Below are 59254 nucleotides of genomic sequence, written 5' to 3' on the forward strand. Positions count from 1 at the left end.
AATCACCAAATTCACATTTCATCACATAGTAGTAATACAAAAATAAATATCAATAAATTAGTTCAACACTAAAAAATAAAGTTCCAGGCACTCTCTGTTCTCCATTATTCATCAACGGAAAATCTTTGCAATGTAACAACATAATGCATCATAAAGACAGAAAATACTGAAAATGCTCCATTGTTTCGACAGCAGTGAGGCGGGTGGGAGGAGGAGAAATATAGTTAATGCTTCAGGCTGATAATCGTTGATAATGTTGGTAGTTTTTTTGGGGGGTCTAAGGAAATAACTCAGTTTTCCTCTCAACATGTATGGAGTGTTTCCACCCGAGGAGGTTTTCATTCAAATCTCCAGCATTTGCTTTTGTTTTGAAATGTAATATTAGTCAATTCACATATTCTTTTTGATCAGTGAAGGTTATTATTAAATAAATAGTAACCAATTTTAGTCCTTTATAAAAATTGTCTTTGGTAATTCTTCAGTGACCTCTGCTGATTTTTGCCATAATGCGAAGGAGCTGTTGTAGATGTGCCCTGGTCTCAGCACGGGTTACTTCCCAGGCACAGGCAGTGAATTCCTGAAAGAGAGAAAATGAAATACATTATATAATAACCCAATATAAAGTGTTTGAATAAATGTTTTGGTGATCACAAGGTTTCATGTTAATTCACCTTCTGTTTCAGAAACTCTCTCAATTTCTGAAAGTATTTAAGAATTGCGGCATTCTTCCTTGGTCTGGTCTCTGGGCCTGGTTTCCGGACACACACATCCAGCTCTCTGAGCTGCCGATCCAAGAGAAGCCGAAGGAGTTCCACTGAGCTCTGGACCCAGCTGACTGAGCTCAGGTTCATACTGTAGATCCTGCAGAGGTGATGCAGGGTCTGATGGACAATCCAGATCTGGTCCTGGGCCTGTGCAAAACACACATGGTGAGACTAGAAGGGCCGTGGTTCCAGTAAAGTTGAGATTTGGAACAGAATGCTTTTGACTCTCAATAGAATAGGACAAGACAAAATCAGTCATTACCTTCAAACAAACAGACCTTAAATAAGGGACTGCTAACTTCAGTGAATTCATCAAAGTGCAGAGCCATGTCAACTTCAGTTAAAAGTTTAAACTGCAAAAGTAGGATTTACTATTAGTAAGGCCTCAGGTGCAGAGGAGAATGCTATAGTCCTTGATAGATTGCAGAACTGATTTGCACGAATGACATTAATGCTGCAGGGACTTCCAGTTACAGAGTGAGGCTAGAGAAATTTGGGCTTATCTCCTCAAGTCACAGAGTGAGGGGGAGATTTTCAAGACATGTCCAATCTCATGAAGAAATTGAAATTCTTAGAGATATGAAAAACAGGTGAAGGAAGAACAGGAAAGGAGGAAATAAGAAGGGGAGCTTTGCCATATGACAAAAGGTTTGCAATGTATAGAGCTTGATGTACACTGACTATGGCATATTTTTTTAAAGTGTAGTGCATCAGCAATTACAACCTTCAGACTTTGAGTGGAGTCAAATGAAAATGTTACAGAAGCAGTTCCCTTAGCTTCCCCAAACCTCCCCTATCCCCAGCGGACAACTTAACCAATGCCATTTACCAAGACTGACCCAGTAGGCAACTTTTTATGTTTTGGCAATTCGAGTGCTCATCTAGTTACCCCTTAACCATTGTGTCCTTGAACCAGTGGGGGTAACTTCATTCAACTTCACTTGCTCAGTCACCAAACTGCTTCCAGAACCAATGAACTCACTACAAGGAATATTCATTTCATGGTCTCGATATTTATTGGGGGTTTTTTTTCTCCCTTTTGCATTAGCACAGTTTGTTACCTTCTGCACATCAATTGTTTATTTGCCCTGCTGGGTGCAGTCTTTCAATGATTCTAACATGTTTCTTGGATTTAGACCATAGGACTATAAGATACAGAGGCAGAATTACAGCATTTGGCCCATCGAGTCTGCTCTGTCATTTCATCATGGCTGATCCATTTTTCCACTCAGCCCCATATTCCTTCATGGCGTAACCAATCAAGAATGCATCAACCTTGTCTTAAATATACATAAAGCCATGGCCTACCCAGCTGCCCCCGGCACCGTATTCCACAGAATCGCCACTCTCTGGCTAAAGGCATTCCTCATCCCTATTCAAAAAGGACGCCCCTCTATTCTGACACTGTGTCCTCTGGTCTTGGACTCTCCCACTGTAAAAAACGTCCTCTCCACATCCACTCTATCAAGGCCTTTCACCATTTGATAGGTTTCAATGAGGTCACCCCTCCTTCTTCTGAATTCCAGTGAACACAGGCCCAGAGCCATCAGGCGCTCTTCATATGACAAGCCATTCAATCCTGAAATCATTTCATAAACCTCCTTTGAATCCTCTCCAGTTCCAGCATATCCTTTCTCAGATAAGGGGCCCAAAACTACTCACAATATTCTAAATGAGGCCTTACCAGTGCTTTATAATGTTTCAACATTACATCCTTGCTTTTAAATTCAAGTCCAGTTGAAATGAATGCTGACATTACATTTGACTGAACCTGCAAATTAACAGTTAGGGAATCCTGCACATGGACTCCGAAGTCTCTTTATGTCTCAGTTTTTTGTATTTAGGTACTACATTTTGGTAGGACTAATCAAAATAGGACATACATGGTAAATGGTAGGGCATTGAAGAATGCAGTAGAACAGAGTGATCTAGGAATAATGGTGCATAGTTCCCTGAAGGTGGAATCTCATGTGGATAGAGTGGTGAAGAAAGCTTTTGGTATGTTGGCCTTTATAAATCAGAGCATGGCATATAGGAGTTGGGATGTAATGTTAAAATTCTACAAGGCATTGGTGAGGCCAAATTTGGAGTATTGTGTACAGTTCTGATCACCGAATTATAGGAAAGATGTCAACAAAATAAAGAAAGTACAGAAGAGATTAACTAGAATGTTACCTGGGTTTCAGTACCTAAGTTACAGAGAAAGGTTGAACAAGTTAGGTCTCTATTCATTGGAGCGTAGAAGGTTGAGGGGGGACTTGATAGAGGTATTTAAAGTTATGAGGGAGATAGATAGAGTTGATGTGGATAGGCTATTTCCATAGAGAGTAGGGGAGATTCAAACAAGAGGACATGAGTTGAGAGCTAAGGGGCAAAAGTTTAAGGGTAACACGAGGGGGAACTTCTTTATTCAGAGAGTGGTAGCTGTGTGGAACGAGCTTCCAGTAGAAGTGGTAGAGGCGGGTTTGATATTGTCATTTAAAAACAATTGGATAGGTTATGGACAGGAAAGAAATGGAGAGTAAACACAAAGTGCACTGCAGATGCTGTGGTCAAATCAAAACGTACAAAAGCTGGACAAACTCAGCAGGTCGGGCAGCATCCGTTGAAATGAGCAGTCAACGTTTTGGGCCAAGACCCTTCAAAGGGTTTCAGCCCAAAACGTTGACTGCTCATTTCAACGGATGCTGCCCGGCCTGCTGAGTGCATCCAGCTTTTGTAAGGAATGGAGGGTTATGGGCTGAGTGCAGGTCGGTGGGACTAGGTGAAAGTAAGCATTTGGCAGAGACTAGAAAGGCCGAGATGGCCTGTTACCATGCTGAAATTGTTATATGGCTATATTTAGCAAAAAGTCAACCGTTTCATTTCTTCTACCAAAGTGCATGAACTATACTTTCTGACACTGTATTCCATCTGCCATTTCTTTGCCTATTCTCCTAATCTGTCAAAGTCTTTCTGCAGCCTCCTTATTTCCTCAAAACTTCCTGCCCCTCCACCTTCAAATTGCCTGAAAACTTTGCAACAAAGTCATCAATTCCATCAGCTAAATTATTGATATATAACGTAAAAAGAGTCGGTCCCCAACACAGACCTTTGTGGAAAACCACTAGTCACCAGCAGCCAACCAGAAAAGGATCCCTTTATTCGCAGTCTTTGCCTCCTGCCAATCACCCATTGCTTTATCCATGTTAGAATTTTTCCTGTAATACCAAGGGTTCATAGCTTGTTAAGCAGCCTCATGTGCGGCACTTTGCCAAAGGCCTTCTGAAAATCCAAGTACACCACATCAACCAATTCTCCTTTGTCCATCCTGCTTGTTACTTCAAAAAATTATAACAGATTTATCAGGCAATATTTTCCCTTGAGGAAACCATGTCGATTATGGCAAGTACACTAAGACCTCATCTTCTGTAATTCGCTCCAACATCTTCCCAGGCACTGGGGTCAGTCTAACTGGCCTATAGTTCCTTTTCTTCTGCCTCTCTCCCTTCTTGAAGAGTGGAGTGGCATTTGCAAATTTTTAGTCTTCCAGAACCATTCCAGCATCTTATGATTCTTGAAAGGTCATTATAAATGCCACCACAATCTCTTCAGCCACCTCTTTCAGAACTCTGGGGTGTATATCATCTAGCCCAGGTGACTTATCTACCTTCAGACCTTTCAGTTTCCCAAGAACATTCTCTCTAGTCATGGTAACATCACACAATCTTCATGATCCCTGACACCTGGAACTTTTTCCATACTGCTGGTGACTTCCACAGTGAAGACTGATGCAAAATACTTACTCAGTTCATCCGCCATTTCCCTGTCCCACATTACTATCCCTCCAGCATCGTTTTCCGGTGGTCCAATATAGAACCACAGAACATTACAGCACAGAAACAGGCCCTTCAGCCCTTCTTGGCTGTGCTGAACCTTTTTTCTGCCTAGTCCCACTAACCTGCACCTGGACCATATCCCTCCGTACACCTCTCATCTATGTACCTGTCCAAGTTTTTCTTAAATGAGCCCACATTTACCATTTCATCTGGCAGCTCATTCCACACGCCCATCACTCTCTGTGTGAAGAAGCCCCCCCTAATGTTCCCTGTACACTTTTCCCCTTTCACCCTTAACCCATGTCCTCTGGTTTTTTTCTCCCCTGGCCTCAGTGGAAAAAGCCTGCTTGCATTCATTCTATCTATGCCCATCATAATTTTATATACCTATCAAATCTCCCCTCATTCTTCTATGTTCCAGGGAATAAAGTCCTAATCTATTCAACCTTCCTCTGTAATTCAGTTTCTCAAGTCCCGGCAATATCCTTGTAAACCTTCTCTGCACTCTTTCAACCTTATTAATATCCTTCCTGTAATTAGGTGACCAAAACTGCTCACAATACTCCAAATTTGGCCTCACCAATGCCTTATACAACCTCACCATAACATTCCAACTCTTATACTCAATACTTTGACTTATAAAGGCCAATGTACCAAATGCTCTCTTTATGACCCTATGATGTCCTATGACTGTGATGCCACTTTAAGGGAATTATGTATCTGTATTCCCAGATCCCTCTATTCTACTGCACTTCGCAATGTCTTACCATTTACCTTGTATGTTCTATCTTGGTTTGTCCTTCCAAAGTGCAATACCTCACATTTGTCTACATTAAACTCCATCTGCCATTTTTCAGCCCATTTTTTCAGCTGGTCAAAATCCCTCTGCAAGCTTTGAAAACCTTCCTCACTGTCCACTACACCTCCAATCTTTGTATCATCAGCAAATTTGCTGATCCAATTTACCACATTATCATCCAGATCATTGATATAGATGACAAATAACAATGGACCCAGCACTGATCCCTGTGGCACACCACTAGTCACAGGCCCCCACTCAGAGAAGCAATCCTCCACTACCACTCTCTGACTTCTCCCATTGAGCCAACATCCAATCCAATTTACTACTTCTCCATGTATACCTAGCGACTGAATCTTCCTAACTAACCTCCCATGCGGGACATTGTCAAAGGCCTTACTGAAATCCATGTAGACAACATCCACTGCCTTCCCGTCATCCACTCTCCTGTCTCTTTTTTACACTTTATATATATATGAAACTTTTGATATATTCTTTAATATTATTGCCTAGCTTATTTCTTATTCCATCTTTACCTTCTTAATGACTTTTTTAGTTCCCTTCTGTTAGTTTTTTAAAGCTTCCCAATCCTCTAACTTCCCGCCAATCTTTGTTCAATTATATGCCCTCTTTTTAGCTTTTATGTTGGCTTTGATTTCTCTTTTTTGCCACAGTTGTGTCATCTTTCCTTTAGAATGTTACTTCCTCTTTGGGATGTATATATCCTGGGCCTTCCAGATTGCATCCAGAAATTCCAGCCATTGCTGCTCTGCTGTCATCCCTGCCAGTTCTTTTCCAATCGATTTTGGCCAACTCCTCTTTCATGCCGCTGTAATTCCCTATACACCACAGTAATGCTGGTACAGCTGAAGCTTCTCCTTTTCAAATTTCAGGGTGAATTTTATCATATTATGATCATTTTCCCTGATAGGTTCTTTTACCTCGAGCTCTCTAATCAATTCTGTGCAAAACACCCTATCCAGAAGAGCTGATGCTAGTCAGCCCAACCACGAGCTGCTCTGAAAAGCCATCTCGTAGGGCCAGGCACTCTACAAATTCTACCTCTTGTAATCTAACACCAACCTGATTTTCCCAACCTACCTGTATATTGAAGTCCCCCATGACTGTTGTAACATTGCCCTTTTGGCATGCATTTTCTATCCTCCATTGTAATTTGTAGGCCAGAACCTTACTGCTGTTTGGGGGTCTGTATACAACTCCCATCAGGGACTTTTTACCCTTGCAGATCGACAGCTCTATCCACAATGATGCAACACCTTCTGACCCAGTGTCACCTCTTTCTGAGTACTTACTGACTATGCCAGCAGGTAAACAAATCGCAGGATTGTAAATCGTGAAATATCTCTATTTTGATAATAACTTTACTTGAACTTCGAACAGATATTGCAAGAGTTTCTCTCTTAAGATGTTTGTTCCAAATTCAATCTATGAATTGTGGACTTTTTCCCTGCTATCCTGTACTCCAAAGCTTTGCATTCAATCTATAACATTGGTCATAAAAATCTCTTCCATGTGGAAAGTTATGGATGTCTACAATCATAGAACCACGTGATATGGCACGTCACTGTCAGGACTCCTCTCAGCTTTTATCTCCTTGATACCGATGGGCCAGCTATAATGTAAAATAATTTAACGAGAAACCTCACAATTCTTCAGCGCAAGTCATTTGAAGTGGAGTAGGTGGTTCCATGGCCAATGAAGCACGCGGGTAGTGCGATGATCTGAGAGGATGCAAGTATTTCCTGTGATCAACAGAACTCGCAATGTTACAGGGGGGTGGGGGAGAGAGAGGAACACACAGGGAGGGAGAGGAAAAAATAGCAGAACGTGATAAAGGGTGACGCGTTTATTGGTGACAGGGCATGTGAAATGATGGGAAGGAATTGGGCACAGAGAGTGAGTTACCCGTGAGTGGTACAGAGAGTGAGGGGGAAGTAGTGTGATAACTGAAATGAGGTCTATTCCGTGTGAATGGGGTCCTGAAACTCAGAGTGACAGAGTCAGAAAATGAGAGTGACATGGAGAGAAAGAATTCATATTCTCATATAGTCAAATTATTTGGATAAAGTTCGGATCCGATCCTTCGCATTACCTAACATAATGTCTCGGATTTATTACATTAAAGTAAAATGCAGGGATTACTCACAGGAGCCTCCGCCGAAAGTTTCACCAGCTCCAAGGGCTTGGTTTTCAACGACAGCCTCTCAGTCACACAGTGTCGAGGGAGGCGGCCACCCTGAGACAGAAGATATCAACGTTACTGACAATCCCCACACACAGAAACACCGGACAACAGACTCTTTGAAATCACCTGATTGGTAACAGCAAACAGCCGGGGACTGTCAGGACCGGTCTCTGGGAGCGGGTTCAACTCACCATTTCATTCAGCTCGCCCAGAGTCTCTCTGTTGAGAACTTGCAGTAACTGTAACCTCTCACAGCCCAGGGTCAGGGTCACGGTCAACAACAGCCACACACTGCAAACTCTCCAAACACGGCCCAATGCCATCTTCACCCGACACTGAATACAGCACCGATCTGAGACCAGAATCAGCTCCGAAAACGGCTCTTGTTCGCCGAATGGAAGTCTCGATATGGAAATGCCACGGCTTGTGATCGGGGAGCGGACGCCGGTGCTGCCGAGACCCGTGTCTGGGGATCCTGTTCTGAGCTCTCTCTGCCATGCTGCCGGATTTTATATGTGAAAATCCGAAAATAGGTGACATTCGAAAAGTGAAATGACCGGGATATTTGGGAGGCTGTCGGGAGAGAGCGGTCTCCGCTCTGAAGTAAGGAATCTGAAAGCTGGAGAGTCCAGCTGCAGCGACGGGAAAATCCGCCAGCGGGGAGAGCAACAGCGCTCAGGCTCTTGGTGCGTTCGTTCAGTTCGGGGGTCCAAGGTGTTGTGGAGGGTGGGTCGAGTTTGGCAAGGGACGTGCTGGGGTGAGGACGTGACTGTGTCGGTGCATCCGATGGGGCTGCATGTTATCAGGGTTACCGTAACACTGCATCTGTCAGCGCTGATCTTCTCTGTTACATCCAACTGCAGTGGTGCCATATCGCAGGGTGGTCAGTGCAGAGCGCCCGGGCCACGTCCTTCTGCTGGCGACTGTGCTCGCTATGAAGATGGTATGGTGTCTGGGTTCTTTACAGAAGACACTTCGGCGTTTCTTTCGTCTCCGGATCGCAAGGCGATTCCGATGCCTGCTCTCTCTGCGGGATAGTCTCCAGCTCAGCTTGCCGCTGGGAAGTGGCTGCGCGGCAAATTCACCCGAAACGAAAGCGTCCCAGGGTAAAAGTGACGGTTCGTCCTTTCCGAAAGTGGGCGTGTTTATCAACAGGAGTGGAACGCCAATAAAACTGCAGAAGCCATGACATCTACTTCCTGATTAAGTGCTGGAGTCCTCGGAGCAGGGGGTTCTCTCTCATTCCTATGGTTTTCGTCACTATCTAGCGCGGGAGTTCTCTGATATTACACTGGTTGAAGTATACATTCCCACCCCAGGCAGATGTCAAATTAACACCGGAGGGATTGAGCTCCGTGATTAACTGGCCTCCCCAATGCCCTCCTCAGTATCGAAGGGCACTTCAACCAGTTTAGCGTGAAGGAGCCTCTACCGAACTACTGCCAGCATGCACCGGGAACATCCAAGGACTCAACACACTCGACCACTGCGGGATGCAACAGTAAAGACACGCAGCAGACCAGCATCCCTATTTTCTTAGTTGAAGGCGATTCAAAATGTCATCGAATACTCGGCCAAACTTCTGCAGATGTACAGTAGAAAGCGTTCTGGCGGGTTGCATCGTGGCTTGGTGTGGAAACTCAATGCACAGGAATTCAAGAGGCTGCAGAGTGTAGTACACTCGTCCAGTTTCCTCACTCTCCACACCATAAATGACATCGGCAGGAGACAGTGCCCCAGGAAAGCAACATCCATTAGAAACGTTCCCACGAGGCAGAAACTAGAGGAGCCAGAAGACTCACATCTCAAAGCTCTTCAGCAGCTTCTTCCCCACCGTCTCGGGGTCCTGTTCCGACCTGAAATACCCTAACACGACCCTGGATCAACTTGCACAACTTACTTGTGTAGTTATGTCTACTTTTCTTATTTCGTAACTTGTGTATAATTTATGTTCCTGTAAGTTTACAGAACATAGAACAGTACAGCACAGGAACAGGCCCTTCGGCCCACAATGTTGTATCGAGGCAGCTTAAAAATAATTTAAAAACGAATCCCTCCTACCTCCATCTTCCTCATATCCACGTCCATGTGCTTATCTGAACGTCTCTTTAAAAGCCTCTACTACCAAACATTCCACATTCCAGGCATTTACCACTTCCTAAGTAAAAAAACTTACCTCTCGATTCCCCTTTGAACCTGCCCCGACCCACCTTCAATGCATGCCCTCTGGTATTAGATATTTCTACCCTGGGAGAAAAAAGATACTCCCTGTCTACTCTACCTATGCATCTCATCATCATATAACCATATAACAATCACAGCACGGAAACAGGCCATCCTGGCCCTTCTAGTCTGTGCCGAACGCTTACTCTCACCCAGTCCCACTGGCCCGCACTCAGCCCATAACCCTCCATTCCTTTCCTGTCCATATACCTATCCAATTTTACTTTAAATGACAATACCGAACCTGCCTCTACCACTTCTACTGGAAGCTCATTCCACACAGCTACCACTCTCTGAGTAAAGAATATAAAACCCAATCAGCTCTCTCTCCCACCCTATGCTGCTCCAAAGCAAGCAATCCAAATCTGTTCAGCCTCTCGTGATAGCACATGCCCTCTAAACCAGGCAACATCCTGGTAAACCTCTTCTGCACCCTCTCGAAAGCTTCAACATCCTTCCTATAGTGGAGCGACAAGAACTATATGCAAACCACCAGAGGTGGCCTAGCAAGAGTCTATAAAGTTGCAACATAACCTCTTGACCTTTGAACTCAATGCCACGACTGATAAAAACAAGTACTGTATCCCATAAGCCTTCTTAACCACCTTATCGACCTGTGTCCCATTCTTGCCTGCACTACCTTGGAGGTCCTTCTCCTCAGCCTCTTTCCTAACTCTATATACTCACTGTACAGGACTTTGTTTTTGTAAATTACGTTTGCTAACTTTTGTTAGTAATGTTTATAATATGCTGTGCTGTTCTTGCAAACAAAAAGCTAATTTTCATGGCATTTATAACCTGGGCACTGATGCTTCTGACAATAAACTTAAATTTAGAATTTATGATCCTGGATTCTAAAAGTTCTCAATCCCAGTCCCATTCTGACCTGACTGCAGCCTCCTCCACTGCCACAGTGAGCCCGATATTAGCAAGAAGATCCGTACGTTACCCTCCCTGACAGTGCTACTGCATGTGGCTTCTGCTTTTACAAAATAGGCCTGTGTTACACGTTCACTTCGGATTCAACACTTCCTCATTCGAAGGGAGAATATGAGGATGAAAACCAAGAACGTAAATCCAAGTATCATACAGGGAAGATAAAAATCAAGTCAAATCACTGTGAAGTGTACTCATATGCTGAGTGTGACATTGCAAGGGATAGAATAAAGCGGGGGAAGTACCTTTAACAAGATGTGAGAAGACGAAATGTTATATTCTGTGAGGAGGATCAGCGTGCACAAAATTTGTATTCCAAAAATGTGAAATATTCAGAATAATTAACATGTAGAAACATCTTCAATGATTTTTTTATTAAATGTAGAAATATATTATCCATTGCAATTCTCACAATAATAATAAATTAAAAGTTTTGAGATACATGTACATACTTTTAAAAATGATCAGAATAAATACAGTATAAATAAATTAAGTTAAATATATCTTCTAACCATTGGAAGAACAATCACATTATGCTCACTGAAGGTCAGTGATGAAATCAAGAGGAATGGTTTTGCAAACCACAACCTGTGCACTAAGTGTAGGTCAGAACATTCCCAATGCATATTTCCATTGCAAAAATGACAATTAGAGGAATAATTTTTGGGAAAACGAACGGAACTTTAAACAATTTTCCTTTGAAAAGGGGCTGAAACCTACAACTCTCAGATTAAACTGATAACACTAGAGGATGCTGGACAGAAGAAATTGCAAAATTTCATGTGCATGAACTTATGAGAAACAAAATTCCACCCAGGATTAATTTTAGGTAGGGAACTAAAATGATGTAAACCATAACAGAGATAAGATGCAGAATGGCAGATAGAGTACGAAGCTGTCCACTGTGCACCTTTTCCAGGAATGGATCATTGCATTACAGTAGCTGCCTGTCTTGATATGAATGGACAAGAATAGAATCATTCAGCAAATTCACATGTCATCACTGAGTAATACTGCAAAAATAAATTAATTAATAAATAATACAATAAATTAATACAACACTGGATATGGAGAAAGACCCAGACATTATTCCTTCCACATCACTTGCCAAATGAAAATGTGTGATTCATATAGTTATATAATAAATAGTAAAAACAGAAAATACTGCAAACATGCACAGCTCCGACAACTGCTGAGAGGAGTGAACAACAGTTAGTGTTTCAAGTTTATGAGCATTGACTCGAGGAATTAACTCAGGTTTCTTCTGCACATGCACTGATTATTTGCACCAGTTGGCGTTTCCATTAACATTTCTAGCATTTAGTTTAATTTATTTTTGAATGTAATATCAGTCTGTTCAGATATACTTTTCCTTGAAATTTATTTTAAATAAATAGTCATAAATCTTGATCCCTCATGAAATTGACTCTGGAAAATCTTCAGTGATCTCTGTTGATTTTTGCCATAATGAGAAGGAGCTGTTTCAAATGCGTCATGGTCTCAGTGCGGGTTATCTCCCAGGCACAGTTGCTGAATCCCTAAAAGGGAGGAAAAAAGGCAAATGTACTCAATAGTGAAAAATTAGATAATGAACAAGTATCAAGTAGATAAATCAGTGTATTGGCAGGCACATGTTTAAATATCAATGTACCTTCTGTTTCAGAAACTCTCTCAATTTCTGAAAGTATTTAAGAATTGCGGCATTCTTCCTTGGTCTGGTCTCTGAGCCTGGTTTCCGGACACACACATCCAGCTCTCTGAGCTGCCGATCCAACAGAAGCCGAAGGAGTTCCACTGAGCTCTGGACCCAGCTGACTGAGCTCAGGTTCATACTGTAGATCCTGCGGAGGTGATGCAGGGTCTGATGGACAATCTGGATCCTTTCCTGGGCCTGTGCAAAACACACATGGGGACATTAGTAGGGCCGTGGTCTCACAAACGTTTAGAATTAGAACAGAGTGTTTATGAGTCTTAGTACAAGACAAAATCAAACATCAACTTAAAATATACAGACCGCAAATGGAGGGCTACTAACAACTGTGAATTGAAGGCCACATCATTGGCAGTTTCCGTCTACAGCTAGAGATTTCAACAGGGAATGAGCAATGAACCACACGGATGAAGAACAAGACGCTTGACTGAATGAGGGAATGGCATCGATGCCACAGGATGCTACTTACACAGAGACAAGAGTCTGCTCTCCTTTCACCAGAAATAGCGAGGGGGAGATTTTATAGACATCGACAATCTCACAAAGAGGGGAATCAAGGAGGCGAAACAGACAGTCTTCCGAATGGGTTGTTAAAAAGATTAAACAGTAATTTATAAAGACAGTGGCATAAACAGTTGCATGTTAACTTTGCAAACACGAGGAAAGCTGCAGATGCTGGAAATTCAAGCAACACACAAAAAATGCTGGTAGAACACAGCAGGCCAGGCAGCATCTATAGGGAGGAGCACTGTCGACGTTTCGGGCCGAGACCCTTTGTCAGGACTAACTGAAAGGAAAGATAGTAAGAGATTTGAAAGTGGGAGGGGGAGGGGGAGATCCGAAATGATAGTAGAAGTCCAGAGGGGGTGGGGTGAAGCTAAGAGCTGGAAAGGTGATTGGCAAAAGGGATACAGGGCTGGAGAAGGGAAAGGATCATGGGACGGGAGGCCTAGGCAGAAAGAAAGGGGGAGGAGGGGAGCACCAGAGGGAGATGGTGAACAGGCAAAGAGTGATGGGCAGAGCCAGAAAGAAAGAGGGGGGAATAAATAAATCAAGGATGGTGTAAGAAAGGGAGGAGGGGCATTAACGGAAGTTAGAGAAATCAATGTTCATGCCATCAGGTTGGAGGCTACCCAGCTGGTATATAATGTGTTGTTCCTCCAACCTGAGTTTGGCTTCATTTTGACAATAGACGAGGTCATGGGTAGACGTATCAGAATGGGAATGGGACATGGAATTAAAATGTGTGGCCACAGGGAGATGCTGCTTACTCTGCACCTACACACCTATGCTCTGTCCACCAGAGAAAGCAGGATCTCCCAGTAGCCACACATTTTAGGTGAACTGGTTAGGGGAATCGATGACAGGTGACTATGGGAATGGGAACTTTTTAGGGGTGTCTTGTAATGTGAGCTGAGGTGTCCCATGTCTGCACCCTGTGGTACCTGATGCCCAATGGCCATCACACATTTTTAAGATAAGCAGATCATAGGCATCTTCTACACTTCAAAACTTGAGTAGAGGCAAATAAAAGTCACAGAAAAAAAGGTGCTGGGGTCCTCTCAGTCCATACCACCCATCAAGCAGCCACCTAAAGAAATCTCTTTCAGAGTGATTGGGGCAGTGGTAGTAGAAGGGAGATGCAGCCTGGAGAGAAACTGCGAGGAAGGAGAGGCAGTGGAACAGCATAAAGGCAGTCAGTTATATGGTGTGAAATATGCCTATTTTAGTACAAGTAATGTCAGGAACAAGGGTGATGAAGTTAGAGCATAGGTCAGTACATGGAAGTTCAATGTTGTGGCCATTACAGAGACTTGCCTGTCAGAAGGGCAAGAATTTTCTGTTGCATTTTCTGGGGTTTAGATTTTTCAAAAGGGACAGGGAGAGAGGGGAAATGGTGGGGGAGTGGGATTGCTAATCTGGGATGGTATCGCAGGGCATCCTTGAGGGATCGTCTACTGAGTCAGTGTTGATGGAAGTCAGAAACAGCAAGGGAGCAGTCACTCTATTGAATGTTTTCTGTCCATCCCCCTACAGTATCCGAGATACTGAGCTGCAGATTGGGAGGCAGATTTTGGAAAGATACAGGGTTGTGGTCATGGGTGACTTCAAGTTCTCTAATATTGATTGTCAGCTCCTCAGTGCAAAAAGTTTAGATGGGACAGAACACGTTAGGTGTGTACTGGAAGGATTCCTGACACAGTGTGCAGACAGGCCAACTAGAGGAGAGGTCACATTAAGACTGGTTCTAGCCAATGAACGTGGTCAGGTGACATATCTTTTTTAGATGAGCATTTTGGAGACAGTGACTACAACTCCCACATCTTTACCATAGCCTTTTAGAAGGATAGGAGCAAACAGTATGATAAATTATTTAATTGGAGGCAGGTGAATTATGATGCTATTAGATAGGAACGAGAGCATAAATTGGGAACAGATGCACTCAGAGAAATGCAACATGGAAATGTGAAGGCTGTAGTACTTGCATGTGATTCTGGATAGGTTTACCCTATAAAGGCAAGGAAAGGATGGTAGGGTGAAGGAATCACGGTTGACAAGAGAAGTGGAACACCTAGTTTAGAGGAAGAAAGAAACATACCTAACATTTAGTAAGACAAGTTCAGACTCTTGAGAGTTACAAGGTAGGCTATAACACATAGGAGCATAATTAGACCATTTGGCCCATCTAGTCTGCTAGTAGCCAGGCAGCAGCTAACAAATGGACTTAGGAGAGCTAGAACTGGACATGAAAAGGCCATCACACATCGAATTAAGGAAATCCCCAAGACAGAACAGTGGATGTAGTCTTATGGATTTTAGTAACGCATTTGACATGTTCCTCATGGTAAGCTCATTCAAAAAGTAAAGAGGCATTGAATTCAGGGAAACGTGTCTACGTGGATTCAGAGTTGGCTAGCCCACAGAAGGCAGAAGGTGGTAGCACACGGAACACATTCTGACTTGAAGTCTTCTCGCTCGTGGTGTTTGCAAAAATCTGTCCTGAAACTCTTCTCTTTGTAATATTTTTTAAATGACTTAGATCAGGAAGCGGAAGGGAGAGTTAGTAAGTTTGCAGATAACACAAAGATTGATGCTGTTATCCATAGAATAGAGGATTGATTTCGGTTAAAATGGGACATTCATGAAATGCAGAGCTGGGCTGGAAAATGGCAGATGGTGTTCAATTTAGAAAAGTATCAAGTTTTTCTCTTTGGAAGGTCAAAATTGAAAGCAGAATATACAGAGTTAATGGCAGGGATCTTAAGTGGAGGAAAAGAGGGATCTTGAAGTCCATGTCCATGGATCCCTTAAATTTGCTGAGGAAGTTGACAGGATGATTAAGAAGACATCTGGAGTTACTCATAGGATTGAGTGTAAGAGCTGTTAGGTAATGTTGCAGTTCTATGTTCTATGTTTCTATAACTCTTCTATAAAACTCTGGTTAGACCACACCTGGAGTATTGTGCTCAGTTTTGTTCACTTCAATATAAGAAGTACATGGCTTTAGAGAGGGTGCAGAGGAGACTTACCATGATGCTGATCAGATTAGAGGGCATGTGTCATGAGGATAAATTGGGTTTTTCTCTTTGGAGAGAAGGAAAATGAGAGGTGACTTGATTGAGGTGTACAAGATGATAACAGGCAAAGGTAGAGTGGGCAACAGAGACTTTTTCCCAGGATGAAAATGGCTAATAAAAGGAGCATAACTTTCAGGCGTTTGGAGGAATGTATGGGCAGGCAGTGTCAGAGGTAGGTCTTTTACACAGAGAACAGTGGATGCATAGAACGTCTTGCCAGGGTGGTGGTCGAGGCAAATACATTTGGGACATCACTGGGACTCTTAGATAGACATATGCAAGAAAGGAACAGGGAGGACTATGAGGGAGGGATGGGTTAGAATGATATTAGAATAGACATTGTGCATGTACTGTGCTGCATTGTTCTCATGCTCATTCACCATTAGCTGCTCAGTGGTGTTGGCAATTGAAGCAATCATATACTCCTTAAATGTTGTGAAAATTTCTGCCCTCAATATCTTCACAGACGCTGGGTTCCAAATTTCAAGCATACGCTGGAGGAACATTTTTCTAATGTCCCATCCAAACCTCTTACTTTTTTGACTTAAATCAATGTAGACACCTCAGCTGTGGGGAAAAATAATGCAATATATTCTAATTCCAACACACATAATTTGATGCACCTCTATTCCCCCCCCCCCACACACACACACACACACACACAGAACCTTCGTCTCCTTGATCCCAGTGGGCCAACTAAGCTGAACAATCATTTAACCAGGTTGGAGGGGGCACTTAATCTTGGGTGTCAGATTATTAGGATGGTGCTGTTGATTTCATCACCCGTGGTGGACACCGTTTTTCTGTTGATTCGAGGAGATTTTGAGGGGATAAGAAGATTTACAGCAGATGGTCAGAAGGGATAAATGCAGTGGGTAGTTGAAACGATCAGACAGCCTGATCAGGGGGCGCAGGGAGAAGGAGTGAGAGTAACAAGCAGAAGGTCGCAGAGAGCGGCATGTTTAGTGTTAGAGCATGTGAGATGAGGAGAGGGTGTTAGATACACAGTGTGGGCCACCAGTGAGTGGGACACAGGAGGAGATCGACAGGGTGTGAAGGCTGCAGTCAGATATATTCCCTTTGAATGTTTTCCTTAGGATCCGAGCTGGAGTGACAGAAAATGCCAATGACATGGAGAGAAAGCATTGACATTCTGTAATAGTTTATTCACCTGTTCAATTTCAAGTCAGATTCTTAGCATCACAAAAATATCTCGAATAATTTACGTTAAAGTAAAATGCAGGGATTACTCACAGGAACCTCCGCCGAAAGTTTCACCAGCTCCAAGGGCTTGGTTTTCAACGACAGCCTCTCAGTCACACAGTGTCGAGGGAGGCGGCCACCCTGAGACAGAAGATATCAACGTTACTGACAATCCCCACACACAGAAACACCGGACAACAGACTCTTTGAAATCACCTGATTGGTAACAGCAAACAGCCGGGGACTGTCAGGACCGGTCTCTGGGAGCGGGTTCAACTCACCATTTCATTCAGCTCGCCCAGAGTCTCTCTGTTGAGAACTTGCAGTAACTGTAACCTCTCACAGCCCAGGGTCACGGTCACGGTCAACAACAGCCACACACTGCAAACTCTCCAAACACGGCCCAATGCCATCTCCACCCGACACTGAATAAAGCACCGATCTGAGACCAGAATCAGCTCCGAAAACGGCTCTTGTTCGCCGAATGGAACTCTCGATATGGAAATGCCACGGCTTGTGATCGGGGAGCGGACGCCGGTGCTGCCGAGACCCGTGTCTGGGGATCCTGTTCTGAGCTCTCTCTGCCATGCTGCCGGATTTTATATGTGAAAATCCGAAAATAGGTGACATTCGAAAAGTGAAATGACCGGGATATTTGGGAGGCTGTCGGGAGAGAGCGGTCTCCGCTCTGAAGTAAGGAATCTGAAAGCTGGAGAGTCCAGCTGCAGCGACGGGAAAATCCGCCAGCGGGGAGAGCAACAGCGCTCAGGCTCTTGGTGCGTTCGTTCAGTTCGGGGGTCCAAGGTGTTGTGGAGGGTGGGTCGAGTTTGGCAAGGGACGTGCTGGGGTGAGGACGTGACTGTGTCGGTGCATCCGATGGGGCTGCATGTTATCAGGGTTACCGTAACACTGCATCTGTCAGCGCTGATCTTCTCTGTTACATCCAACTGCAGTGGTGCCATATCGCAGGGTGGTCAGTGCAGAGCGCCCGGGCCACGTCCTTCTGCTGGCGACTGTGCTCGCTATGAAGATGGTATGGTGTCTGGGTTCTTTACAGAAAACACCGGCGTTTCTTTCGTCTCCGGATCGCAAGGCGATTCCGATGCCTGCTCTCTCTGCGGGATAGTCTCCAGCTCAGCTTGCCGCTGGGAAGTGGCTGCGCGGCAAATTCACCCGAAACGAAAGCGTCCCAGGGTAAAAGTGACGGTTCGTCCTTTCCGAAAGTGGGCGTGTTTATCAACAGGAGTGGAACGCCAATAAAACTGCAGAAGCCATGACATCTACTTCCTGATTAAGTGCTGGAGTCCTCGGAGCAGGGGGTTCTCTCTCATTCCTATGGTTTTCGTCACTATCTAGCGCGGGAGTTCTCTGATATTACACTGGTTGAAGTATACATTCCCACCCCAGGCAGATGTCAAATTAACACCGGAGGGATTGAGCTCCGTGATTAACTGGCCTCCCCAATGCCCTCCTCAGTATCGAAGGGCACTTCAACCAGTTTAGCGTGAAGGAGCCTCTACCGAACTACTGCCAGCATGCACCGGGAACATCCAAGGACTCAACACACTCGACCACTGCGGGATGAAACAGTGAAGACACGCGCCAGACCAGCATCCCTATTTTCTTAGTTGAAGGCGATTCAAAATGTCATCGAATACTCTGCCAAACTTCTGCAGATGTACAGTAGAAAGCGTTCTGGCGGGTTGCATCGTGGCTTGGTGTGGAAACTCAATGCACAGGAATTCAAGAGGCTGCAGAGTGTAGTACACTCGTCCAGTTTCCTCACTCTCCACACCATAAATGACATCGGCAGGAGACAGTGCCCCAGGAAAGCAACATCCATTAGAAACGTTCCCACGAGGCAGAAACTAGAGGAGCCAGAAGACTCACATCTCAAAGCTCTTCAGCAGCTTCTTCCCCACCGTCTCGGGGTCCTGTTCCGACCTGAAATACCCTAACACGACCCTGGATCAACTTGCACAACTTACTTGTGTAGTTATGTCTACTTTTCTTATTTCGTAACTTGTGTATAATTTATGTTCCTGTAAGTTTACAGAACATAGAACAGTACAGCACAGGAACAGGCCCTTCGGCCCACAATGTTGTATCGAGGCAGCTTAAAAATAATTTAAAAACGAATCCCTCTTACCTCCATCTTCCTCATATCCACGTCCATGTGCTTATCTGAACGTCTCTTTAAAAGCCTCTACTACCAAACATTCCACATTCCAGGCATTTACCACTTCCTAAGTAAAAAAACTTACCTCTCGATTCCCCTTTGAACCTGCCCCGACCCACCTTCAATGCATGCCCTCTGGTATTAGATATTTCTACCCTGGGAGAAAAAAGATACTCCCTGTCTACTCTACCTATGCATCTCATCATCATATAACCATATAACAATCACAGCACGGAAACAGGCCATCCTGGCCCTTCTAGTCTGTGCCGAACGCTTACTCTCACCCAGTCCCACTGGCCCGCACTCAGCCCATTACCCTCCATTCCTTTCCTGTCCATATACCTATCCAATTTTACTTTAAATGACAATACCGAACCTGCCTCTACCACTTCTACTGGAAGCTCATTCCACACAGCTACCACTCTCTGAGTAAAGAATATAAAACCCAATCAGCTCTCTCTCCCACCCTATGCTGCTCCAAAGCAAGCAATCCAAATCTGTTCAGCCTCTCGTGATAGCACATGCCCTCTAAACCAGGCAACATCCTGGTAAACCTCTTCTGCACCCTCTCGAAAGCTTCAACATCCTTCCTATAGTGGAGCGACAAGAACTATATGCAAACCACCAGAGGTGGCCTAGCAAGAGTCTATAAAGTTGCAACATAACCTCTTGACCTTTGAACTCAATGCCACGACTGATAAAAACAAGTACTGTATCCCATAAGCCTTCTTAACCACCTTATCGACCTGTGTCCCATTCTTGCCTGCACTACCTTGGAGGTCCTTCTCCTCAGCCTCTTTCCTAACTCTATATACTCACTGTACAGGACTTTGTTTTTGTAAATTACGTTTGCTAACTTTTGTTAGTAATGTTTATAATATGCTGTGCTGTTCTTGCAAACAAAAAGCTAATTTTCATGGCATTTATAACCTGGGCACTGATGCTTCTGACAATAAACTTAAATTTAGAATTTATGATCCTGGATTCTAAAAGTTCTCAATCCCAGTCCCATTCTGACCTGACTGCAGCCTCCTCCACTGCCACAGTGAGCCCGATATTAGCAAGAAGAGCCGTACGTTACCCTCCCTGACAGTGCTACTGCATGTGGCTTCTGCTTTTACAAAATGGGCCTGTGTTACACGTTCACTTCGGATTCAACACTTCCTCATTCGAAGGGAGAATATGAAGATGAAAACCAAGAACGTAAATCCAAGTATCATACAGGGAAGATAAAAATCAAGTCAAATCACTGTGAAGTGTACTCATATGCTGAGTGTGACATTGCAAGGGATAGAATAAAGCGGGGGAAGTACCTTTAACAAGATGTGAGAAGACGAAATGTTATATTCTGTGAGGAGGATCAGCGTGCACAAAATTTGTATTCCAAAAATGTGAAATATTCAGAATAATTAACATGTAGAAACATCTTCAATGATTTTTTTATTAAATGTAGAAATATATTATCCATTGCAATTCTCACAATAATAATAAATTAAAAGTTTTGAGATACATGTACATACTTTTAAAAATGATCAGAATAAATACAGTATAAATAAATTAAGTTAAATATATCTTCTAACCATTGGAAGAACAATCACATTATGCTCACTGAAGGTCAGTGATGAAATCAAGAGGAATGGTTTTGCAAACCACAACCTGTGCACTAAGTGTAGGTCAGAACATTCCCAATGCATATTCCCATTGCAAAAATGACAATTAGAGGAATAATTTTTGGGAAAACGAACGGAACTTTAAACAATTTTCCTTTGAAAAGGGGCTGAAACCTACAACTCTCAGATTAAACTGATAACACTAGAGGATGCTGGACAGAAGAAATTGCAAAATTTCATGTGCATGAACTTATGAGAAAGAAAATTCCACCCAGGATTAATTTTAGGTAGGGAACTAAAATGATGTAAACCATAACAGAGATAAGATGCAGAATGGCAGATAGAGTAAGAAGCTGTCCACTGTGCACCTTTTCCAGGAATGGATCATTGTGTTACAGTAGCTGCCTGTCTTGATATGAATGGACAAGAATAGGATCATTCGGCAAATTCACATGTCATCACTGAGTAATACTACAAAAACAAATTAATAAATAAATAATACAATAAATTAATACAACACTGGATATGGAGAAAGACCCGGACATTATTCCTTCCACATCACTTGCCAAATGAAAATGTGTGATTCATATAGTTATATAATAAATAGTAAAAACAGAAAATACTGCAAACATGCACAGCTCCGACAACTGCTGAGAGGAGTGAACAACAGTTAGTGTTTCAAGTTTATGAGCATTGACTCGAGGAATTAACTCAGGTTTCTTCTGCACGTGCACTGATTATTTGCACCAGTTGGTGTTTCCATTAACATTTCTAGCATTTAGTTTAATTTATTTTTGAATGTAATATCAGTCTGTTCAGATATACTTTTCCTTGAAATTTATTTTAAATAAATAGTCATAAATCTTGATCCCTCATGAAATTGACTCTGGAAAATCTTCAGTGATCTCTGCTGATTTTTGCCATAATGAGAAGGAGCTGTTTCAAATGCGTCATGGTCTCAGTGCGGGTTATCTCCCAGGCACAGTTGCTGAATCCCTAAAAGGGAGGAAAAAAAGGCAAATGTACTCAATAGTGAAAAATTAGATAATGAACAAGTATCAAGTAGATAAATCAGTGTATTGGCAGGCACATGTTTAAATATCAATGTACCTTCTGTTTCAGAAACTCTCTCAATTTCTGAAAGTATTTAAGAATTGCGGCATTCTTCCTTGGTCTGGACTCTGAGCCTGGTTTCCGGACACACACATCCAGCTCTCTGAGCTGCCGATCCAACAGAAGCCGGAGGAGTTCCACTGAGCTCTGGACCCAGCTGACTGAGCTCAGGTTCATACTGTAGATCCTGCGGAGGTGATGCAGGGTCTGATGGACAATCTGGATCCTTTCCTGGGCCTGTGCAAAACACACATGGGGACATTAGTAGGGCCGTGGTCTCACAAACGTTTAGAATTAGAACAGAGTGTTTATGAGTCTTAGTACAAGACAAAATCAAACATCAACTTAAAATATACAGACCGCAAATGGAGGGCTACTAACAACTGTGAATTGAAGGCCACATCATTGGCAGTTTCCGTCTACAGCTAGAGATTTCAACAGGGAATGAGCAATGAACCACCCGGATGAAGAACAAGACGCTTGACTGAATGAGGGAATGGCATCGATGCCACAGGATGCTACTTACACAGAGACTAGAGTCTGCTCTCCTTTCACCAGAAATAGCGAGGGGGAGATTTTATAGAAATCGACAATCTCACAAAGAGGGGAATCAAGGAGGCGAAACAGACAGTCGTCCGAATGGGTTGTTAAAAAGATTAAACAGTAACTTATAAAGACAGTGGCATAAACAGTTGCATGTTAACTTTGCAAACACGAGGAAAGCTGCAGATGCTGGAAATTCAAGCAACACACAAAAAATGCTGGTGGAACGTAAAATGCCCAGGCAGCATCTATAGGGAGAAGCACCGGCGACGTTTTGGGCCGAGACCCTCGTCAGGACTAACTGAAAGAAGGGATAGTAAGAGATTTGAAAGTGAGAGTGGGAGGGGGAGATCCAAATTGATAGGAGAAGTCCAGAGGGGGTGAGGTGAAGCTAAGAGCTGGAAAGGTGATTGGCAAGAGGGATACAGGGCTGGAGAAGGGAAAGGATCATGGGTCGGGAGGCCTAGGGAGAAAGAAAGGGGGAGGGGAACACCAGAGGGAGATGGAGAACAGGCAAAGAGTGATGGGCAGAGACAGAAACAAAGAGGGGGGAATAAATAAATCAAGGATGGGATAAGAAAGGGAGGAGGGGCATTAACAGAAGTCAGAGAAATCAATGTTCATGCCATCAGGATGGAGGCTACCCAGCCGGTAAATAAGGTGTTGTCCCTCCAACCTGAGTGTGGCTTCATTTTGACAATAGACAAGGCCATGGGTAGACGTATCAGAATGGGAATGGGACATGGAATTAAAATGTGTAGCCCCACAGGGAGATGCTGCTTACTCTGCACCTACACACCTATGCTCTGTCCACCAGGTAGGCTATAACACATAGGAGCATAATTAGACCATTTGGCCCATCTAGTCTGCTAGTAGCCAGGCAGCAGCTAACGAATGGACTTAGGAGAGCTAGAACTGGACATGAAAAGGCCATCACACATCGAATTAAGGAAATCCTCAAGGCAGAACAGTGGATGTAGTCTTATGGATTTTAGTAAGGCATTTGACATGTTCCTCATGGTAAGCTCATTCAAAAAGTAAAGAGGCATTGAATTCAGGGAAACGTGTCTACGTGGATTCAGAGTTGGCTAGCCCACAGAAGGCAGAAGGTGGTAGCAGACGGAACACATTCTGTCTTGAAGTCTTCGCGCTCGTGGTGTTTGCAAAATCTGTCCTGAGACCCTTCTCTTTGTAATATTTTTTAAATGACTTAGGTCAGGAAGCGGAAGGGAGAGTTAGTAAGTTTGCACATAACACAAAGATTGATGCTGTTATGCATAGAATAGAGGATTGATTTGGGTTACAATGGGACATTCATGGAATGCAGAGCTGGGCTGGAAAATGGCAGATGGTGTTCAATTTAAAAAAGTATCAAGTTTTTCTCTTTGAAAGGTTAAAATTGAAGGCAGAATATACAGAGTTAATGGCAGGGATCTTAAGTGGAGGAAAAGAGGGATCTTGAAGTCCATGTCCATGGATCCCTTAAAGTTGCTGAGGAAGTTGACAGGATGATTAAGAAGACATCTGGAGTTACTCATAGGATTTTGTGTAAGAGCTGTTAGGTAATGTTGCAGTTCTATGTTCTATGTTTCTATAACTCTTCTATAAAACTCTGGTTAGACCACACCTGGAGTATTGTGCTCAGTTTTGTTCACTTCAATATAAGAAGTACATGGCTTTAGAGAGGGTGCAGAGGAGACTTACCATGATGCTGATCAGATTAGAGGGCATGTGTCATGAGGATAAATTGGGTTTTTCTCTTTGGAGAGAAGGAAAATGAGAGGTGACTTGATTGAGGTGTACAAGATGATAACAGGCAAAGGTAGAGTGGGCAACAGAGACTTTTTCCCAGGATGAAAATGGCTAATACAAGGAGCATAACTTTCAGGCGTTTGGAGGAATGTATGGGCAGGCAGTGTCAGAGGTAGGTCTTTTACACAGAGAACAGTGGATGCATAGAACGTCTTGCCAGGGTGGTGGTCGAGGCAAATACATTTGGGACATTATTGGGACTCTGAGATAGACATATGCAAGAAAGGAACACGGAGGACTATGAGGGAGGGATGGGTTAGAATGATATTAGAATAGACATTGTGCATGTACTGTGCTGCATTGTTCTCATGCTCATTCACCATTAGCTGCTCAGTATCTTTGGCAATTGAAGCAATCATATACTCCTTAAATGTTGTGAAAATTTTTGCCCTCAATATCTTCACAGACGCTGGGTTCCAAATTTCAAGCATACCCTGGAGGAAAATTTTTCTAATGTCCCATCCAAACCTTTTACTTTTTTGACTTAAATCAATGTAGACACCTCAGCTGTGGGGAAAAATAATGCAATACATTCTAATTCCACCACACATAATTTGATGCACCTCTATTCCCCCCCCCCACACACACACACACACACACACAGAACCTTCGTCTCCTTGATCCCAGTGGGCCAACTAAGCTGAACAATCATTTAACCAGGTTGGAGGGGGCACTTAATCTTGGGTGTCAGATTATTAGGATGGTGCAGTTGATTTCATCACCCGTGGTGGACACAGTTTGTCTGTTGATTCGAGGAGATTTTGAGGGGATAAGAAGATTTACAGCAGATGGTCAGAAGGGATAAATGCAGTGGGTAGTTGAAACGATCAGGCAGCCTGATCAGGGGGCGCAGGGAGAAGGAGTGAGAGTAACAAGCAGAAGGTCGCAGAGAGCGGCATGTTTAGTGTTAGAGCATGTGAGATGAGGAGAGGGTGTTAGATACACAGTGTGGGCCACCAGTGAGTGGGACACAGGAGGAGATCGACAGGGTGTGAAGGCTGCAGTCAGATATATTCCCTTTGAATGTTTTCCTTAGGATCCGAGCTGGAGTGACAGAAAATGCCAATGACATGGAGAGAAAGCATTGACATTCTGTAATAGTTTATTCACCTGTTCAATTTCAGGTCAGATTCTTAGCATCACACAAATGCCTCGAATAAATTACGTTAAAGTAAAATGCAGAGATTACTCACAGGAACCTCCGCCGAAAGTTTCACCAGCTCCAAGGGCTTGGTTTTCAACGACAGCCTCTCAGTCACACAGTGTCGAGGGAGGCGGCCACCCTGAGACAGAAGATATCAACGTTACTGACAATCCCCACACACAGAAACACCGGACAACAGACTCTTTGAAATCACCTGATTGGTAACAGCAAACAGCCGGGGACTGTCAGGACCGGTCTCTGGGAGCGGGTTCAACTCACCATTTCATTCAGCTCGCCCAGAGTCTCTCTGTTGAGAACTTGCAGTAACTGTAACCTCTCACAGCCCAGGGTCACGGTCACGGTCAACAACAGCCACACACTGCAAACTCTCCAAACACGGCCCAATGCCATCTTCACCCGACACTGAATAAAGCACCGATCTGAGACCAGAATCAGCTCCGAAAACGGGTCTTGTTCGCCGAATGGAACTCTCGATATGGAAATGCCACGGCTTGTGATCCGGGAGCGGACGCCGGTGCTGCCGAGACCCGTGTCTGGGGATCCTGTTCTGAGCTCTCTCTGCCATGCTGCCGGATTTTATATGTGAAAATCCGAAAATAGGTGTCATTCGAAAAGTGAAATGACCGGGATATTTGGGAGCCTGTCGGGAGAGAGCGGTCTCCGCTCTGAAGTAAGGAATCTGAAAGCTGGAGAGTCCAGCTGCAGCGACGGGAAAATCCGCCAGCGGGGAGAGCAACAGCGCTCAGGCTCTTGGTGCGTTCGTTCAGTTCGGGGGTCCAAGGTGTTGTGGAGGGTGGGTCGAGTTTGGCAAGGGACGTGCTGGGGTGAGGACGTGACTGTGTCGGTGCATCCGTCGGGGCTGCATGTTATCAGGGTTACCGTATCACTGCATCTGTCAGCGCTGATCTTCTCTGTTACATCCAACTGCAGTGGTGCCATATCGCAGGGTGGTCAGTGCAGAGCGCCCGGGCCACGTCCTTCTGCTGGCGACTGTGCTCGCTATGAAGATGGTATGGTGTCTGGGTTCTTTACAGAAGACACTTCGGCGTTTCTTTCGTCTCCGGATCGCAAGGCGATTCCGATGCCTGCTCTCTCTGCGGGATAGTCTCCAGCTCAGCTTGCCGCTGGGAAGTGGCTGCGCGGCAAATTCACCCGAAACGAAAGCGTCCCAGGGTAAAAGTGACGGTTCGTCCTTTCCGAAAGTGGGCGTGTTTATCAACAGGAGTGGAACGCCAATAAAACTGCAGAAGCCATGACATCTACTTCCTGATTAAGTGCTGGAGTCCTCGGAGCAGGGGGTTCTCTCTCATTCCTATGGTTTTCGTCACTATCTAGCGCGGGAGTTCTCTGATATTACACTGGTTGAAGTATACATTCCCACCCCAGGCAGATGTCAAATTAACACCGGAGGGATTGAGCTCCGTGATTAACTGGCCTCCCCAATGCCCTCCTCAGTATCGAAGGGCACTTCAACCAGTTTAGCGTGAAGGAGCCTCTACCGAACTACTGCCAGCATGCACCGGGAACATCCAAGGACTCAACACACTCGACCACTGCGGGATGAAACAGTAAAGACACGCAGCAGACCAGCATCCCTATTTTCTTAGTTGAAGGCGATTCAAAATGTCATCGAATACTCTGCCAAACTTCTGCAGATGTACAGTAGAAAGCGTTCTGGCGGGTTGCATCGTGGATTGGTGTGGAAACTCAATGCACAGGAATTCAAGAGGCTGCAGAGTGTAGTACACTCGTCCAGTTTCCTCACTCTCCACACCATAAATGACATCGGCAGGAGACAGTGCCCCAGGAAAGCAACATCCATTATAAACGTTCCCACGAGGCAGAAACTAGAGGAGCCAGAAGACTCACATCTCAAAGCTCTTCAGCAGCTTCTTCCCCACCGTCTCGGGGTCCTGTTCCGACCTGAAATACCCTAACACGACCCTGGATCAACTTGCACAACTTACTTGTGTAGTTATGTCTACTTTTCTTATTTCGTAACTTGTGTATAATTTATGTTCCTGTAAGTTTACAGAACATAGAACAGTACAGCACAGGAACAGGCCCTTCGGCCCACAATGTTGTATCGAGGCAGCTTAAAAATAATTTAAAAACGAATCCCTCCTACCTCCATCTTCCTCATATCCACGTCCATGTGCTTATCTGAACGTCTCTTTAAAAGCCTCTACTACCAAACATTCCACATTCCAGGCATTTACCACTTCCTAAGTAAAAAAACTTACCTCTCGATTCCCCTTTGAACCTGCCCCGACCCACCTTCAATGCATGCCCTCTGGTATTAGATATTTCTACCCTGGGAGAAAAAAGATACTCCCTGTCTACTCTACCTATGCATCTCATCATCATATAACCATATAACAATCACAGCACGGAAACAGGCCATCCTGGCCCTTCTAGTCTGTGCCGAACGCTTACTCTCACCCAGTCCCACTGGCCCGCACTCAGCCCATTACCCTCCATTCCTTTCCTGTCCATATACCTATCCAATTTTACTTTAAATGACAATACCGAACCTGCCTCTACCACTTCTACTGGAAGCTCATTCCACACAGCTACCACTCTCTGAGTAAAGAATATAAAACCCAATCAGCTCTCTCTCCCACCCTATGCTGCTCCAAAGCAAGCAATCCAAATCTGTTCAGCCTCTCGTGATAGCACATGCCCTCTAAACCAGGCAACATCCTGGTAAACCTCTTCTGCACCCTCTCGAAAGCTTCAACATCCTTCCTATAGTGGAGCGACAAGAACTCTATGCAAACCACCAGAGGTGGCCTAGCAAGAGTCTATAAAGTTGCAACATAACCTCTTGACCTTTGAACTCAATGCCACGACTGATAAAAACAAGTACTGTATCCCATAAGCCTTCTTAACCACCTTATCGACCTGTGTCCCATTCTTGCCTGCACTACCTTGGAGGTCCTTCTCCTCAGCCTCTTTCCTAACTCTATATACTCACTGTACAGGACTTTGTTTTTGTAAATTACGTTTGCTAACTTCTGTTAGTAATGTTTATAATATGCTGTGCTGTTCTTGCAAACAAAAAGCTAATTTTCATGGCATTTATAACCTGGGCACTGATGCTTCTGACAATAAACTTAAATTTAGAATTTATGATCCTCGTTTCTAAAAGCACGTCAGTTCTCAATCCCAGTCCCATTCTGACCTAACTGCAGCCTCCTCCACTGCCACAGTGAGCCCGATATTAGCAAGAAGAGCCGTACGTTACCCTCCCTGACAGTGCTACTGCATGTGGCTTCTGCTTTTACAAAATGGGCCTGTGTTACACGTTAACTTCGGATTCAACACTTCCTCATTCGAAGGGAGAATATGAGGATGAAAACCAAGAACGTAAATCCAAGTATCATACAGGGAAGATAAAAATCAAGTCAAATCACTGTGAAGTGTACTCATATGCTGAGTGTGACATTGCAGGGGATAGAATAAAGCGGGGGAAGTACCTTTAATAAGATGTGAGAAGACGAAATGTTATATTCTGTGAGGAGGATCAGCGTGCACAAAATTTGTATTCCAAAAATGTGAAATATTCAGAATAATTAACATGTAGAAACATCTTCAATGATTTTTTTTATTAAATGTAGAAATATATTATCCATTGCAATTCTCACAATAATAATAAATTAAAACTTTTGAGATACATGTACATACTTTAAAAAATGATCAGAATAAATACAGTATAAATAAATTAAGTTAAATATGTCTTCTAACCATTGGAAGAACAATCACATTATGCTCACTGAAGGTCAGTGATGAAATCAAGAGGAATGGTTTTGCAAACCACAACCTGTGCACTAAGTGTAGGTCAGAACATTCCCAATGCATATTCCCATTGCAAAAATGACAATTAGAGGAATAATTTTTGGGAAAACGAACGGAACTTTAAACAATTTTCCTTTGAAAAGGGGCTGAAACCTACAACTCTCAGATTAAACTGATAACACTAGAGGATGCTGGACAGAAGAAATTGCAAAATTTCATGTGCATGAACTTATGAGAAAGAAAATTCCACCCAGGATTAATTTTAGGTAGGGAACTAAAATGATGTAAACCATAACAGAGATAAGATGCAGAATGGCAGATAGAGTACGAAGCTGTCCACTGTGCACCTTTTCCAGGAATGGATCATTGCATTACAGTAGCTGCCTGTCTTGATATGAATGGACAAGAATAGGATCATTCAGCAAATTCACATGTCATCACTGAGTAATACTACAAAAATAAATTAATTAATTAATAATACAATAAATTAATACAACACTGGATATGGAGAAAGACCCGGACATTATTCCTTCCACATCACTTGCCAAATGAAAATATGTGATTCATATAGTTATATAATAAATAGTAAAAACAGAAAATACTGCAAACATGCACAGCTCCGACAACTGCTGAGAGGAGTGAACAACAGTTAGCGTTTCAAGTTTATGAGCATTGACTCGAGGAATTAACTCAGGTTTCTTCTGCACATGCACTGATTATTTGCACCAGTTGGTGTTTCCATTAACATTTCTAGCATTTAGTTTAATTTATTTTTGAATGTAATATCAGTCTGTTCAGATATACTTTTCCTTGAAATTTATTTTAAATAAATAGTCATAAATCTTGATCCCTCATGAAATTGACTCTGGAAAATCTTCAGTGATCTCTGCTGATTTTTGCCATAATGAGAAGGAGCTGTTTCAAATGCGTCATGGTCTCAGTGCGGGTTATCTCCCAGGCACAGTTGCTGAATCCCTAAAAGGGAGGAAAAAAAGGCAAATGTACTCAATAGTGAAAAATTAGATAATGAACAAGTATCAAGTAGATAAATCAGTGTATTGGCAGGCACATGTTTAAATATCAATGTACCTTCTGTTTCAGAAACTCTCTCAATTTCTGAAAGTATTTAAGAATTGCGGCATTCTTCCTTGGTCTGGTCTCTGAGCCTGGTTTCCGGACACACACATCCAGCTCTCTGAGCTGCCGATCCAACAGAAGCCGGAGGAGTTCCACTGAGCTCTGGACCCAGCTGACTGAGCTCAGGTTCATACTGTAGATCCTGCAGAGGTGATGCAGGGTCTGATGGACAATCTGGATCCTTTCCTGGGCCTGTGCAAAACACACATGGGGACATTAGTAGGGCCGTGGTCTCACAAACGTTTAGAATTAGAACAGAGTGTTTATGAGTCTTAGTACAAGACAAAATCAAACATCAACTTAAAATATACAGACCGCAAATGGAGGGCTACTAACAACTGTGAATTGAAGGCCACATCATTGGCAGTTTCCGTCTACAGCTAGAGGTTTCAACAGGGAATGAGCAATGAACCACACGGATGAAGAACAAGACGCTTGACTGAATGAGGGAATGGCATCGATGCCACAGGATGCTACTTACACAGAGACTAGAGTCTGCTCTCCTTTCACCAGAAATAGCGAGGGGGAGATTTTATAGAAATCGACAATCTCACAAAGAGGGGAATCAAGGAGGCGAAACAGACAGTCGTCCGAATGGGTTGTTACAAAGATTAAACAGTAATTTATAAAGACAGTGGCATAAACAGTTGCATGTTAACTTTGCAAACACGAGGAAAGCTGCAGATGCTGGAAATTCAAGCAATACACAAAAAATGCTGGTAGAACACAGCAGGCCAGGCAGCATCTATAGGGAGGAGCACTGTCGACGTTTCGGGCCGAGACCCTTTGTCAGGACCAACTGAAAGGAAAGATAGTAAGAGATTTGAAAGTGGGAGGGGGAGGGGGAGATCCGAAATGATAGTAGAAGTCCAGAGGGGGTGGGGTGAAGCTAAGAGCTGGAAAGGTGATTGGCAAAAGGGATACAGGGCTGGAGAAGGGAAAGGATCATGGGACGGGAGGCCCAGGCAGAAAGAAAGGGGGAGGGGGGGAGCACCAGAGGGAGATGGTGAACAGGCAAAGAGTGATGGGCAGAGCCAGAAAGAAAGAGGGGGGAATAAATAAATCAAGGATGGTGTAAGAAAGGGAGGAGGGGCATTAACGGAAGTTAGAGAAATCAATGTTCATGCCATCAGGATGGAGGCTACCCAGCCGGTAAATAAGGTTGTCCCTCCAACCTGAGTGTGGCTTCATTTTGACAATAGACAAGGCCATGGGTAGACGTATCAGAATGGGAATGGGACATGGAATTAAAATGTGTGGCCACAGGGAGATGCTGCTTACTCTGCACCTACACACCTATGCTCTGTCCACCAGAGAAAGCAGGATCTCCCAGTAGCCACACATTTTAGGTGAACTGGTTAGGGGAATCGATGACAGGTGACTATGGGAATGGGAACTTTTTAGGGGTGTCTTGTAATGTGAGCTGAGGTGTCCTATGTCTGCACCCTGTGGTACCTGATGCCCAATGGCCATCACACATTTTTAAGATAAGCAGATCATAGGCATCTTCTACACTTCAAAACTTGAGTAGAGGCAAATAAAAGTCACAGAAAAAAAGGTGCTGGGGTCCTCTCAGTCCATACCACCCATCAAGCAGCCACCTAAAGAAATCTCTTTCAGAGTGATTGGGGCAGTGGTAGTAGAAGGGAGATGCAGCCTGGAGAGAAACTGTGAGGAAGGAGAGGCAGTGGAACAGCATAAAGGCAGTCAGTTATATGGTGTGAAATATGTCTATTTTAGTACAAGTAATGTCAGGAACAAGGGTGATGAAGTTAGAGCATAGGTCAGTACATGGAAGTTCAATGTTGTGGCCATTACAGAGACTTGCCTGTCAGAAGGGCAAGAATTTTCTGTTGCATTTTCTGGGGTTTAGATTTTTCAAAAGGGACAGGGAGAGAGGGGAAATGGTGGGGGAGTGGGATTGCTAATCTGGGATGGTATCGCAGGGCATCCTTGAGGGATCGTCTACTGAGTCAGTGTTGATGGAAGTCAGAAACAGCAAGGGAGCAGTCACTCTATTGAATGTTTTCTGTCCATCCCCCTACAGTATCAGAGATACTGAGCTGCAGATTGGGAGGCAGATTTTGGAAAGATACAGGGTTGTGGTCATGGGTGACTTCAAGTTCTCTAATATTGATTGTCAGCTCCTCAGTGCAAAAAGTTTAGATGGGACAGAACACGTTAGGTGTGTACTGGAAGGATTCCTGACACAGTGTGCAGACAGGCCAACTAGAGGAGAGGTCACATTAAGACTGGTTCTAGCCAATGAACGTGGTCAGGTGACATATCTTTTTTAGATGAGCATTTTGGAGACAGTGACTACAACTCCCACAACTTTACCATAGCCTTTTAGAAGGATAGGAGCAAACAGTATGATAAATTATTTAATTGGAGGCAGGTGAATTATGATGCTATTAGATAGGAACGAGAGCATAAATTGGGAACAGATGCACTCAGAGAAATGCACCATGGAAATGTGAAGGCTGTAGTACTTGCATGTGATTCTGGATAGGTTTACCCTATAAAGGCAAGGAAAAGATGGTAGGGTGAAGGAATCACGGTTGACAAGAGAAGTGGAACACCTAGTTTAGAGGAAGAAAGAAACATACCTAACATTTAGTAAGACAAGATCAGACTCTTGAGAGTTACAAGGTAGGCTATAACACATAGGAGCATAATTAGACCATTTGGCCCATCTAGTCTGCTAGTAGCCAGGCAGCAGCTAACAAATGGACTTAGGAGAGCTAGAACTGGACATGAAAAGGCCATCACACATCGAATTAAGGAAATCCCCAAGGCAGAACAGTGGATGTAGTCTTATGGATTTTAGTAACGCATTTGACATGTTCCTCATGGTAAGCTCATTCAAAAAGTAAAGAGGCATTGAATTCAGGGAAACGTGTCTACGTGGATTCAGAGTTGGCTAGCCCACAGAAGGCAGAAGGTGGTAGCTGACGGAACACATTCTGACTTGAAGTCTTCTCGCTCGTGGTGTTTGCAAAAATCTGTCCTGAAACTCTTCTCTTTGTAATATTTTTTAAATGACTTAGATCAGGAAGCGGAAGGGAGAGTTAGTAAGTTTGCAGATAACACAAAGATTGATGCTGTTATGCATAGAATAGAGGATTGATTTCGGTTAAAATGGGACATTCATGGAATGCAGAGCTGGGCTGGAAAATGGCAGATGGTGTTCAATTTAGAAAAGTATCAAGTTTTTCTCTTTGGAAGGTCAAAATTGAAGGCAGAATATACAGAGTTAATGGCAGGGATCTTAAGTGGAGGAAAAGAGGGATCTTGAAGTCCATGTCCATGGATCCCTTAAATTTGCTGAGGAAGTTGACAGGATGATTAAGAAGACATCTGGAGTTACTCATAGGATTGAGTGTAAGAGCTGTTAGGTAATGTTGCAGTTCTATGTTCTATGTTTCTATAACTCTTCTATAAAACTCAGGTTAGACCACACTTGGAGTATTGTGTTCAGTTTTGTTCACTTCAATATAGGAAGTACATGGCTTTAGAGAGGGTGCAGAGGAGACTTACCATGATGCTGATCAGATTAGAGGGCATGTGTCATGAGGATAAATTGGGATTTTCTCCTTGGAGAGAAGGAAGATGAGACATGATTTGATTGAGGTGTACAAGATGATAACAGGCAAAGGTAGAGTGGGCAACAGAGACTTTTTCCCAGGATGAAAATGGCTAATAAAAGGAGCATAACTTTCAGGCGTTTGGAGGAATGTATGGGCAGGCAGTGTCAGAGGTAGGTCTTTTACACAGAGAACAGTGGATGCATAGAACGTCTTGCCAGGGTGGTGGTCGAGGCAAATACATTTAGGACATTATTGGGACTCTTAGATAGACATATGCAAGAAAGGAACACGGAGGACTATGAGGGAGGGATGGGTTAGAATGATATTAGAATAGACATTGTGCATGTACTGTGCTGCATTGTTCTCATGCTCATTCACCATTAGCTGCTCAGTGGCGTTGGCAATTGAAGCAATCATATACTCCTTAAATGTTGTGAAAATTTTTGCCCTCAATATCTTCACAGACGCTGGGTTCCAAATTTCAAGCATACCCTGGAGGAACATTTTTCTAATGTCCCATCCAAACCTCTTACTTTTTTGACTTAAATCAATGTAGACACCTCAGCTGTGGGGAAAAATAATGCAATACATTCTAATTCCACCACACATAATTTGATGCACCTCTATTCCCCCCCCCCCACACACACACACACACACACACACACACAGAACCATCGTCTCCTTGATCCCAGTGGGCCAACTAAGCTGAACAATCATTTAACCAGGTTGGAGGGGGCACTTAATCTTGGGTGTCAGATTATTAGGATGGTGCTGTTGATTTCATCACCCGTGGTGGACACCGTTTTTCTGTTGATTCGAGGAGATTTTGAGGGGATAAGAAGATTCACAGCAGATGGTCAGAAGGGATAAATGCAGTGGGTAGTTGAAACGATCAGACAGCCTGATCAGGGGGCGCAGGGAGAAGGAGTGAGAGTAACAAGCAGAAGGTCGCAGAGAGCGGCATGTTTAGTGTTAGAGCATGTGAGATGAGGAGAGGGTGTTAGATACACAGTGTGGGCCACCAGTGAGTGGGACACAGGAGGAGATCGACAGGGTGTGAAGGCTGCAGTCAGATATATTCCCTTTGAATGTTTTCCTTAGGATCCGAGCTGGAGTGACAGAAAATGCCAATGACATGGAGAGAAAGCATTGACATTCTGTAATAGTTTATTCACCTGTTCAATTTCAAGTCAGATTCTTAGCATCACACAAATATCTCGAATAATTTACGTTAAAGTAAAATGCAGAGATTACTCACAGGAACCTCCGCCGAAAGTTTCACCAGCTCCAAGAGCTTGGTTTTCAACGACAGCCTCTCAGTCACACAGTGTCGAGGGAGGCGGCCACCCTGAGACAGAAGATATCAACGTTACTGACAATCCCCACACACAGAAACACCGGACAACAGACTCTTTGAAATCACCTGATTGGTAACAGCAAACAGCCGGGGACTGTCAGGACCGGTCTCTGGGAGCGGGTTCAACTCACCATTTCATTTAGCTCGCCCAGAGTCTCTCTGTTGAGAACTTGCAGTAACTGTAACCTCTCACAGCCCAGGGTCAGGGTCACGGTCAACAACAGCCACACACTGCAAACTCTCCAAACACGGCCCAATGCCATCTTCACCCGACACTGAATACAGCACCGATCTGAGACCAGAATCAGCTCCGAAAACGGGTCTTGTTCGCCGAATGGAACTCTCGATATGGAAATGCCACGGCTTGTGATCCGGGAGCGAACGCTGGTGCTGCCGAGACCCGTGTCTGGGGATCCTGTTCTGAGCTCTCTCTGCCATGCTGCCGGATTTTATATGTGAAAATCCGAAAATAGGTTTCATTCGAAAAGTGAAATGACCGGGATATTTGGGAGCCTGTCGGGAGAGAGCGGTCTCCGCTCTGAAGTAAGGAATCTGAAAGCTGGAGAGTCCAGCTGCAGCGACGGGAAAATCCGCCAGCGGGGAGAGCAACAGCGCTCAGGATCTTGGTGCGTTCGTTCAGTTCGGGGGTCCAAGGTGTTGTGGAGGGTGGGTCGAGTTTGGCAAGGGACGTGCTGGGGTGAGGACGTGACTGTGTCGGTGCATCCGTCGGGGCTGCATGTTATCAGGGTTACCGTAACACTGCATCTGTCAGCGCTGATCTTCTCTGTTACATCCAACTGCAGTGGTGCCATATCGCAGGGTGGTCAGTGCAGAGCGCCCGGGCCACGTCCTTCTGCTGGCGACTGTGCTCGCTATGAAGATGGTATGGTGTCTGGGTTCTTTACAGAAGACACTTCGGCGTTTCTTTCGTCTCCGGATCGCAAGGCGATTCCGATGCCTGCTCTCTCTGCGGGATAGTCTCCAGCTCAGCTTGCCGCTGGGAAGTGGCTGCGCGGCAAATTCACCCGAAACGAAAGCGTCCCAGGGTAAAAGTGACGGTTCGTCCTTTCCGAAAGTGGGCGTGTTTATCAACAGGAGTGGAACGCCAATAAAACTGCAGAAGCCATGACATCTACTTCCTGATTAAGTGCTGGAGTCCTCGGAGCAGGGGGTTCTCTCTCATTCCTATGGTTTTCGTCACTATCTAGCGCGGGATTTCTCTGATATTACACTGGTTGAAGTATACATTCCCACCCCAGGCAGATGTCAAATTAACACCGGAGGGATTGAGCTCCGTGATTAACTGGCCTCCCCAATGCCCTCCTCAGTATCGAAGGGCACTTCAACCAGTTTAGCGTGAAGGAGCCTCTACCGAACTACTGCCAGCATGCACCGGGAACATCCAAGGACTCAACACACTCGACCACTGCGGGATGCAACAGTAAAGACACGCAGCAGACCAGCATCCCTATTTTCTTAGTTGAAGGCGACTCAAAATGTCATCGAATACTCTGCCAAACTTCTGCAGATGTACAGTAGAAAGCGTTCTGGCGGGTTGCATCGTGGATTGGTGTGGAAACTCAATGCACAGGAATTCAAGAGGCTGCAGAGTGTAGTACACTCGTCCAGTTTCCTCACTCTCCACACCATAAATGACATCGGCAGGAGACAGTGCCCCAGGAAAGCAACATCCATTAGAAACGTTCCCACGAGGCAGAAACTAGAGGGGCCAGAAGACTCACATCTCAAAGCTCTTCAGCAGCTTCTTCCCCACCGTCTCGGGGTCCTGTTCCGACCTGAAATACCCTAACACGACCCTGGATCAACTTGCACAACTTACTTGTGTAGTTATGTCTACTTTTCTTATTTCGTAACTTGTGTATAATTTATGTTCCTGTAAGTTTACAGAACATAGAACAGTACAGCACAGGAACAGGCCCTTCGGCCCACAATGTTGTATCGAGGCAGCTTAAAAATAATTTAAAAACGAATCCCTCCTACCTCCATCTTCCTCATATCCACGTCCATGTGCTTATCTAAACATCTCTTTAAAAGCCTCTTCTACCATACAGGCAGCACATTCCAGGCATCTACCACTTCCTAAGTAAAAAAACTTACCTCTCGATTCCCCTTTGAACCTACCCCAACCCGCCGTCAATGCATGCCCTCTGGTATTAGATATTTCTACCCTGGGAGAAAAAAGAGACTTCCTGTCTACTCTACCTATGCATCTCATCATCATATAACCATATAACAATCACAGCACGGAAACAGGCCATCCTGGCCCTTCTAGTCTGTGCCGAACGCTTACTCTCACCCAGTCCCACTGGCCCGCACTCAGCCCATTACCCTCCATTCCTTTCCTGTCCATATACCTATCCAACTTTACTTTAAATGACAATACCGAACCTGCCTCTACCACTTCTACTGGAAGCTCATTCCACACAGTTACCACTCTCTGAGTAAAGAATATAAACCACTATCAGCTCTCCCTCCCAGCCTATGCTGCTCCAAAGCAAGCAATCCAAATCTGTTCAGCCTCTCGTGACAGCACATGCCCTCTAAATCAGGCAACATCCTGGTAAACCTCTTCTGCACCCTCTCGAAATCTTCAACATCCTTCCTATAGTGGAGCGACAAGAACTGTATGCAAACCACCAGAGGTGGCCTAACAAGAGTCGATAAAGTTGCAACGTAACCTCTTGACCTTTGAACTCAATGCCACGACTGATAAAAACAAGTACTGTATCCCATAAGCCTTCTTAACCACCTTATCGACCTGTGTCCCTTTCTTGCCTGCACTACCTTGGAGGTCCTTCTCCTCAGCCTCTTTCCTAACTCTATATACTCACTGTACAGGACTTTGTTTTTGTAAATTACGTTTGCTAACTTCTGTTAGTAATGTTTATAATATGCTGTGCTGTTCTTGCAAACAAAAAGCTAATTTTCATGGCATTTATAACGTGGGCACTGATGCTTCTGACAATAAACTTAAATTTAGAATTTATGATCCTGGATTCTAAAAGCACGTCTGTTCTCAATCCCAGTCCCATTCTGACCTAACTGCAGCCTCCTCCACTGCCACAGTGAGCCCGATATTAGCAAGAAGAGCCGTACGTTACCCTCCCTGACAGTGCTACTGCATGTGGCTTCTGCTTTTACAAAATGGGCCTGTGTTACACGTTCACTTCGGATTCAACACTTCCTCATTCGAAGGGAGAATATGAAGATGAAAACCAAGAACGTAAATCCAAGTATCATACAGGGAAGATAAAAATCAAGTCAAATCACTGTGAAGTGTACTCATATGCTGAGTGTGACATTGCAGGGGAAAGAATAAAGCGGGGGAAGTACCTTTAACAAGATGTGAGAAGACGAAATGTTATATTCTGTGAGGAGGATCAGCGTGCACAAAATTTGTATTCCAAAAATGTGAAATATTCAGAATAATTAACATGTAGAAACATCTTCAATGATTTTTTTATTAAATGTAGAAATATATTATCCATTGCAATTCTCACAATAATAATAAATTAAAAGTTTTGAGATACATGTACATACTTTTAAAAATGATCAGAATAAATACAGTATAAATAAATTAAGTTAAATATATCTTCTAACCATTGGAAGAACAATCACATTATGCTCACTGAAGGTCAGTGATGAAATCAAGAGGAATGGTTTTGCAAACCACAACCTGTGCACTAAGTGTAGGTCAGAACATTCCCAATGCATATTCCCATTGCAAAAATGACAATTAGAGGAATAATTTTTGGGAAAACGAACGGAACTTTAAACAATTTTCCTTTGAAAAGGGGCTGAAACCTACAACTCTCAGATTAAACTGATAACACTAGAGGATGCTGGACAGAAGAAATTGCAAAATTTCATGTGCATGAACTTATGAGAAACAAAATTCCACCCAGGATTAATTTTAGGTAGGGAACTAAAATGATGTAAACCATAACAGAGATAAGATGCAGAATGGCAGATAGAGTAAGAAGCTGTCCACTGTGCACCTTTTCCAGGAATGGATCATTGCATTACAGTAGCTGCCTGTCTTGATATGAATGGACAAGAATAGGATCATTCGGCAAATTCACATGTCATCACTGAGTAATACTACAAAAATAAATTAATAAATAAATAATACAATAAATTAATACAACACTGGATATGGAGAAAGACCCGGACATTATTCCTTCCACATCACTTGCCAAATGAATATGTGTGATTCATATAGTTATATAATAAATAGTAAAAACAGAAAATACTGCAAACATGCACAGCTCAGACATCTGCTGAGAGGAGTGAACAACAGTTAGCGTTTCAAGTTTATGAGCATTGACTCGAGGAATTAACTCAGGTTTCTTCTGCACATGCACTGATTATTTGCACCAGTTGGCGTTTCCATTAACATTTCTAGCATTTAGTTTAATTTATTTTTGAATGTAATATCAGTCTGTTCAGATATACTTTTCCTTGAAATTTATTTTAAATAAATAGTCATAAATCTTGATCCCTCATGAAATTGACTCTGGAAAATCTTCAGTGATCTCTGCTGATTTTTGCCATAATGAGAAGGAGCTGTTTCAAATGCGTCATGGTCTCAGTGCGGGTTATCTCCCAGGCACAGTTGCTGAATCCCTAAAAGGGAGGAAAAAAAGGCAAATGTACTCAATAGTGAAAAATTAGATAATGAACAAGTATCAAGTAGATAAATCAGTGTATTGGCAGGCACATGTTTAAATATCAATGTACCTTCTGTTTCAGAAACTCTCTCAATTTCTGAAAGTATTTAAGAATTGTGGCATTCTTCCTTGGTCTGGTCTCTGAGCCTGGTTTCCGGACACACACATCCAGCTCTCTGAGCTGCCGATCCAACAGAAGCCGGAGGAGTTCCACTGAGCTCTGGACCCAGCTGACTGAGCTCAGGTTCATACTGTAGATCCTGCAGAGGTGATGCAGGGTCTGATGGACAATCTGGATCCTTTCCTGGGCCTGTGCAAAACACACATGGGGACATTAGTAGGGCCGTGGTCTCACAAACGTTTAGAATTAGAACAGAGTGTTTATGAGTCTTAGTACAAGACAAAATCAAACATCAACTTAAAATATACAGACCGCAAATGGAGGGCTACTAACAACTGTGAATTGAAGGCCACATCATTGGCAGTTTCCGTCTACAGCTAGAGATTTCAACAGGGAATGAGCAATGAACCACACGGATGAAGAACAAGACGCTTGACTGAATGAGGGAATGGCATCGATGCCACAGGATGCTACTTACACAGAGACTAGAGTCTGCTCTCCTTTCACCAGAAATAGCGAGGGGGAGATTTTATAGAAATCGACAATCTCACAAAGAGGGGAATCAAGGAGGCGAAACAGACAGTCGTCTGAATGGGTTGTTAAAAAGATTAAACAGTAACTTATAAAGACAGTGGCATAAGCAGTTGCATGTTAACTTTGCAAACACGAGGAAAGCTGCAGATGCTGGAAATTCAAGCAACACACAAAAAATGCTGGTGGAACGTAAAATGCCCAGGCAGCATCTATAGGGAGAAGCACCGGCGACGTTTTGGGCCGAGACCCTCGTCAGGACTAACTGAAAGAAGGGATAGTAAGAGATTTGAAAGTGAGAGTGGGAGGGGGAGATCCAAATTGATAGGAGAAGTCCAGAGGGGGTGAGGTGAAGCTAAGAGCTGGAAAGGTGATTGGCAAAAGGGATACAGGGCTGGAGAAGGGAAAGGATCATGGGTCGGGAGGCCTAGGGAGAAAGAAAGGGGGAGGGGAACACCAGAGGGAGATGGAGAACAGGCAAAGAGTGATGGGCAGAGACAGAAACAAAGAGGGGGGAATAAATAAATCAAGGATGGGATAAGAAAGGGAGGAGGGGCATTAACAGAAGTCAGAGAAATCAATGTTCATGCCATCAGGATGGAGGCTACCCAGCCGGTAAATAAGGTTGTCCCTCCAACCTGAGTGTGGCTTCATTTTGACAATAGACAAGGCCATGGGTAGACGTATCAGAATGGGAATGGGACATGGAATTAAAATGTGTGGCCACAGGGAGATGCTGCTTACTCTGCACCTACACACCTATGCTCTGTCCACCAGAGAAAGCAGGATCTCCCAGTAGCCACACATTTTAGGTGAACTGGTTAGGGGAATCGATGACAGGTGACTATGGGAATGGGAACTTTTTAGGGGTGTCTTGTAATGTGAGCTGAGGTGTCCTATGTCTGCACCCTGTGGTACCTGATGCCCAATGGCCATCACACATTTTTAAGATAAGCAGATCATAGGCATCTTCTACACTTCAAAACTTGAGTAGAGGCAAATAAAAGTCACAGAAAAAAAGGTGCTGGGGTCCTCTCAGTCCATACCACCCATCAAGCAGCCACCTAAAGAAATCTCTTTCAGAGTGATTGGGGCAGTGGTAGTAGAAGGGAGATGCAGCCTGGAGAGAAACTGCGAGGAAGGAGAGGCAGTGGAACAGCATAAAGGCAGTCAGTTATATGGTGTGAAATATGTCTATTTTAGTACAAGTAATGTCAGGAACAAGGGTGATGAAGTTAGAGCATAGGTCAGTACATGGAAGTTCAATGTTGTGGCCATTACAGAGACTTGCCTGTCAGAAGGGCAAGAATTTTCTGTTGCATTTTCTGGGGTTTAGATTTTTCAAAAGGGACAGGGAGAGAGGGGAAATGGTGGGGGAGTGGGATTGCTAATCTGGGATGGTATCGCAGGGCATCCTTGAGGGATCGTCTACTGAGTCAGTGTTGATGGAAGTCAGAAACAGCAAGGGAGCAGTCACTCTATTGAATGTTTTCTGTCCATCCCCCTACAGTATCAGAGATACTGAGCTGCAGATTGGGAGGCAGATTTTGGAAAGATACAGGGTTGTGGTCATGGGTGACTTCAAGTTCTCTAATATTGATTGTCAGCTCCTCAGTGCAAAAAGTTTAGATGGGACAGAACACGTTAGGTGTGTACTGGAAGGATTCCTGACACAGTGTGCAGACAGGCCAACTAGAGGAGAGGTCACATTAAGACTGGTTCTAGCCAATGAACGTGGTCAGGTGACATATCTTTTTTAGATGAGCATTTTGGAGACAGTGACTACAACTCCCACATCTTTACCATAGCCTTTTAGAAGGATAGGAGCAAACAGTATGATAAATTATTTAATTGGAGGCAGGTGAATTATGATGCTATTAGATAGGAACGAGAGCATAAATTGGGAACAGATGCACTCAGAGAAATGCACCATGGAAATGTGAAGGCTGTAGTACTTGCATGTGATTCTGGATAGGTTTACCCTATAAAGGCAAAGAAAAGATGGTAGGGTGAAGGAATCACGGTTGACAAGAGAAGTGGAACACCTAGTTTAGAGGAAGAAAGAAACATACCTAACATTTAGTAAGACAAGATCAGACTCTTGAGAGTTACAAGGTAGGCTATAACACATAGGAGCATAATTAGACCATTTGGCCCATCTAGTCTGCTAGTAGCCAGGCAGCAGCTAACAAATGGACTTAGGAGAGCTAGAACTGGACATGAAAAGGCCATCACACATCGAATTAAGGAAATCCCCAAGGCAGAACAGTGGATGTAGTCTTATGGATTTTAGTAACGCATTTGACATGTTCCTCATGGTAAGCTCATTCAAAAAGTAAAGAGGCATTGAATTCAGGGAAACGTGTCTACGTGGATTCAGAGATGGCTAGCCCACAGAAGGCAGAAGGTGGTAGCTGACGGAACACATTCTGACTTGAAGTCTTCTCGCTCGTGGTGTTTGCAAAAATCTGTCCTGAAACTCTTCTCTTTGTAATATTTTTTAAATGACTTAGATCAGGAAGCGGAAGGGAGAGTTAGTAAGTTTGCAGATAACACAAAGATTGATGCTGTTATGCATAGAATAGAGGATTGATTTCGGTTAAAATGGGACATTCATGGAATGCAGAGCTGGGCTGGAAAATGGCAGATGGTGTTCAATTTAGAAAAGTATCAAGTTTTTCTCTTTGGAAGGTCAAAATTGAAGGCAGAATATACAGAGTTAATGGCAGGGATCTTAAGTGGAGGAAAAGAGGGATCTTGAAGTCCATGTCCATGGATCCCTTAAATTTGCTGAGGAAGTTGACAGGATGATTAAGAAGACATCTGGAGTTACTCATAGGATTGAGTGTAAGAGCTGTTAGGTAATGTTGCAGTTCTATGTTCTATGTTTCTATAACTCTTCTATAAAACTCAGGTTAGACCACACTTGGAGTATTGTGTTCAGTTTTGTTCACTTCAATATAGGAAGTACATGGCTTTAGAGAGGGTGCAGAGGAGACTTACCATGATGCTGATCAGATTAGAGGGCATGTGTCATGAGGATGAATTGGGATTTTCTCCTTGGAGAGAAGGAAGATGAGACATGATTTGATTGAGGTGTACAAGATGATAACAGGCAAAGGTAGAGTGGGCAACAGAGACTTTTTCCCAGGATGAAAATGGCTAATAAAAGGAGCATAACTTTCAGGCGTTTGGAGGAATGTATGGGCAGGCAGTGTCAGAGGTAGGTCTTTTACACAGAGAACAGTGGATGCATAGAACGTCTTGCCAGGGTGGTGGTCGAGGCAAATACATTTGGGACATTATTGGGACTCTTAGATAGACATATGCAAGAAAGGAACACGGAGGACTATGAGGGAGGGATGGGTTAGAATGATATTAGAATAGACATTGTGCATGTACTGTGCTGCATTGTTCTCATGCTCATTCACCATTAGCTGCTCAGTGGCGTTGGCAATTGAAGCAATCATATACTCCTTAAATGTTGTGAAAATTTTTGCCCTCAATATCTTCACAGACGCTGGGTTCCAAATTTCAAGCATACCCTGGAGGAACATTTTTCTAATGTCCCATCCAAACCTCTTACTTTTTTGACTTAAATCAATGTAGACACCTCAGCTGTGGGGAAAAATAATGCAATACATTCTAATTCCACCACACATAATTTGATGCACCTCTATTCCCCCCCCCCCCGCCCACACACACACACACACACACACACACACACACACACACACACACACACAGAACCTTCGTCTCCTTGATCCCAGTGGGCCAACTAAGCTGAACAATCATTTAACCAGGTTGGAGGGGGCACTTAATCTTGAGTGTCAGATTATTAGGATGGTGCTGTTGATTTCATCACCCGTGGTGGACACCGTTTTTCTGTTGATTCGAGGAGATTTTGAGGGGATAAGAAGATTTATAGCAGATGGTCAGAAGGGATAAATGCAGTGGGTAGTTGAAACGATCAGACAGCCTGATCAGGGGGCGCAGGGAGAAGGAGTGAGAGTAACAAGCAGAAGGTCGCAGAGAGCGGCATGTTTAGTGTTAGAGCATGTGAGATGAGGAGAGGGTGTTAGATACACAGTGTGGGCCACCAGTGAGTGGGACACAGGAGGAGATCGACAGGGTGTGAAGGCTGCAGTCAGATATATTCCCTTTGAATGTTTTCCTTAGGATCCGAGCTGGAGTGACAGAAAATGCCAATGACATGGAGAGAAAGCATTGACATTCTGTAATAGTTTATTCACCTGTTCAATTTCAAGTCAGATTCTTAGCATCACAAAAATATCTCGAATAATTTACGTTAAAGTAAAATGCAGAGATTACTCACAGGAACCTCCGCCGAAAGTTTCACCAGCTCCAAGGGCTTGGTTTTCAACGACAGCCTCTCAGTCACACAGTGTCGAGGGAGGCGGCCACCCTGAGACAGAAGATATCAACGTTACTGACAATCCCCACACACAGAAACACCGGACAACAGACTCTTTGAAATCACCTGATTGGTAACAGCAAACAGCCGGGGACTGTCAGGACCGGTCTCTGGGAGCGGGTTCAACTCACCATTTCATTTAGCTCGCCCAGAGTCTCTCTGTTGAGAACTTGCAGTAACTGTAACCTCTCACAGCCCAGGGTCAGGGTCACGGTCAACAACAGCCACACACTGCAAACTCTCCAAACACGGCCCAATGCCATCTTCACCCGACACTGAATACAGCACCGATCTGAGACCAGAATCAGCTCCGAAAACGGGTCTTGTTCGCCGAATGGAACTCTCGATATGGAAATGCCACGGCTTGTGATCCGGGAGCGAACGCTGGTGCTGCCGAGACCCGTGTCTGGGGATCCTGTTCTGAGCTCTCTCTGCCATGCTGCCGGATTTTATATGTGAAAATCCGAAAATAGGTTTCATTCGAAAAGTGAAATGACCGGGATATTTGGGAGCCTGTCGGGAGAGAGCGGTCTCCGCTCTGAAGTAAGGAATCTGAAAGCTGGAGAGTCCAGCTGCAGCGACGGGAAAATCCGCCAGCGGGGAGAGCAACAGCGCTCAGGCTCTTGGTGCGTTCAGATCGGGGGTCCAAGGTGTTGTGGAGGGTGGGTCGAGTTTGGCAAGGGACGTGCTGGGGTGAGGACGTGACTGTGTCGGTGCATCCGTCGGGGCTGCATGTTATCAGGGTTACCGTAACACTGCATCTGTCAGCGCTGATCTTCTCTGTTACATCCAACTGCAGTGGTGCCATATCGCAGGGTGGTCAGTGCAGAGCGCCCGGGCCACGTCCTTCTGCTGGCGACTGTGCTCGCTATGAAGATGGTATGGTGTCTGGGTTCTTTACAGAAGACACTTCGGCGTTTCTTTCGTCTCCGGATCGCAAGGCGATTCCGATGCCTGCTCTCTCTGCGGGATAGTCTCCAGCTCAGCTTGCCGCTGGGAAGTGGCTGCGCGGCAAATTCACCCGAAACGAAAGCGTCCCAGGGTAAAAGTGACGGTTCGTCCTTTCCGAAAGTGGGCGTGTTTATCAACAGGAGTGGAACGCCAATAAAACTGCAGAAGCCATGACATCTACTTCCTGATTAAGTGCTGGAGTCCTCGGAGCAGGGGGTTCTCTCTCATTCCTATGGTTTTCGTCACTATCTAGCGCGGGAGTTCTCTGATATTACACTGGTTGAAGTATACATTCCCACCCCAGGCAGATGTCAAATTAACACCGGAGGGATTGAGCTCCGTGATTAACTGGCCTCCCCAATGCCCTCCTCAGTATCGAAGGGCACTTCAACCAGTTTAGCGTGAAGGAGCCTCTACCGAACTACTGCCAGCATGCACCGGGAACATCCAAGGACTCAACACACTCGACCACTGCGGGATGCAACAGTAAAGACACGCGCCAGACCAGCATCCCTATTTTCTTAGTTGAAGGCGATTCAAAATGTCATCGAATACTCTGCCAAACTTCTGCAGATGTACAGTAGAAAGCGTTCTGGCGGGTTGCATCGTGGATTGGTGTGGAAACTCAATGCACAGGAATTCAAGAGGCTGCAGAGTGTAGTACACTCGTCCAGTTTCCTCACTCTCCACACCATAAATGACATCGGCAGGAGACAGTGCCCCAGGAAAGCAACATCCATTATAAACGTTCCCACGAGGCAGAAACTAGAGGGGCCAGAAGACTCACATCTCAAAGCTCTTCAGCAGCTTCTTCCCCACCGTCTCGGGGTCCTGTTCCGACCTGAAATACCCTAACACGACCCTGGATCAACTTGCACAACTTACTTGTGTAGTTATGTCTACTTTTCTTATTTCGTAACTTGTGTATAATTTATGTTCCTGTAAGTTTACAGAACATAGAACAGTACAGCACAGGAACAGGCCCTTCGGCCCACAATGTTGTATCGAGGCAGCTTAAAAATAATTTAAAAACGAATCCCTCTTACCTCCATCTTCCTCATATCCACGTCCATGTGCTTATCTGAACGTCTCTTTAAAAGCCTCTACTACCAAACATTCCACATTCCAGGCATTTACCACTTCCTAAGTAAAAAAACTTACCTCTCGATTCCCCTTTGAACCTGCCCCGACCCACCTTCAATGCATGCCCTCTGGTATTAGATATTTCTACCCTGGGAGAAAAAAGATACTCCCTGTCTACTCTACCTATGCATCTCATCATCATATAACCATATAACAATCACAGCACGGAAACAGGCCATCCTGGCCCTTCTAGTCTGTGCCGAACGCTTACTCTCACCCAGTCCCACTGGCCCGCACTCAGCCCATTACCCTCCATTCCTTTCCTGTCCATATACCTATCCAACTTTACTTTAAATGACAATACCGAACCTGCCTCTACCACTTCTACTGGAAGCTCATTCCACACAGTTACCACTCTCTGAGTAAAGAATATAAACCACTATCAGCTCTCCCTCCCACCCTATGCTGCTCCAAAGCAAGCAATCCAAATCTGTTCAGCCTCTCGTGACAGCACATGCCCTCTAAATCAGGCAACATCCTGGTAAACCTCTTCTGCACCCTCTCGAAATCTTCAACATCCTTCCTATAGTGGAGCGACAAGAACTGTATGCAAACCACCAGAGGTGGCCTAACAAGAGTCGATAAAGTTGCAACGTAACCTCTTGACCTTTGAACTCAATGCCACGACTGATAAAAACAAGTACTGTATCCCATAAGCCTTCTTAACCACCTTATCGACCTGTGTCCCATTCTTGCCTGCACTACCTTGGAGGTCCTTCTCCTCAGCCTCTTTCCTAACTCTATATACTCACTGTACAGGACTTTTTTTTTGTAAATTACGTTTGCTAACTTTTGTTAGTAATGTTTATAATATGCTGTGCTGTTCTTGCAAACAAAAAGCTAATTTTCATGGCATTTATAACCTGGGCACTGATGCTTCTGACAATAAACTTAAATTTAGAATTTATGATCCTGGATTCTAAAAGTTCTCAATCCCAGTCCCATTCTGACCTGACTGCAGCCTCCTCCACTGCCACAGTGAGCCCGATATTAGCAAGAAGAGCCGTACGTTACCCTCCCTGACAGTGCTACTGCATGTGGCTTCTGCTTTTACAAAATAGGCCTGTGTTACACGTTCACTTCGGATTCAACACTTCCTCATTCGAAGGGAGAATATGAGGATGAAAACCAAGAACGTAAATCCAAGTATCATACAGGGAAGATAAAAATCAAGTCAAATCACTGTGAAGTGTACTCATATGCTGAGTGTGACATTGCAAGGGATAGAATAAAGCGGGGGAAGTACCTTTAACAAGATGTGAGAAGACGAAATGTTATATTCTGTGAGGAGGATCAGCGTGCACAAAATTTGTATTCCAAAAATGTGAAATATTCAGAATAATTAACATGTAGAAACATCTTCAATGATTTTTTTATTAAATGTAGAAATATATTATCCATTGCAATTCTCACAATAATAATAAATTAAAACTTTTGAGATACATGTACATACTTTTAAAAATGATCAGAATAAATACAGTATAAATAAATTAAGTTAAATATATCTTCTAACCATTGGAAGAACAATCACATTATGCTCACTGAAGGTCAGTGATGAAATCAAGAGGAATGGTTTTGCAAACCACAACCTGTGCACTAAGTGTAGGTCAGAACATTCCCAATGCATATTCCCATTGCAAAAATGACAATTAGAGGAATAATTTTTGGGAAAACGAACGGAACTTTAAACAATTTTCCTTTGAAAAGGGGCTGAAACCTACAACTCTCAGATTAAACTGATAACACTAGAGGATGCTGGACAGAAGAAATTGCAAAATTTCATGTGCATGAACTTATGAGAAACAAAATTCCACCCAGGATTAATTTTAGGTAGGGAACTAAAATGATGTAAACCATAACAGAGATAAGATGCAGAATGGCAGATAGACTACGAAGCTGTCCACTGTGCACCTTTTCCAGGAATGGATCATTGCATTACAGTAGCTGCCTGTCTTGATATGAATGGACAAGAATAGGATCATTCAGCAAATTCACATGTCATCACTGAGTAATACTACAAAAATAAATTAATTAATAAATAATACAATAAATTAATACAACACTGGATATGGAGAAAGACCCAGACATTATTCCTTCCACATCACTTGCCAAATGAAAATGTGTGATTCATATAGTTATATAATAAATAGTAAAAACAGAAAATACTGCAAACATGCACAGCTCAGACAACTGCTGAGAGGAGTGAACAACAGTTAGTGTTTCAAGTTTATGAGCATTGACTCGAGGAATTAACTCAGGTTTCTTCTGCACATGCACTGATTATTTGCACCAGTTGGCGTTTCCATTAACATTTCTAGCATTTAGTTTAATTTATTTTTGAATGTAATATCAGTCTGTTCAGATATACTTTTCCTTGAAATTTATTTTAAATAAATAGTCATAAATCTTGATCCCTCATGAAATTGACTCTGGAAAATCTTCAGTGATCTCTGTTGATTTTTGCCATAATGAGAAGGAGCTGTTTCAAATGCGTCATGGTCTCAGTGCGGGTTATCTCCCAGGCACAGTTGCTGAATCCCTAAAAGGGAGGAAAAAAAGGCAAATGTACTCAATAGTGAAAAATTAGATAATGAACAAGTATCAAGTAGATAAATCAGTGTATTGGCAGGCACATGTTTAAATATCAATGTACCTTCTGTTTCAGAAACTCTCTCAATTTCTGAAAGTATTTAAGAATTGCGGCATTCTTCCTTGGTCTGGTCTCTGAGCCTGGTTTCCGGACACACACATCCAGCTCTCTGAGCTGCCGATCCAACAGAAGCCGAAGGAGTTCCACTGAGCTCTGGACCCAGCTGACTGAGCTCAGGTTCATACTGTAGATCCTGCGGAGGTGATGCAGGGTCTGATGGACAATCTGGATCCTTTCCTGGGCCTGTGCAAAACACACATGGGGACATTAGTAGGGCCGTGGTCTCACAAACGTTTAGAATTAGAACAGAGTGTTTATGAGTCTTAGTACAAGACAAAATCAAACATCAACTTAAAATATACAGACCGCAAATGGAGGGCAACTAACAACTGTGAATTGAAGGCCACATCATTGGCAGTTTCCGTCTACAGCTAGAGATTTCAACAGGGAATGAGCAATGAATCACACGGATGAAGAACAAGACGCTTGACTGAATGAGGGAATGGCATCGATGCCACAGGATGCTACTTACACAGAGACAAGAGTCTGCTCTCCGTTCACCAGAAATAGCGAGGGGGAGATTTTATAGAAATCGACAATCTCACAAAGAGGGGAATCAAGGAGGCGAAACAGACAGTCGTCCGAATGGGTTGTTACAAAGATTAAACAGTAATTTATAAAGACAGTGGCATAAACAGTTGCATGTTAACTTTGCAAACACGAGGAAAGCTGCAGATGCTGGAAATTCAAGCAATACACAAAAAATGCTGGTAGAACACAGCAGGCCAGGCAGCATCTATAGGGAGGAGCACTGTCGACGTTTCGGGCCGAGACCCTTTGTCAGGACCAACTGAAAGGAAAGATAGTAAGAGATTTGAAAGTGGGAGGGGGAGGGGGAGATCCGAAATGATAGTAGAAGTCCAGAGGGGGTGGGGTGAAGCTAAGAGCTGGAAAGGTGATTGGCAAAAGGGATACAGGGCTGGAGAAGGGAAAGGATCATGGGACGGGAGGCCCAGGCAGAAAGAAAGGGGGAGGGGGGGAGCACCAGAGGGAGATGGTGAACAGGCAAAGAGTGATGGGCAGAGCCAGAAAGAAAGAGGGGGGAATAAATAAATCAAGGATGGTGTAAGAAAGGGAGGAGGGGCATTAACGGAAGTTAGAGAAATCAATGTTCATGCCATCAGGTTGGAGGCTACCCAGCTGGTATATAATGTGTTGTTCCTCCAACCTGAGTTTGGCTTCATTTTGACAATAGACGAGGTCATGGGTAGATTTATCAGAATGGGAATGGGACATGGAATTAAAATGTGTGGCCACAGGGAGATGCTGCTTACTCTGCACCTACACACCTATGCTCTGTCCACCAGAGAAAGCAGGATCTCCCAGTAGCCACACATTTTAGGTGAACTGGTTAGGGGAATCGATGACAGGTGACTATGGGAATGGGAACTTTTTAGGGGTGTCTTGTAATGTGAGCTGAGGTGTCCCATGTCTGCACCCTGTGGTACCTGATGCCCAATGGCCATCACACATTTTTAAGATAAGCAGATCATAGGCATCTTCTACACTTCAAAACTTGAGTAGAGGCAAATAAAAGTCACAGAAAAAAAGGTGCTGGGGTCTTCTCAGTCCATACCACCCATCAAGCAGCCACCTAAAGAAATCTCTTTCAGAGTGATTGGGGCAGTGGTAGTAGAAGCGAGATGCAGCCTGGAGAGAAACTGCGAGGAAGGAGAGGCAGTGGAACAGCATAAAGGCAGTCAGTTATATGGTGTGAAATATGTCTATTTTAGTACAAGTAATGTCAGGAACAAGGGTGATGAAGTTAGAGCATAGGTCAGTACATGGAAGTTCAATGTTGTGGCCATTACAGAGACTTGCCTGTCAGAAGGGCAAGAATTTTCTGTTGCATTTTCTGGGGTTTAGATTTTTCAAAAGGGACAGGGAGAGAGGGGAAATGGTGGGGGAGTGGGATTGCTAATCTGGGATGGTATCGCAAGGCATCCTTGAGGGATCGTCTACTGAGTCAGTGTTGATGGAAGTCAGAAACAGCAAGGGAGCAGTCACTCTATTGAATGTTTTCTGTCCATCCCCCTACAGTATCCGAGATACTGAGCTGCAGATTGGGAGGCAGATTTTGGAAAGATACAGGGTTGTGGTCATGGGTGACTTCAAGTTCTCTAATATTGATTGTCAGCTCCTCAGTGCAAAAAGTTTAGATGGGACAGAACACGTTAGGTGTGTACTGGAAGGATTCCTGACACAGTGTGCAGACAGGCCAACTAGAGGAGAGGTCACATTAAGACTGGTTCTAGCCAATGAACGTGGTCAGGTGACATATCTTTTTTAGATGAGCATTTTGGAGACAGTGACTACAACTCCCACATCTTTACCATAGCCTTTTAGAAGGATAGGAGCAAACAGTATGATAAATTATTTAATTGGAGGCAGGTGAATTATGATGCTATTAGATAGGAACGAGAGCATAAATTGGGAACAGATGCACTCAGAGAAATGCACCATGGAAATGTGAAGGCTGTAGTACTTGCATGTGATTCTGGATAGGTTTACCCTATAAAGGCAAGGATAGGATGGTAGCGTGAAGGAATCACGGTTGACAAGAGAAGTGGAACACCTAGTTTAGAGGAAGAAAGAAACATACCTAACATTTAGTAAGACAAGATCAGACTCTTGAGAGTTACAAGGTAGGCTATAACACATAGGAGCATAATTAGACCATTTGGCCCATCTAGTCTGCTAGTAGCCAGGCAGCAGCTAACAAATGGACTTAGGAGAGCTAGAACTGGACATGAAAAGGCCATCACACATCGAATTAAGGAAATCCCCAAGGCAGAACAGTGGATGTAGTCTTATGGATTTTAGTAACGCATTTGACATGTTCCTCATGGTAAGCTCATTCAAAAAGTAAAGAGGCATTGAATTCAGGGAAACGTGTCTACGTGGATTCAGAGTTGGCTAGCCCACAGAAGGCAGAAGGTGGTAGCACACGGAACACATTCTGACTTGAAGTCTTCTCGCTCGTGGTGTTTGCAAAAATCTGTCCTGAAACTCTTCTCTTTGTAATATTTTTTAAATGACTTAGATCAGGAAGCGGAAGGGAGAGTTAGTAAGTTTGCAGATAACACAAAGATTGATGCTGTTATCCATAGAATAGAGGATTGATTTCGGTTAAAATGGGACATTCATGAAATGCAGAGCTGGGCTGGAAAATGGCAGATGGTGTTCAATTTAGAAAAGTATCAAGTTTTTCTCTTTGGAAGGTCAAAATTGAAGGCAGAATATACAGAGTTAATGGCAGGGATCTTAAGTGGAGGAAAAGAGGGATCTTGAAGTCCATGTCCATGGATCCCTTAAATTTGCTGAGGAAGTTGACAGGATGATTAAGAAGACATCTGGAGTTACTCATAGGATTGAGTGTAAGAGCTGTTAGGTAATGTTGCAGTTCTATGTTCTATGTTTCTATAACTCTTCTATAAAACTCAGGTTAGACCACACTTGGAGTATTGTGTTCAGTTTTGTTCACTTCAATATAGGAAGTACATGGCTTTACAGAGGGTGCAGAGGAGACTTACCATGATGCTGATCAGATTAGAGGACATGTGTCATGAGGATAAATTGGGTTTTTCTCTTTGGAGAGAAGGAAAATGAGAGGTGACTTGATTGAGGTGTACAAGATGATAACAGGCAAAGGTAGAGTGGGCAACAGAGACTTTTTCCCAGGATGAAAATGGCTAATAAAAGGAGCATAACTTTCAGGCGTTTGGAGGAATGTATGGGCAGGCAGTGTCAGAGGTAGGTCTTTTACACAGAGAACAGTGGATGCATAGAACGTCTTGCCAGGGTGGTGGTCGAGGCAAATACATTTGGGACATTATTGGGACTCTTAGATAGACATATGCAAGAAAGGAACAGGGAGGACTATGAGGGAGGGATGGGTTAGAATGATATTAGAATAGACATTGTGCATGTACTGTGCTGCATTGTTCTCATGCTCATTCACCATTAGCTGCTCAGTGGTGTTGGCAATCGAAGCAATCATATACTCCTTAAATGTTGTGAAAATTTCTGCCCTCAATATCTTCACAGACGCTGGGTTCCAAATTTCAAGCATACGCTGGAGGAACATTTTTCTAATGTCCCATCCAAACCTCTTACTTTTTTGACTTAAATCAATGTAGACACCTCAGCTGTGGGGAAAAATAATGCAATATATTCTAATTCCACCACACATAATTTGATGCACCTCTATTCCCCCCCCCCCCCCCACACACACACACACACACACACACACAGAACCTTCGTCTCCTTGATCCCAGTGGGCCAACTAAGCTGAACAATCATTTAACCAGGTTGGAGGGGGCACTTAATCTTGGGTGTCAGATTATTAGGATGGTGCAGTTGATTTCATCACCCGTGGTGGACACCGTTTTTCTGTTGATTCGAGGAGATTTTGAGGGGATAAGAAGATTTACAGCAGATGGTCAGAAGGGATAAATGCAGTGGGTAGTTGAAACGATCAGACAGCCTGATCAGGGGGCGCAGGGAGAAGGAGTGAGAGTAACAAGCAGAAGGTCGCAGAGAGCGGCATGTTTAGTGTTAGAGCATGTGAGATGAGGAGAGGGTGTTAGATACACAGTCTGGGCCACCAGTGAGTGGGACACAGGAGGAGATCGACAGGGTGTTAAGGCTGCAGTCAGATATATTCCCTTTGAATGTTTTCCTTAGGATCCGAGCTGGAGTGACAGAAAATGCCAATGACATGGAAAGAAAGCATTGACATTCTGTAATAGTTTATTAACCTGTTCAATTTCAAGTCAGATTCTTAGCATCACAAAAATATCTCGAATAATTTACGTTAAAGTAAAATGCAGGGATTACTCACAGGAACCTCCGCCGAAAGTTTCACCAGCTCCAAGGGCTTGGTTTTCAACGACAGCCTCTCAGTCACACAGTGTCGAGGGAGGCGGCCACCCTGAGACAGAAGATATCAACGTTACTGACAATCCCCACACACAGAAACACCGGACAACAGACTCTTTGAAATCACCTGATTGGTAACAGCAAACAGCCGGGGACTGTCAGGACCGGTCTCTGGGAGCGGGTTCAACTCACCATTTCATTCAGCTCGCCCAGAGTCTCTCTGTTGAGAACTTGCAGTAACTGTAACCTCTCACAGCCCAGGGTCAGGGTCACGGTCAACAACAGCCACACACTGCAAACTCTCCAAACACGGCCCAATGCCATCTTCACCCGACACTGAATACAGCACCGATCTGAGACCAGAATCAGCTCCGAAAACGGGTCTTGTTCGCCGAATGGAACTCTCGATATGGAAATGCCACGGCTTGTGATCCGGGAGCGAACGCTGGTGCTGCCGAGACCCGTGTATGGGGATCCTGTTCTGAGCTCTCTCTGCCATGCTGCCGGATTTTATAGGTGAAAATCCGAAAATAGGTTTCATTCGAAAAGTGAAATGACCGGGATATTTGGGAGCCTGTCGGGAGAGAGCGGTCTCCGCTCTGAAGTAAGGAATCTGAAAGCTGGAGAGTCCAGCTGCAGCGACGGGAAAATCCGCCAGCGGGGAGAGCAACAGCGCTCAGGCTCTTGGTGCGTTCGTTCAGTTCGGGGGTCCAAGGTGTTGTGGAGGGTGGGTCGAGTTTGGCAAGGGACGTGCTTGGGTGAGGACGAGACTGTGTCGGTGCATCCGATGGGGCTGCATGTTATCAGGGTTACCGTAACACTGCATCTGTCAGCGCTGATCTTCTCTGTTACATCCAACTGCAGTGGTGCCATATCGCAGGGTGGTCAGTGCAGAGCGCCCGGGCCACGTCCTTCTGCTGGCGACTGTGCTCGCTATGAAGATGGTATGGTGTCTGGGTTCTTTACAGAAGACACTTCGGCGTTTCTTTCGTCTCCGGATCGCAAGGCGATTCCGATGCCTGCTCTCTCTGCGGGATAGTCTCCAGCTCAGCTTGCCGCTGGGAAGTGGCTGCGCGGCAAATTCACCCGAAACGAAAGCGTCCCAGGGTAAAAGTGACGGTTCGTCCTTTCCGAAAGTGGGCGTGTTTATCAACAGGAGTGGAACGCCAATAAAACTGCAGAAGCCATGACATCTACTTCCTGATTAAGTGCTGGAGTCCTCGGAGCAGGGGGTTCTCTCTCATTCCTATGGTTTTCGTCACTATCTAGCGCGGGAGTTCTCTGATATTACACTGGTTGAAGTATACATTCCCACCCCAGGCAGATGTCAAATTAACACCGGAGGGATTGAGCTCCGTGATTAACTGGCCTCCCCAATGCCCTCCTCAGTATCGAAGGGCACTTCAACCAGTTTAGCGTGAAGGAGCCTCTACCGAACTACTGCCAGCATGCACCGGGAACATCCAAGGACTCAACACACTCGACCACTGCGGGATGCAACAGTAAAGACACGCAGCAGACCAGCATCCCTATTTTCTTAGTTGAAGGCGATTCAAAATGTCATCGAATACTCTGCCAAACTTCTGCAGATGTACAGTAGAAAGCGTTCTGGCGGGTTGCATCGTGGATTGGTGTGGAAACTCAATGCACAGGAATTCAAGAGGCTGCAGAGTGTAGTACACTCGTCCAGTTTCCTCACTCTCCACACCATAAATGACATCGGCAGGAGACAGTGCCCCAGGAAAGCAACATCCATTATAAACGTTCCCACGAGGCAGAAACTAGAGGAGCCAGAAGACTCACATCTCAAAGCTCTTCAGCAGCTTCTTCCCCACCGTCTCGGGGTCCTGTTCCGACCTGAAATACCCTAACACGACCCTGGATTAACTTGCACAACTTACTTGTGTAGTTATGTCTACTTTTCTTATTTCGTAACTTGTGTATAATTTATGTTCCTGTAAGTTTACAGAACATAGAACAGTACAGCACAGGAACAGGCCCTTCGGCCCACAATGTTGTATCGAGGCAGCTTAAAAATAATTTAAAAACGAATCCCTCCTACCTCCATCTTCCTCATATCCACGTCCATGTGCTTATCTGAACGTCTCTTTAAAAGCCTCTACTACCAAACATTCCACATTCCAGGCATTTACCACTTCCTAAGTAAAAAAACTTACCTCTCGATTCCCCTTTGAACCTGCCCCGACCCACCTTCAATGCATGCCCTCTGGTATTAGATATTTCTACCCTGGGAGAAAAAAGATACTCCCTGTCTACTCTACCTATGCATCTCATCATCATATAACCATATAACAATCACAGCACGGAAACAGGCCATCCTGGCCCTTCTAGTCTGTGCCGAACGCTTACTCTCACCCAGTCCCACTGGCCCGCACTCAGCCCATTACCCTCCATTCCTTTCCTGTCCATATACCTATCCAATTTTACTTTAAATGACAATACCGAACCTGCCTCTACCACTTCTACTGGAAGCTCATTCCACACAGCTACCACTCTCTGAGTAAAGAATATAAAACCCAATCAGCTCTCTCTCCCACCCTATGCTGCTCCAAAGCAAGCAATCCAAATCTGTTCAGCCTCTCGTGATAGCACATGCCCTCTAAACCAGGCAACATCCTGGTAAACCTCTTCTGCACCCTCTCGAAAGCTTCAACATCCTTCCTATAGTGGAGCGACAAGAACTATATGCAAACCACCAGAGGTGGCCTAGCAAGAGTCTATAAAGTTGCAACATAACCTCTTGACCTTTGAACTCAATGCCACGACTGATAAAAACAAGTACTGTATCCCATAAGCCTTCTTAACCACCTTATCGACCTGTGTCCCATTCTTGCCTGCACTACCTTGGAGGTCCTTCTCCTCAGCCTCTTTCCTAACTCTATATACTCACTGTACAGGACTTTGTTTTTGTAAATTACGTTTACTAACTTTTGTTAGTAATGTTTATAATATGCTGTGCTGTTCTTGCAAACAAAAAGCTAATTTTCATGGCATTTATAACCTGGGCACTGATGCTTCTGACAATAAACTTAAATTTAGAATTTATGATCCTGGATTCTAAAAGTTCTCAATCCCAGTCCCATTCTGACCTGACTGCAGCCTCCTCCACTGCCACAGTGAGCCCGATATTAGCAAGAAGAGCCGTACGTTACCCTCCCTGACAGTGCTACTGCATGTGGCTTCTGCTTTTACAAAATAGGCCTGTGTTACACGTTCACTTCGGATTCAACACTTCCTCATTCGAAGGGAGAATATGAGGATGAAAACCAAGAACGTAAATCCAAGTATCATACAGGGAAGATAAAAATCAAGTCAAATCACTGTGAAGTGTACTCATATGCTGAGTGTGACATTGCAAGGGATAGAATAAAGCGGGGGAAGTACCTTTAACAAGATGTGAGAAGACGAAATGTTATATTCTGTGAGGAGGATCAGCGTGCACAAAATTTGTATTCCAAAAATGTGAAATATTCAGAATAATTAACATGTAGAAACATCTTCAATGATTTTTTTATTAAATGTAGAAATATATTATCCATTGCAATTCTCACAATAATAATAAATTAAAACTTTTGAGATACATGTACATACTTTTAAAAATGATCAGAATAAATACAGTATAAATAAATTAAGTTAAATATATCTTCTAACCATTGGAAGAACAATCACATTATGCTCACTGAAGGTCAGTGATGAAATCAAGAGGAATGATTTTGCAAACCACAACCTGTGCACTAAGTGTAGGTCAGAACATTCCCAATGCATATTTCCATTGCAAAAATGACAATTAGAGGAATAATTTTTGGGAAAACGAACGGAACTTTAAACAATTTTCCTTTGAAAAGGGGCTGAAACCTACAACTCTCAGATTAAACTGATAACACTAGAGGATGCTGGACAGAAGAAATTGCAAAATTTCATGTGCATGAACTTATGAGAAACAAAATTCCACCCAGGATTAATTTTAGGTAGGGAACTAAAATGATGTAAACCATAACAGAGATAAGATGCAGAATGGCAGATAGAGTAAGAAGCTGTCCACTGTGCACCTTTTCCAGGAATGGATCATTGTGTTACAGTAGCTGCCTGTCTTGATATGAATGGACAAGAATAGGATCATTCGGCAAATTCACATGTCATCACTGAGTAATACTACAAAAATAAATTAATAAATAAATAATACAATAAATTAATACAACACTGGATATGGAGAAAGACCCGGACATTA

At 43.9% G+C, this 59254-nt stretch overlaps 5 protein-coding genes and 1 pseudogene across 5 annotated transcripts; all 6 read right to left on the reverse strand.

The window, feature by feature from the left end:
- Positions 1-385: 385 nt before the first annotated feature.
- LOC132392133 (interferon alpha-10-like) lies at positions 386-7910 on the reverse strand (annotated as a pseudogene).
- A 4275-nt stretch (positions 7911-12185) lies between these two features.
- LOC132392293 (interferon omega-1-like) lies at positions 12186-17562 on the reverse strand. The gene is made up of 4 exons (XM_059966116.1): positions 17520-17562; positions 17290-17379; positions 12398-12637; positions 12186-12284 (listed from the first exon to the last, which is right to left on the reverse strand). Exons 1-4 carry the CDS (start codon positions 17520-17522, stop codon positions 12186-12188), a joined length of 432 nt encoding a protein of 143 aa, XP_059822099.1. The 5' UTR covers positions 17523-17562.
- A 4014-nt stretch (positions 17563-21576) lies between these two features.
- On the reverse strand, positions 21577-25979 carry LOC132392294 (interferon omega-1-like). Its single transcript, XM_059966117.1, has 4 exons — positions 25919-25979; positions 25689-25778; positions 22138-22377; positions 21577-22023 (listed from the first exon to the last, which is right to left on the reverse strand). Exons 1-4 carry the CDS (start codon positions 25919-25921, stop codon positions 21925-21927), a joined length of 432 nt encoding a protein of 143 aa, XP_059822100.1. The 5' UTR covers positions 25922-25979; the 3' UTR covers positions 21577-21924.
- A 3487-nt stretch (positions 25980-29466) lies between these two features.
- LOC132392134 (interferon tau-like) lies at positions 29467-35805 on the reverse strand. The gene is made up of 4 exons (XM_059965982.1): positions 35674-35805; positions 35444-35533; positions 30548-30787; positions 29467-30433 (listed from the first exon to the last, which is right to left on the reverse strand). The coding sequence occupies exons 1-4, from the start codon at positions 35803-35805 to the stop codon at positions 30335-30337; spliced, it is 561 nt and encodes a 186-aa protein (XP_059821965.1). The 3' UTR covers positions 29467-30334.
- A 4210-nt stretch (positions 35806-40015) lies between these two features.
- Positions 40016-45583, reverse strand: LOC132392135 (interferon tau-like). The gene is made up of 4 exons (XM_059965983.1): positions 45452-45583; positions 45222-45311; positions 40304-40543; positions 40016-40189 (listed from the first exon to the last, which is right to left on the reverse strand). Exons 1-4 carry the CDS (start codon positions 45581-45583, stop codon positions 40091-40093), a joined length of 561 nt encoding a protein of 186 aa, XP_059821966.1. The 3' UTR covers positions 40016-40090.
- A 4271-nt stretch (positions 45584-49854) lies between these two features.
- Positions 49855-55438, reverse strand: LOC132392295 (interferon tau-like). Its single transcript, XM_059966118.1, has 4 exons — positions 55198-55438; positions 54968-55057; positions 50068-50307; positions 49855-49953 (listed from the first exon to the last, which is right to left on the reverse strand). Exons 1-4 carry the CDS (start codon positions 55327-55329, stop codon positions 49855-49857), a joined length of 561 nt encoding a protein of 186 aa, XP_059822101.1. The 5' UTR covers positions 55330-55438.
- Positions 55439-59254: the final 3816 nt, after the last annotated feature.

This window comes from Hypanus sabinus, chromosome 4 (genome assembly GCF_030144855.1).
Source record: "Hypanus sabinus isolate sHypSab1 chromosome 4, sHypSab1.hap1, whole genome shotgun sequence".
Taxonomy (NCBI): domain Eukaryota; kingdom Metazoa; phylum Chordata; class Chondrichthyes; order Myliobatiformes; family Dasyatidae; genus Hypanus; species Hypanus sabinus.

Coding starts and splice junctions, on each gene's coding strand:
- LOC132392293 (XM_059966116.1), bottom strand. Junction 12,638..17,289: donor AACTTTCGGCGGAGGTTCCT/GTGAGTAATCCC, acceptor TGTTTTGCACAG/GCCCAGGAAAGGATCCAGAT. Junction 12,285..12,397: donor GAGAGTTTCTGAAACAGAAG/GTACATTGATAT, acceptor CCTCCCTTTTAG/GGATTCAGCAACTGTGCCTG.
- LOC132392294 (XM_059966117.1), bottom strand. Junction 22,378..25,688: donor AACTTTCGGCGGAGGTTCCT/GTGAGTAATCTC, acceptor TGTTTTGCACAG/GCCCAGGAAAGGATCCAGAT. Junction 22,024..22,137: donor GAGAGTTTCTGAAACAGAAG/GTACATTGATAT, acceptor CCTCCCTTTTAG/GGATTCAGCAACTGTGCCTG.
- LOC132392134 (XM_059965982.1), bottom strand. CDS start 35,805: ATGGCATTGGGCCGTGTTTGGAGAGTTTGCAGTGTGTGGCTGTTGTTG. Junction 30,788..35,443: donor AACTTTCGGCGGAGGTTCCT/GTGAGTAATCTC, acceptor TGTTTTGCACAG/GCCCAGGAAAGGATCCAGAT. Junction 30,434..30,547: donor GAGAGTTTCTGAAACAGAAG/GTACATTGATAT, acceptor CCTCCCTTTTAG/GGATTCAGCAACTGTGCCTG.
- LOC132392135 (XM_059965983.1), bottom strand. CDS start 45,583: ATGGCATTGGGCCGTGTTTGGAGAGTTTGCAGTGTGTGGCTGTTGTTG. Junction 40,544..45,221: donor AACTTTCGGCGGAGGTTCCT/GTGAGTAATCTC, acceptor TGTTTTGCACAG/GCCCAGGAAAGGATCCAGAT. Junction 40,190..40,303: donor GAGAGTTTCTGAAACAGAAG/GTACATTGATAT, acceptor CCTCCCTTTTAG/GGATTCAGCAACTGTGCCTG.
- LOC132392295 (XM_059966118.1), bottom strand. CDS start 55,329: ATGGCATTGGGCCGTGTTTGGAGAGTTTGCAGTGTGTGGCTGTTGTTG. Junction 55,058..55,197: donor TGGGCGAGCTGAATGAAATG/GTGAGTTGAACC, acceptor CTTCTGTCTCAG/GGTGGCCGCCTCCCTCGACA. Junction 49,954..50,067: donor GAGAGTTTCTGAAACAGAAG/GTACATTGATAT, acceptor CCTCCCTTTTAG/GGATTCAGCAACTGTGCCTG.